This window comes from Neovison vison, chromosome 14, assembly GCF_020171115.1.
Source record: "Neovison vison isolate M4711 chromosome 14, ASM_NN_V1, whole genome shotgun sequence".
NCBI lineage: Eukaryota > Metazoa > Chordata > Mammalia > Carnivora > Mustelidae > Neogale > Neogale vison.
Window position 1 is genome coordinate 773,747 of NC_058104.1, and position 67,445 is coordinate 841,191.

The 67,445-nt window shown below is 65.6% G+C and overlaps 3 protein-coding genes across 6 annotated transcripts in view; 2 read left to right on the plus strand and 1 right to left on the minus strand.

The window, feature by feature from the left end:
* LOC122896090 (mast cell tryptase-like) overlaps positions 1-177 on the plus strand; it is a 5,065-nt gene extending 4,888 nt beyond the window's left edge. The window contains exon 6 of the mRNA XM_044234048.1: positions 1-177. This exon is cut by the window's left edge and continues 95 nt beyond it. Within this exon, the coding sequence (XP_044089983.1) occupies positions 1-100 (100 nt within the window). The 3' untranslated portion in view covers positions 101-177.
* Positions 178-3,173: 2,996 nt separating this feature from the next.
* On the plus strand, positions 3,174-6,457 carry LOC122896091 (tryptase-like). Of its 2 annotated transcripts, none has more exons than XM_044234050.1 (6): positions 3,174-3,190; positions 3,397-3,457; positions 3,613-3,784; positions 3,878-4,143; positions 4,285-4,448; positions 6,180-6,457. In XM_044234050.1, exons 2-6 carry the CDS (start codon positions 3,397-3,399, stop codon positions 6,204-6,206), a joined length of 690 nt encoding a protein of 229 aa, XP_044089985.1. In that variant the 5' UTR covers positions 3,174-3,190; the 3' UTR covers positions 6,207-6,457. The 2 variants fall into 2 exon arrangements, with proteins under 2 accessions (XP_044089985.1, XP_044089984.1); XM_044234049.1 differs by lacking the exon at positions 6,180-6,457 and adding an exon at positions 4,628-4,950.
* A 2,528-nt stretch (positions 6,458-8,985) lies between these two features.
* CACNA1H (calcium voltage-gated channel subunit alpha1 H) lies at positions 8,986-31,369 on the minus strand. Of its 3 annotated transcripts, XM_044234045.1 has the most exons (33): positions 31,263-31,369; positions 31,046-31,179; positions 30,494-30,591; positions 29,325-29,484; positions 28,181-28,499; positions 27,919-28,011; positions 26,087-26,873; positions 24,635-25,077; positions 23,099-23,250; positions 22,298-22,483; positions 21,929-22,046; positions 21,584-21,739; positions 21,256-21,346; positions 20,935-21,143; positions 19,401-19,811; positions 18,864-18,964; positions 18,611-18,734; positions 18,452-18,520; positions 18,161-18,345; positions 17,926-18,052; positions 17,665-17,790; positions 17,464-17,553; positions 17,045-17,237; positions 16,611-16,628; positions 15,208-15,359; positions 14,487-14,596; positions 14,193-14,326; positions 13,888-13,958; positions 13,055-13,133; positions 12,110-12,231; positions 11,602-11,995; positions 11,339-11,502; positions 8,986-10,748 (listed from the first exon to the last, which is right to left on the minus strand). In XM_044234045.1, the coding sequence occupies exons 1-33, from the start codon at positions 31,353-31,355 to the stop codon at positions 9,741-9,743; spliced, it is 6,717 nt and encodes a 2,238-aa protein (XP_044089980.1). In that variant the 5' UTR covers positions 31,356-31,369; the 3' UTR covers positions 8,986-9,740. The 3 variants fall into 3 exon arrangements, with proteins under 3 accessions (XP_044089980.1, XP_044089982.1, XP_044089981.1); XM_044234047.1 differs by lacking the exon at positions 21,584-21,739; XM_044234046.1 differs by lacking the exon at positions 16,611-16,628.
* Positions 31,370-67,445: the final 36,076 nt, after the last annotated feature.

The window sequence follows — 67,445 nt, forward strand, 5'->3', positions numbered from 1 at the left end:
ACTCCCGGGGGTGTATGCCCGGGTCTCTTCCTACTGGGCCTGGATCCAGCGCCACCTGCTCCCGTCCGGGCACTTTCGCAGGAACTTCCGCAGGGGCTGACTCCTCTTCTCTCATCTGCATTCTTCCACCTGTTTCCCACGTGCCCGAGCGCCCCTTCTCCCTTCCGTCCCGCTGGCTTTGCCCCTCGCGCTCAAACACCGCCGCCCGCCGCGCTCGGTACTCCCGCTCCCCACCCGGTCCCCACCCGCCCCCGAGCGGCCAGCTGACCTCCGGAGCCCAAGTGCCGGCTCTAGCGGAGAGAGAGAAGAGAGCGGGAGGCGGGCAGTCTGCCTGGCACCGGCTGAAGGATGAAAGCCAAGGGGGGCGTGGGGGCGGCCCGGGGCGGCCCCCGCCTGTCCGCGCGGAATAAATGCTTGGCTCCCTGCTCCTCCGGTCACTTCCTAACAACTGTGGGAGAGCGTTAGGACCGCGCTTGCCCCAGGCAGAGGCCGCGCGGGTGCGCTACGGGCGGGGGGCGTGGGCGGGGCCAGCGGGGGGTCGTCGGAGCCGGCTGGGGGTCGTCGGCTGGACCGGTGCGGGCGGGGCCGGCGTGCGCGGGGCCGGCCCTCCCGGAGACGCCCGGGGCTCCCGCCAGGCCGCAAGTCGAACCATTCTTTTCCGTCCTGTCGGCGTCTCTCTCTGCTCCAAGAGTATTCAGTTTGCGGCTTAACGCCGGGCTCCCTCGGGGCACGGGACACCCGCCGAGGGAGCTCACAGGCCGGGAGCCCGGGTCTCAGCCCCGCACGGCTGGAAGCCCCTCCCTCCTCGCTGCACCGCCTGCAGCCACGGCGCCGCCCCCGTCTTCGCCATAGCCCCGCCCACAGCGCGCGCGGCCCCGCCCCTCGACGCGGCCCCGCCCCGCTGAGCCCCGCCCCCCGCAACCCCGACCTCCAGCCGGCTCACAGCAGGGGGCGGAGGGGGTGGTCCGGCCGCAGAGGGACCCCGGCCCGGCAGGGGGCACACAGGCCCCTCCTGACTGGTCTGCGGGGCTGCGCGTCCGCCCCCTCCCATTGGCGGCTGAGAGGGAGGGGCTTGCTGGCTGGGGGTCGGCTCTCCCTCTCTCTCAAATAAATAAATAAATATGTATATTTTAAAGACTTCATCTGCTAGAGAGAAAGAGAGAGAGAGAGGGAGAGAGCAGACTCCCCGCTGAGCAGGGAGCCCCATTCCAGGACCCGGAGATCAGGACCTGAGCCAAAGGCAGACCCCTCACTGACTGAGCCACCCAGGCACCCCGACCAAATTCGTGTCCAAATCAATGGGTCAGACAAATGCATGAAATCAAGTAGCCGCCCCACAATCAAGTTTAGACACGGTTCCCTCTCTCCCTCTTTGCCCTCCTGTCTGCCGCACCCCCAGCAGAACAGTCCCATAGTGAGGCAGGACAGAGAAGGCATGTACCCTGAAGCCGTGGGCCTTTGTCCCCCCATGCATGCCCTCACCTGGCAATGAGTGGCCAGCTCAGGGACACAGACCACAGCACGACCAGGTCAGACCCAAGGTGCCCTGTGTGCAAACTGTGGCTTCCTCCTCAGCCAGGCAGGGGTGGGGATTGGTGCCCCCCACCTCCAGGAAGCCATCCCCAGACTCCCCGTCCCCACACCCGCCCCGGGCTCCTGTGGTCTCTGCAGCACATCAGATGGGCACAGCGCCCAGCTGCCTGGCTCAGTGTGGGCCCTTCCTAACGGTCCTCCATGTGGCCAGGGCCTCGTGACTGAACCGCTGAGCAGCCCTGGGAGGGCCCGGACTTGCCTGCACCTGACCTGGGTTTGAGAAGGAAACTCTGAAGACCATCTGTGGAGCCCCTCCATGTCCTCGACGCTGTGCCCTTTCTGTCCCCTTTGACAGGAGAGCAAACTGAGGCACAGGGAGGGGTGTTCTGTCCCTGCGTGCCTCCCTGCTCCGGCCCCCGGATGTCCTCCTGGGTGGGTGGGCTCTTCTGCTGCCCAGTGGATGTGGCTCATGCGGGCCTGTGCAGTGGCCCCTCAGTCGAGGAGGACCCCTCCTCCTTCTTCCCACCCTCACACTAGCTGCTCACTTGGCTCAGGCTGTCCTTTGACCTTGACCTTTCGTGGTCTGAGCTGGGCTTAGCTGTATCTGTGAACAGGAGCTGGGCTGTGTGGGTATGGTTTTCAGGGATACGGGACACCCCAGATGTAGGTTCACCCTCTGCCCTGCTCCCCTCCCCGGCCCCAGGGCTGCTCAGGTCTGCAGCTCTGGGCTTGAAGGAGCCTAATCCCTTCTTTCTGCACCTCCTCCCACCCTGTCCCCACTGAGCCTCGTGGGCTGAGGAGGGCTTGGACCTGCAAAGGTGAAGAAGGCTCCTGACTTGGTCCTAGAGCCTCACGTGACATGGAGATCAGTTCTAGAAGGATTAGAGGCAAACTTGTGTGTACACATGAATGAACAATAATTAAATCTGCAGTCTATAACTCAAACACCTCCAATTTTAAAAAGCAGACAAAACAGTTTTTAGCAACTGTGAAAACCAAAGCATAAAGGTGTTCATTCAGTTGAAAATCTCCAAATGCTGAGAAGAAGCCTAGAGCTCTATCTGACAAAGGAAGGGCTGAGCTGGAGGCGACAAGCCACTGACCGACACAGGGAAGCTCCCAGCTGCCCCAGAAAGGAGATGCACACAACTCTCGAACGGAAAGGGGGCCTCCCCGATGGCAGCGTGGGGGCTACAGGGGGTTCAGGGGCTGTGGGGTGGGGAGGTAGGCTGGAGGACCTGGTGACCAGTAGGTTCAGGGAAGAGGGAGGAGGTGGGGGGGTGGACAGATGGGGTGGGGGGCCAGGGTCTACGTGTGGACTGGGAGGTATCCTAGTCATCCAGAGCCTAGGGAGCCAACCATGCCCCCCTAGGCAGGTGTGTGTGTGTGTGTGTGTGTGTGTGTGTGAGAGAGAGAGAGAGAGAGAGGCTCATCCTCTGCTTGGCTCTATGCCCACCCTTGGGGCCTGGGGACACCCAGATGGGTATCTGGGTGGTGGGGACACGTGCCTGCCATAGGAGGGCCTTCCTTTGAATCGTCCACTCCCTTGACCCTGGATTGGAGGATGCAAGGCCCCTCCTCTGACCACATCCCAGCCAGGAAGGATAAATGGGCAGGGGAGAGGGGGCTGAGTTCACAGCAGCAGTGGTCGGCCAAGGTAAGCCCCCAACCCGAGATCCCAACATCTGGGTGTCGCTGCGGAACAGAGCAGAGGAGCCCCAGATCCAGAGCATCGAGACCCAGCCCCCTGGACTTGAGCAACCCCCTGATTCCGGGGGGCGGGGGGTGTCACGCCATCCGCACGCCATACCCTGCAGACCCCAGCCAGGCTCCACTGCCCCCACCCCACACTGTTCCTTTTAGATGCCGAGTCTGCTGGCACTGGCGCTGCCTCTCCTGGGGAGCCTGGTCCACTTGGCCCCTGGTGAGTCCTGCCCTGGGCCTGCCCTGGCCCTGCCCCCTCACTCTGCACGCCCAGCAATGACTGGGTGGGTGGTGCAGAGAAGCCCAGGGTCGGGTGGGGCAGGGAAGGGCCCCGGGCCAGGCCGTGTCCTGTGCTAAAGGCGCTTCTAACCCCAGCTTCAGGCCGGGCTCTGGAGCGAGTGGGCATCGTAGGGGGGAAGGAGGCCCCCGGGAACAGGTGGCCCTGGCAGGTGAGCCTGAGACTCCACGAAGGTTTCTGGAAGCACATCTGCGGGGGCTCCCTCATCCACCCGCAGTGGGTGCTGACCGCAGCGCACTGCCTGGGACCGTGAGTGACCCCGGGGCCTGGGGGGGCTGGGGCTGCCTGGAGCTCCCCTGGAGCAGCCTGCTCAGGCCCCGGGGGGCCGCCTGCTCTTCCCAGGCACGTCACGTACCCTGAAGAAGTCAGAGTCCAGCTGAGGGAGCAGCACCTCTACTATGAGGACACGCTGCTGCCCGTCAGCCGGGTCATCGCGCACCCCTCCTTCTACATCACCGAGAACGGGGCCGACATCGGCCTGCTGGAGCTCGAGGACCCAGTCAACATCTCCCACCACGGGCAGCTGGCCACCCTGCCCCCGGCCTCAGAGACCTTCCCCACGGGGACGCCATGCTGGGTGACAGGCTGGGGGCACGTGAAAAGTGGAAGTGAGTGTCAGGGGCAGCTGGAGGGCTAGAGTGAGCAGGGGTGGGTCTCGGCCCTGACCCAGCCTCTGGGACCGCTGCTGGGGGGCTCAGGGCCACGGTGGCTTTGCCCTCCTGACGTTGTGCGCTTGCCTCTCCCTCCAGCGCCCCTCCCGCCGCCGTTCCCCCTGAAGCAGGTGAAGGTGCCCATCGTGGAGAACGGCATTTGTGACGCACAGTACCACCTTGGCCTCAACACTGGGGACAACACACAGATCGTCCGTGAGGACATGCTGTGCGCGGGGGGCCGCAAGAGGGACTCGTGCCAGGTGGGCCCTCATGTCCTCCCCAGCCCCCACCCCCCACTCCCCAAGCCCCCACTGACCCGATCCCCCCCAGGGCAACTCCTGCCAGGTCCTTCCCCAGTCCCTCCTCCCTCCTCCTCACGTCCTCCCCCAGCCCCCAACCTCCTGCATCGTGAGGCTCCACTGACCCGTCCCCTCCTCAGGGCGACTCCGGAGGGCCCCTGGTCTGCAAGGTGAGGGGCACCTGGCTGCAGGCGGGCGTGGTCAGCTGGGGCGAGGGCTGCGGTCAACCCAACCGGCCCGGCATATACACCCGGGTCACCTACTACCTGGACTGGATCCACCAGTATGTCCCCAAAGAGCCCTGAGCCCAGGCCCCGGAGCTGCCACCCGGACGGGTGCAGAAGCCAGCCCGCTGCTGTCCCACACCAGTGCCCAGGCGGTGTCCTTCCGCCCACCTTCCCCATGCCCTGTTGGGGAGCCCCTGGTGGGCGCAAGTCCTAATTAAAGTGGATGGAAGCAGAAACGGTTGTCGGTTGTCACCACGGCTTGAGTCGTGCGGGTCACTGAGGGAGAGGGAGGGGGTCCAGGGCACAGCCCGGTGTCACTGCTGTCAGCGTGGGTCCCGAGCACGGGGTGGGGGTGGGGGGTTGCTGCGAGATGCCCCCTACCCAGCCCTTCAGATGAGGGTCCATTCTCAGCTCACGGTTTCGTCTCTTGGGGAATGGCATTGCCCATTCAGAATGGGGAGAGCAAGGCAGACTCTGAAAAGATGTTTGTGGGGACACCTGGGCACTGTGAGGGGGTTGAGAGTGGGCACCGCCCCGTGCCCTGTTCCCAATCCCCCGCACACTGTCACGTCTCACAGCCGCGCCCACTCCTGTCCTGGGCGTTCGTCCAGGCTGCTGCAGGGTGCGGGCTGTCCGCACTGGGGCATCTCGGGACCACATGGCTGTGGCCGTTGCTGTACGCACCCCCTGGTGACGGTGGCGTATGTGGGCGGGGGGCTGCTGAGGTGTGGGGCCTGCACGTCGTCCTCCCCTCTCTAGATGGGGCCACGGGCTCTGGCGTGCTGCCCTCCTTGCCCCCCACAGGGGAGGGGAGTGTGCCCTTTCCTCCCCACCCTGCCGCCCTCCTTGCTGGACTGGGTGGTGGTCTCGTTCCGTTTTTTAGTTGGTGTTTTCTGGAGTTTGGATGAGCACAGTCCTTTCAGCAGGAGGTGGCCTTGTCCTGGGCCGGGGAGGGGAATGGCTCTCCACCCGCACTGCAGCAGCACCACAGCCCGGGACCCTTCCCGAGCCCCTTCCCCTGCACACAGGCGCCCGGCCTGGGGGTGTTCCAGCATGACCCTGGCCGTGGCCAGGTCGCCACTGATGCCCACACGAGGCGTGTGTTCTAGGTTGTGCTGCTTCGCACTCCGGGTTACGGGGCCCCTCACCCTGTGGTCTGGACCCCGGGAGCCAGGATGCGGACTCCTGCTGCCCGCCAGGCCAGCTGGGAAGAGCCGGTCGCTGGTGCAAACTGTTCCTGTCCTCTGCCGATTGAGGAACTCATTCATTTTCGGGTCCTCTAAAATGGGGGGCTAACGTCCGCCTTCGGGGGTACGTGTTCCCTCGGCCCCTGCTTTTCTGTGTAGACACGCTCATGCGCGTGAACATACAGAGCGCTGAATCGACAGCTTGTTTTCGGGAGTTTTCCGGGCTCTTCAGGCCAGAAAGAACTTTCTAGATCCAACATTCACCTCTCTCCTTCCAGTTGTCGGATGCAAAGATGCACATTTAACCTTGGAGAATTGACGTCTGTGACCTCTGGTCATAGGAAGTCAGGGGGCCTGGTCTTCAGGGTCTGGCGCGCATAGAGCCCTCGCTCTGCTGGAGCCACCGTGACAGACGAGGTCCTCAGCCCGTCTTCCCTTGTGAGCCCGGACTTATCACCGCGGTTCCATGTCCACTCCAAGACCGTGAAAGGAAGGAAGAACCCGGAGAGCTCACTCCTTCCCCCGCCATCTCACCCCTCGGGGTCCCTTCCCTTGATTGTCAGCCTCATATACGTACACTAAAACCTTTTTTTAAAAAAAGATTTATTGGAGAGAGAGAGAGAGGGAGAAGGAGCGGGGGTAGGGGCAGAGCGAGAGGCCCGAGTGTGGACCTCCATTTCATGACCCTGAGATCCCAACCTGAACTGAAACCCAGTTGGGGGCCCGACTGCACCCCCCCCAGGTACCCCCACACTTAAACTTTCTTAAGAGTAGGTTGTGGGGGGAGAGACCAAGGGATGAGATCCAGAAGGGATGGACCCGAAAGCCCTTGGATTCCTTGAGATGGGAGTAAGGGTCCCAAACTGGGGTGTGGGGAGGGGGCCTCGGACCCCTGGCTTCCCCATCTGGTCCAGGGAGCTGAGGAGTGCAGCCCATCAAGCAGGGGCAGGCGAGAGACCTTTTACTGGGGAAGTCAGGCCACCCTTGCAGGGCAGGCTGAGCCCGAGGGGGTCGACCCTCCCACCACCACCGGGCAACAGAACGGGAGACCCCGCTGGGCTGGGAGGGCATCCCCAGGGCCAGAGGTGGGGGGCACCTTGGGACAGGACAGCCCCCAGGAGCCGAGTGAGGGGGTGCTGCTTCGCACTCAGGGTTACGGGGTTGTAGGGAGAAGGGTCCCCACTAGGGGAAGCGAACTGAGCCAGGACAGCGAGGGCCCTGAAGTCCTGCCTGTAGGGACGTGGGGATGACTCTAGGGATTCAGGGGTCCTGGGCTGGGCTTCTCCAGACCTGCCCTGCTCCCCAACACTGGGTACCATCAGGCCTCCTGGGCTCCAGGAAGGGTGGCCTGGGCTGAACTACTGCCACCCCAACCAGGCTGGCAGGGGCAGGTGCCCCCTCTCCAGAGACCCACTCCCCATGTGGGGGGCCATCGGGCTCAACATAGACCCCGCACACGGAGGTGATGCCATTGTTGTCCATCATGACAAGCGCCGAACACACTTTCTGAGCCTCAGCTCCCCGCCAGAGGGAAACAAGCATGTGCCCCAAGAACCCACACCCTGAGAAATCGTCAGGCAACCCCCCCGTGCCTTCGTTTCCCTGCCTCTAAGAGGGGATCACTGACTTAGAGGGTCTCATAGGGACCCTCCCACCTGTCCTGTGACCTGCAGCTGGGCAGGGCGCCGGGGGCGGGTGCAGGCAAGTTGGGGCCCTCCCAGGGCCGCTCAGTGGTTCAGTCACGAGGCCCTGGCCACACGGAGGACCGTTAGGAAGGGCCCGCCCTGAGCCAGGCAGCTGGGCGCTGTGCCCATCTGATGTGCAGTGGAGACCGGGAGCCTGGGGCGGGTGTGGGGACAGGGAGTCTGGGGATGGCTTCCTGGAGGTGGGGGGCACCGATCCCCACCCCCGCCTGGCTGAGGAGGAAGCCACAGTTTGCACACAAGGCACCTCGGGTCTTACTTGGTCGTGCTGCGGTCTGTGTCCCTGAGCTGGACACATCTCATTGCCAGACGAAGGGTGAACAAAAACCCACAGCTTCAGGGTGTGCAGGAGCAGGTGGGGTCTGCCCCTTGGTCCCTCCTCCGCACCACAGGTGTATGGAGCTCCCTCTATCCCCCGCCCTAGGCCAAAGCATGCAGGGCTCAGGTAGCCCCCTGACCCAGCAGGACCCAGCCATCATGAACCTGAGGCACTGTGAACCCCTGCCCAGCTGGTACCTGATGGGGGACCCTGTGAGCGGCTGTGGGGGGAGGGCAAGGGTTTCTGCCAATTCTGTGGGTCTCTGGCTGAAGTCACTTTTCCAGCAATCACGGAGCTGAGCCCCTCAGCTGGACACCCTGGCCCCAGGAAAGCTGTGGCTGAGAGAGATTGGGGTGAACCTGGGGGCTGAGACAAGAGAGAGTCCCTGTAGGCTTGGTGTCTGCCCTGCCCACTGGGGTCAGAGCGCAGGACTCTGGCCTCAGCCAGGTGGGGCCTCCCGCCACCCAGACCACCCCCCCAAACCCGGAGGTGGCTGTGGTGGGCCACAGCCGGGTTCCTGCTTTGCTGTGTGGTGGGAAGGGCCTGGAGCCCACCCTGGAGCTAGTCTGCACCTGGCTCAGCCATCAGCCAGCACGGTCACAGCCATCGCCAGCAGGGACCCCAAGTCCTACCCTGTCTGAGCCATCAGTACCCACTCTCATGCCTTCCACGAGCTCTGGGTCCTGAGAGACCAGTAGGGCACCAGGCCCATGAAAGGTCAGGGCCAGAGCCTGGAAGGAGAGGCCAGCACCCTGCAGAGCCTCAGCAACTCTCCCCAAGGGGCGCCCGCTCTGCCACCCCTCCATGCCTGGAGCCTGGCAAAAACCTGCCCCGAATTTTCCCCAACATGTGAATGGTAATACGTGAACTTGGCTCCTACTGGGAGCCTGACTCCTCCCCTCAACCACCAGAGGGGACAGGCCGGGCCTCTCGGGGACCCCATGGCTGGTGGCACAGCCGGCCGCAGCCCCGCATCCCCCAGCCCTGCTCTTGGCAAGGCGACGGCTCGCCACACTCCCATGCAGTGGTGGGGGTCCCACCGGCGGTGATCCAGTGCGTTTCTTAAATAAGTTAATATTTATTCCATTTGGCTTTGCCTCCCACCCCCGCTTCCGTCCCCTTAAGAAGCCAAATGTCCCATATCATATTATTGCAACGTTTAACCTGAATTTATGAAAGAAAGAGCCACGAGACGCAGGGGGTCGGCGGACACCTCAGCCCGGGCCCAGGTAGGGCCGCCGGCCGTGCAGTGACCCCACTGCCCCACGACGTGGGCGTTTCTGTAACACCCGAGGGCAGAACCGTGGGGCGTCAGAGACGGTGACAAGGAGTGGGGACAGACAGGTGAGAACTCAGACTGAGTGACAGTGAGCGTGGCTGTGGCGGCCCCGGGGACCAAGCTGCCACCCAGGACGGCACAGGCGGCCCCAAGCACGTGTTCCCTAGAAAAGTAAGTGGGTGTGAGAATGGGGCGCTGCCTGGCAGCCTCAGACCACCTCCTCCCGGTCGTTTCCCAATCTCTGTGGCGAGGGCACAGCAGCTGTCGGGGCCCCTCACCGGGCGCCAGCACGGCCTCAGACCACGGTGGCGAAACTCGGAAAAACCCACCGGTTCGAGTCGGCAGGCTGAGGGGCATTCCCTGCGCGCTGCTCCACCCAGACCTGGCGTCTGCCTCCCTCCCCGGGCGGACGGCCTCGCGGGCCTCTCTGCTGCAGCGGGGCCCGCGCTGGGGACCACGCACAGCCCCGCCCGGGGCTGCCACCCGCCGGGTGCACACCGGCCCCGCTGCTCAGACCTGTGTGGCACCATGCCCTGAGCTACACGGGCCTGTCTACACTGTCCCCGGGGGTGGGGGTGGCTGGGGGAGACCCTGCTTTCTTTGGGGGACTCTGGAGGACTTTGAGGTGCAACCCCCATTCCTTCTCTGGGGGGTCGCTGGAGGAAACAGGAGGCTCTGTTTTGTGGGGTTCAGGAGGCACCGTAGCCCCTGAGAAGGAAACCCTGGGTTCTGGGGCCACATTGTGGCCACCGTCCAAAAATGGGCCTCCGCCAGGGCCCCCCGCGTCCAGCGGCTCGAAGGCGAAGTTGGGGACGGTCAGGTGTTCCGCGCGGCAGGCGGCCTGGGCCCGCCGCTCCCCCTTGGCACCAGGGTCCACCCCCGCCCCCTCCATGGGCTCCAGGGAGTCCCTGTGCAGCACGACCTCACAGGACGGGGTTCGCCGCCGCAGAGTGGTGCTGCTGCCCTCGGCTGGGGGGGGCCGTGCCGTGCCCTCGTCCTCCACAGGGGGGTCCACGGAGATGCAGGGGGGGCTCATCTTCTTCTTCCTGCGTGCCCCCAAGGCTGGCTCGGCCTCCGGTGCCCGAGACTTCAACTCCCGAGCCTCCGGGGGCCCGTCCCCGCCCCCCTGCTCCCCAGAGGCCCGCCTCTGTTCATCTGCCTGGCTCGGCTGTTCCAGGAAGCCCTGGGCGTCCACGCCGTAGAGCCCACACAGGTCCGGGTCTCTGCCTCCCCCTCCGCGGGCAGTGGGCGAGGCTGAAGGGCTCCGGGCCGAGCTGGTGATGTGGCTGACCTCCTCGTCAGCAGGATCTGGGGTCTCGGCCTCCTCCCCTCCTGGGGCCAGCGGCCTACTGGAGACGCAGCGCTGTCCAAACGTGTGTTTGCGGGTGCGGATGCTGCTGGGCCGCGGGGACCGGGGTGGGGACCGTAGGGAGGGCCCCAGGGGTGCCTGCCTCACGGGGGTCTTCCCGCCAGGCTCCCCCCAGCCCGGGCCACTGTCCCTGGGGCTGTCAACGTGTCCCTCCTGCGAGTCCGTGTGCATGGCCTCCTGCAAGGAAGGAGGGATCGGATGCGGAAGGCCGGGCAGGACCCGGCCGGCAGCCAGGAACGCAGTCACTGTGCTCCCCAGAGAAGCCGCAGACTGGGCTTACGAGCCCTGGACGAGGGATCAGGGATCAGCCCTGATATGTGGCTGAGAGGCACTGCGGTACGGGGGGAAAGGGGAGGGACGACACTCTGGGCCCAACCCCGCCTGTGGCAAACACAGGGCTCGGAACCAGGCTGTGTGCAGATGCTCTCCACGGGCGCTGGTCATGTTGGCGGGACCGTGAGGATGGGGGGCTGTGGGGCTGAGCCCCTGTGGGTGGAGCCTCACCCTGCCCACCACCACCCTGAGAACAGGGGTTGTGGGGAGGGAGAGGGTCTGAGGCTGTGGGGCTGGAGTGGTCTGTGGGTACAGGTGAGGCTGGGGGGTGCTGCCCAAGGAGATGGGGTCCCCAGGGCCCTGCACTCTGTCTCGGGTTCCAGGGATGCACTCCTGCTCTCTCCTCTGGGGTCCCTGTCCCTCACCCTTTGGATGGGGGGAGCCAGAGCAGAACCCCCAGGTCTGGGCCGCGGACCTGGGGCAGCTTCTCCTACCTGTCTGTAGAGCAGCCGGCTGAGGCTGGGGGAGCGGGCTGCACCCCGCGGGGACAGGGCGTGGAGCGTGTCGCTGTCCCGGGCCGGGGAGAGTGTGGCTGTCGAGGAGACCTGGAGAGAGCTGCAAGGCTCCCCGGGCGGGGGGTGCACGGAGGTCGCAGCGCCTGGGGCAGGAAAGCAAGCGCCCTGCAGTGGCCAGCACCCTGCCGAGGCCCATCCCACCTGTCCCACCTGTGTCCCCGGGCCACCTAGAGGGGCCGTACCAGCAGTGTCCGCTTCCCGCGGCGGGCGGAGATGTGGGGCCGAGGCGGGTGCCACGGGCCGGAACATGTAGCTGTCGTTGGGCAGAGACAGCACCCTGGACACGGACACCTTGCGCACCACCAGGAGGCCGGGGGCGTCCGGGTTATGCGGGGCCGCAGGCGGGGGGCCGGCTGGGGGCCCCGGGGCCTCCTCCAGGTCTGGCTCCGCGTCCAGCTCCGCGTCTTCACGGGCCTCCTTGTTGCTCTCCTCCAGGTGCTTCATGAGCACGGCCACCACCACGTTGACCAGCACGAATTGGGCCACCAGCACGAAGGTGACGAAGTAGATGGGGGAGATGGCCGGCAGGTAGCTGAGGCAGTGCTTGTCCTCGCGGGCGCACTCCCGCAGAGTGTCCTGAGGGGCAGGCCGGCGGCTCAGGGACTGGGAGGGGCGCCCCGCCTCCCAGCTCGCAGCCCCCGAGGGGCGCCTTCCCCGGGGAGGGGGGCACCGCCGGGCCCACGCTGGTACCTTCATGATGCCGTTCCAGTTGTCCCCGGTGGACACGCGGAACAGCGTGAGGAAAGCCATGCCGAAGTTGGAGAACGTGGCGTGCCGGCTCAAGCCCTCACACGGGTTGTCCTCACTGCACTCTGTGGGGAGATCCTTGCTCCGTTAGCCCACGGGCACGGCAAGGCCAGGGACCCCACTGACCCACTGTGGGCCCCGCCTTCCCCTGGGGAGAAAGCCCTCTTCTCTGAGGGTACAGGGCCCAGGCGGGTGGGCACGGGGCTCTATGGGGGCTGCGTCCTTTCACAGCGGGGGCGGAGGTGGGGGGTAACAGGACTGTTCCCCTTGCAGCAGTGGAGGCTGCCTCTGGGCCTGGAGCTTCAGACCTGGGGCTTTCCCAACGGACATGGTCCCTGTGGGTCCACAGGCTAAACCCTCTGGGGAAGCTGGGCATGGCTCAGCCACAGCAAAGGGCTCCCAGGCTCCCCAGCCTGCCTGCGGGGTCAGCACGGTCTCCGGCCTCAGCAGCGGGACACGGGAGAGGGAGGCACCGTGAATGACGGGCCAGGCCCCGAGTCTTCAGGGCTGGGATCTGGGGCACCAGCTGCTGAGCCCTGGGCAGACCTGAACTGGGACAGACATGTCAGCCACCTTGTGGACAGGCCCGCTGGGGGTGGGGGGCTGTTCAGCTAGACCAAGTGCCCAGGAGATCTCCCAAGGGCTCTGTGGTCACAGAAAGCCCTGCCAAGTCCCTGCCCGGACCCTTGGGCCTGGGGGAGGAGGGAGGACAGGGGGCAGGGTCTGTACCCCACAGAGCACACGAAGTTCAGGGGAACTCGAGCACACGTTTGTGGCTGCACAGGGCATGCACGTGTCCACATGTGCATGCATGGAGATGCTCCCTTGTGGGTCTGCCCGGCCAGCACCCAGGGTCCCGGGCTCACGGGTGCGTCTGTGCACACTCACCGAGTCTCCCGAACAGCTCCACCCCCAGGGCAGCATAGATAAAAAACAGGAGCATGAAAAGTAGGCCGAGGTTCCCTACCTACACGGGAAAGAAGCAGAATGAGGTCAGGGGTCGCCCCAGCCCCTCCCCACACCGGGCACCTGGCGCCCCACCTCGCTGGCCTCCCCTGCGTCCCAGCCAGGCTCCCCAACACGGCCTCGGGGCTTTTCTCTGGACCCATGTGTCCCGGCACCCAAGCTCTGCAATCCTCCTCTCATCCCACCTGATGCCCAAAGCCTCCTCCGCGGCAACCCCACCTCGGTGCCTGCTCTCCTCACACCTACCCTGCACCCTGGGCCACGGGCCCCACTGCCCACAGCTCCTCTGCTGTTTGGACCCCACCGGTGGACCCCGCACAGGGCCTGCCTCCAGGCTTGGGGCCTCCACGGGGTCAGCCATGCAGATGGAGGGGGCCCCGAACCCTGTCCCTTGCCTGTTTGCGGGTCTTGCCTGTCCCCCCTGGCTCAGCAGGGCACCCCATGACCCTGTCCCCCTCCTCCCCTCCTGTCGCTCCCACAGACATGGGCTGAGGGACTGCTGAGGGCGTGGCTGGAGCCCACTGAATGGGGGAGGCGGTGAGGTGCTGTGAGGGTGAGTGAGCGGCCAGACAAGGAGACAGCCAGCACAGCTCCATGGACAGACAGCAGGACACAGGATGGCTGAAAGGCCGGCAGAGGAACTGGGCACAGTATAAAGAGGACCCGAGTCTCCTTCAGCTTGGCTTGTACTCCTGGGGGCGTCTAACGTGCACCCTCGGGCAGAGACGGTGACCCAGCCTGCGCCGTGGACCTACCTGGGGCAGGGCTTGAACCACCGTGTCCAGGAGCGCCCGCATGCCGGTGGCCATCTTCAGCAGCTTCAGCACTATGACCGGGAGCCGAGCATCAGGAGGGGCCGTGCGGACCCTCCCTTGCTGGGGGTGAGACCAGGATTCCCCCACCCCCGTCCCTTAAACTCCCCGACGCCATACAGTCCCCAGGCAGAGGCTGCAGGGTGAGCAGAGGAAGGACACGGGCTGGGGCCGGGGAGCCCGGCAGCAGGGCCATCCCCCGCACCCGCCGGCCTCGGGGTACTGGGAAGGGCCGGCGGGTCGCCTACCGCGGGCGATGCGGAGCACACGCATGATGCGAATGATGGTGGGGTTGATGGGCAGGGCGGCGCTCATCTCGATCTCCTCCAGCGTGATCCCCATGATGGACAGCAGCACAATGGCCAGGTCCAGCTGGTTCCACCTGGGCCGGGGGCCGGGCAGGCTGAGTGCCGCCTCCCTCCTGCACCCTCCGCCCGGCCCCCGTGCTGCTCAGTGCCTTGGGGGAGAGGAGGGGCACGGCTCTCGCCGGACCTTGGCCGAAGGACCCCCCCCCCACCCAGCCCCGGCCCGGCCCCACACACCTGTCCTTGAAGAACCTCCGGAACCCGAAAGCCACCAGCTTCAGCGCGGCTTCGAAGACGAAGACGACGGTGAACACGTAGTTGCAATACTTGAGGGCCTCGTCCAGCGACTGCGAGCAGAGCATCAGGCTGCGGAGGCCCCTGGCTCGCAGCACCCCTGTCCGGCTCAGCCTGCCACCCTCTCCTCTGCACGCAGGGCTGGGCGAGGCCCCCGAGGCACGGCCCAGAGGTTCCCTTGTGGTGTTCAGAGCCCACCCAGAACCCAGGCCCCACCTGCACTCGGCCCCTACCCACTCGGCAGACCCAGCTGAGACCACTCCCTTCCTCCGCAGAGGTGGGGCGGGGAGAGCAGTCCCTTCTTTAGAGCAAGGCAGGGGCACAGATACAATGTCAGCACAATAAAAAGCCCAGCGCCTTCCACTTGGCCAGCTCACTCCTAGGCAGCTGGGCTCACAGATGTGCCCCCAGCCAGTGTTTCCAGACCGTGGGGAGGGCCCTTCGGGGCTGGTGGCCCTAAGAGCATCACCCACACCTCCACATACCCTGGGAAGCCTGGGCAGGGCTCGGACAAGGCCGCAGACCCGGGATCCCCGGTGCTGATCCAGGCCACCCCCCTGAGCACCGGCCCCACCTAGGGGCCCGCCCGCACCCCGGGGGGCCTGTGTCCCCGCAGCGGCCTTGGAGGAAGGCTGAGCAGGCATCTCCAGGCACCGGGCCCCACCTTGGGTTGGTTGTAGTGCTCCATGGACATGGTGATGACGTTGACCCCGATAATGAACGTGATGAAGAGGTCGAGGTAGTGGCTAGTGCAGAGCGCGTGGATGGAGCGGCGGGTCGGCGAGTAATCCGCGTAGTAGGGGCGGCGCTGGGCCTCTGCAGGGAGAGCGTGTCTGTGAGCTGGGGTGGGGGCTGCCTGTGCCCCGGTGGCACTGGGATGTCCCTGCTTGTCTGCTGGGAGGGGTGCAGCATGGGGACTGCCAGGGGAGGGCCCCAGGCTCAGACATGAGGCATTTACTAGAGCCAGGAGGAAAGGATTTCTCCAGAAAGGGGGGGCCCTCCTAGGTCGAAAATGGCTCCCTGTGAGCCCAGCTCCCACTCCTAGCTGGAAACACAGGCTAGGGGCTGGGGCAGATCACTGTGTGATCTCCTGGGAGCCCTGGCCCTGGGACAGGTGCTAGGTGTAGGCCAGGCAGTGGAGATCCCACGTGGGCCCTGGTCGGTCCCCACCCAGCCAGGGGCTCCCGCCACGTCGGGGTGCAGACACCTTGATGATGGACACTGAGCAGACAGGGGCCTTCCTGGGTGCAGGACCAGCCCCATCCCCAGCCCCAGCGGTTGCTGGGCACGGGGGACGCTGCCCCCTGCTCCACCTCAGCCTGGACACGAGCTGCCTCTGGTCACCAGGCCCACAATGTCTCCCCTCCTTGTACTCTAAGAGCTCAGTGGCCACTCCCTGCTGTCTGGGCTCTGCCGAACCTCTGGTCCATCTGGCGCTGATGCCACGACCTGGGGAGGTCCTGTGCTGGCCAACGGTTCTGCCTGCACTAAACCCTTTGGAGCTTGTCAAAATCCACTTAGCACTGGGTGAGGGCACAGCCGCCACCACTGCACATGGGAGCAATCCTGGGCCACAGAGCCCCGCGCAGGCAGCGCCCAGAGTGACGAGAGCTACAGCTGCCCCGGCCGGATGGCTCAGGGCCTGGGAGGGCAGGGCTGATGGGCACTGACCCCTCCCTGGGACCCGCATGCCCCCTCGGGCTGGCGTGCGACCACTAGAGATGGTTCAGCTCGTCAGGCCGGCAGCCAGGCAGGGGTCCCAGAGCGCAGAGCCGCAGGCAGGCATGCAGCCAGGCAAAGGGCGGGACCCAAGCTCTGAGGCAGCAGCACGACACCGACACCGGGCAGGTGAGCCAGCAAATCCTCTTCCCTCCCACTGAGGCCGGCGCCCAACCCCCGCCACCCCCGTACCTGTCCGGCAAGCAACCCCAGCAGGCCTGGCACCAGAGCCTGCAACATCCACCCCTCCCCACAACTGCCACGGAGAAACCGAGGCCGGGCCCGCCCACAGCCCCATGCGCAGAAGCGGGGGGCTAACACATGCAGGGCAGGGGTGGGGGCAGATACCTGGGCTGGGGAAAGTGCCTGGAAAGACAAGGAGATGGTCTGAGCTGGCCTCGGCGGGGTTGGGCGAGAACTCCACATGGGGCAGGCAGGACGGGGACACTCGGCAGGCCCCCTGCTGCCCCTAAGCTGACTGGGACTTCCCTAAGACCCTGACTACCTCTGGCAGCTTCGCTTGCTCGACCCGTGGCCCGCGAACTCTCACGGGCACGAACCGGCCCCTACAGCCATGGCCGTGAAGACCACGGGTCTCGTTCACGTCCTGTGCTGCTCGGGAGGAGACCCCCTCCTCCTGCCACACGGCTCTCCCCATCCCGGCCCGGGCATCCGGGGGATGCTGGGGTGCTGGGGCCGGGAGCCCGCCTCTCAGCCGGCGCCCAGATCGCAGGGCACGGGGCACGGGGCGCGGGGACCGACCGCCCCCAGCAGAGCCTTACTCCTGCGCTTGCGCTGCAGCCGCCGCTGCCGCTTCTCCTCACGCCGCCGCGCCTCCTCGGCCTCCTGGTGCTGCCGGCACTTGTGGAAATTCTCCACCACGACGCCCACGAACATGTTGAGCACGAAAAAGCTGACGATGAGCAGGAAGGAGATGAAGTACAGCAGCATCCAGGGGTTGTGGTTGGGCACGGGCTGCGGCACACAAGTGACACGTGGGTGCCTGCTCCCCCCACCCCCCGCTCCAGGGCACCCCTTCCCAAGGACGGCGCATGCCCTCCGGGGTCAGAGACGGAGCCCTGAGATGGCTAGAAACTCTGAGGCCGGAAACCAGCCTCCTGGGAAAAGGTTCCTCGAGATGCCTGGAAGCTGGGGGACAGGGGGTCCCCACGGGAGGTGCGCGCTGACCCCTGCCCCGTACCTGCTGGTCTATGCCCACGGCATCCAGCCCGTCATACATGATGTTCACCCAGCCATCCTTGGATGACAGCACAAACAGGGACATCAGCGCCTGTGAGGGCAGAACAAGGCTGGTCACCACAGCTCCACGTCTACCCAGGGGACCACACCACCCAGGCTGACCGTGGTGCCGGTCCCCGCCCCCACCCGCGGCCCTGCGCACCTGACCCAGGTTGTCGAAGTTGTACTTGCGCCGCACCCAGCGGTAGTGAGCCGCCCAGCACTCAGCCTTGGTAGAGATGTTCCTGGTGTCCGCGCCTTCGCAGTAGTAAAACTTGCCTTTGAAGAGCTGACCATGCGGCAGAGGTCACCCCGCGGCCTGGTCCCGCGCCCCCGGCCCCCCAGACCACCCCCACATGACCCCCTCCAGGCTGCCGGCCGCTGCGGACCACAGCCAGACGCCCGGGGCAAGCGGGGCACGCACCTGCACCCCCAGGATGCCAAAGATGATGAAGAAAGCGCAGCAGATGAGGACGATGTTCCCGATGGGCCTGAGTGAAGATATCAGGGTCTCCACCACCAGCTTGAGGCCTGGAGCTCGGCTGATGACCCTGGACGCACATAGCAAAGGCGGGTCCCTGATCCCAGCCTGAAGCCCGCACCGGCCCCGCCTTCCTCCGGCACGCAGCCCCGCCCCCCAACCCCCCCGCCTCCCCCACCTCAGGGGCCGCAGAGTCCGCAGGAGCCGCAGCACGCGCAGGATGCCCAGGATCTTGGCGCCCCCGGCTGAGGCCATGGCTACCACGATGTCCACCAGGGACACCAGGACCAGAAGCCCATCCAGCACGTTCCAGCTGCTCTGCAGGTAGGCGTGTCCGCCGGAGACCAGGCCCAGGGCCACCACCTGGGAGGCGCAGTGGGGAGGAGTGCAGGTGGGTGGGGCGTTCGAGGAGCACAGAAGCTGGGGGCTGCCGGGTGGGCGGGAGGGAACCCCCCCCCAGGCCTGGTACCTTCACCATCATCTCGGCCACGAAGATCGCAGTGAAGATGTAGTTGGAAACGCTGAGGAAGACGCGCTCCTGCAAGCACAGGGCGGTGGGATGGGCCGGTCGCGCCCCCCTGGGCCCCCAGAACTCCCCCGACTCCCTGGGCCCAGGAGGGCGCCTCACGGTGCTGCCCGGGTCGATGTCGGGCCTCTCTAGGGCGATGGTGATGCAGTTGAGGAAGATGAAGACCAGGACCACGTGATCGAACATCTTGTGGGCGATGATCTTCTGGCAGGTGACCCGGAACCTGGATGGAGGGGCGGGGCCATTGAGACGCAGGAGAGGGCCCGGAGCAGGGCCCACGTGGTGGGGACCGCAGGGGGCAGAGTCGGCTCCACGCAGGCCCGCCCCGTAGCCGGCGCACCCCGCCCCTCACCTGTTCTGCGGAGAGAAGAGGTACAGGGCCCAGGGTTCCCGGCTGCGACACCAGGCGGGCTTGTAGGGTTCCAACATCTTGTGCAGGCGCAGGCAGCAACTCTGGGGGTGGAGAGGTACAGGTCCTCAGGGCCCCTCCCTGCCAGCCAGCCCCTGCGCTCCCAACTGGCCCACCTAGGACACTGAGCCCCGCAAGGGGAGTCCATGGGGACCCCCTCCCCAAGCTGACCTCCATCCTGCGGAGCTTCCCGGGGGAAGGGGAGTGCCTCCCTGAGGGAGCCCTGCCCTCCTGCCCATCTGGCGACTCCCCTTGGCCGGAGGCCAGGCCCTGGGGCGAACCTGCTCCAGAGGTCCCCGTGGAAGAGCTGTGGCCACGTAACCCCTGTTGAGCGTGGCTCAGCCAGTCCTGCTCCCCCCACCCCCGACCTGGGGCAGCCGAGACCCCACGCATCGCATGCCCCCAGTCCCTGTCTCTCCGTTCTGCTGTGGGGAACGGGTCCACGATGGGAGGGAAGTGTGAAGACGGGCCTTCACTTACATCCTCCACGTCGTCCTCAAACTCAGTGGGATCCTCCTTGTGGCTGTCGATGCGCAGGAAGAACTCGCCGGGCAGGGCCAGCACCTGCCCATTGCAGTCCTGGGACTTTGGGGGCAGCAGCGCAGCCGGCCGTGGGGGCCGCACGTCCAGGCTGCTGCGGTGGTCCAGGGACTCAGCACGCCGCAGCGGGACTGGGCGTGTCTCTGGGGAGGCCCCTGCCCCGGGCCTGCCATCCTCCGCCTCCTCGTCCGTGCTGCCCTTGCCCTCCCCAGACAGCAGGGACTCACGTTCCCCACACTGGCTCCGCCGCTTGAGGCTGGGTGCACGGCCCAGGCTGTTCCAGCTCGAGCGCCGGCTGCTCCAGGCACTGTTGGGGCCCCAGTGGGCGCAGGGCGAGCTTCGGAGGCTGGACTGCGTTGGGGGAAAAGGAGTGAGCAGGGCTAGTGCCCCGAGTCCCCCCCACATATCCCCGGGGCCCTGGCCACAGCAGCCGTTCCTGACCAGCAGCATTACTGTGAACACAGTGGTGGCACCTGCAATGGATCGCCCCCTTGACTACACAGATGACCATGTCAGGGGAGCACCCAGTGACCTGGCATTTCAGCACGTCCCTGTGGCACCAAGCCCATCCCCCGTGAGTTAGAGACATAGGCAGCCAATGTCTGGGGCCAAGATGGGCTGCAGCCGGCCACCTGCGGCTGCTGTGGGCTGGGGGCAGGCATAGGTGCTTATCAATGAGCCTGCATCCAGCCTCGGGCCGGGCATCCTCACACAAGGTGCCAGTGGCCAGGGCGGGGGCCCACATTAGCGCTGAGTGGGCAGCGTCTGGGATGGGTAAAGACAAACCGAGCGGCTGTGTCAGGGTTAGACATCTGGCTCTGCTGCTTCACCCTCCCTCCTGTCACTCGCATCCCCTTCCAGGGAACAGCTTGGGCTGGGCATCCCCACAGGTGCCTGTCCCCACTTCCCAGCTGGATGCGTCTGCTCGCTGGCTGCCCAGGGCCTCCGCTGCAGGCACAGGAGATCCTGTCTCCACGGGGCACCCCTCCCCCTCCTCCACCCACCCTCCCTGCCTTCAAAAGCAGCTTCTCAGGCATCCCCTGGGTCTGCAGGAAGCCCCGTGGCTTGGGCTCTGCGGGACACCTGCCCCGCTTTTGTCACGGCATCTTCCTTTCTCCTTGGACGTGTGCTCTGTGCCTGCCAGCCTTTAGCCTTCAGTCCAGTCAGGAGACCAACTCCTGGCCTGGCGTTCCCTGGAGACAAACTCCTGGCCTGGCGTTCCCTGGAGAGGTCGGGGCCACGCGATCCTGTGTCTGCTCTACGCGTTCCCACGCCTGCTCTACGCGGGCTCCTTCTGCGAGAGCAGGGGCTCCTGGCTCCGTTTATGGAGACAGAGCGGTTGTCTCCGCTTGGGGACAGAGATTTGTACAGTGTGACTAGGGTGTGTGTGTGGGCCCACACTCCTCCTGGGGAGAGACCATAGAGACGCAGGTGAAGGGGGTGCCCTGAGGCCAGGGCAGGGAAGGGTCCCTACCAGTGACTTCTGGTCGCTCAGCTGGGGGTCCACAGAGCTGCTGCTGCCTCGCCGGGAGTCCAGGAGGCCAGGGGCCGGGTCCAGGTGCGGGGAGCTCTTGGGGGTGGGCATGGGTGTAGCTGCCGTGCGCATGATGAGGGGAGGGGGCAGGCTGCCTCGGCCCTCTGGGTGCCCGTTGGGGGTCACAGCCAGTGAGTACATCTTCATCTCTGGAAGGAGAAGGGGATGCTCGCCCTGCAAGGCTTCCAGGAAGGGAATGCACGGCCCAGAGCCTGCCTTTGGGAGTCCCAGCTATCCCAGTCCCACTGCCCACATGCTCACCAGTGGCCCGGAGATCTGAGAACTTATCAAAATCCTCCTCCAAGTGGGTGGACGTCTTGTCTTCATCTGTGTCGGACCTGTTGGCATCCCCCTGCGCCCCGCAGAGCGGGAGGCAGAGCGGAGTCCCCTCAGGTGGGAGCCATCTGTGCCCAGCACGCACGGGCGGACTCCCCAGGGACAGCCGGGCCAGTCTACAGGCAAGCGTGGCCGGGAGCGCTGGGCCTCTGAGTTACCACCGGGGTTGGGGGGGTGGTTGCAGGATGGAGCAAAGCCCCCTCTCCACAGTGGTCCAGGCAGGACTCCCACTCCTCCACCCTCCACCCCTCACCTCTGCCTGGAAGCCCTCCACCAGGATAGCCACCAGCAGGTTGAAGAGCACGTAGTTGCCGAAAGTCATCAGCGCCACGAAGTAGAGGGCGGCCCAGGAGGAGGTGGAGGCCATGCCATTGTAGAGGACCACGTTCCAGTCCTCCTGGGTAAGGATCTGGGGGGAGGGGCCGTGAGGCAGGGAGTGCAGCCAAGTCCCAGTTGGGGGGTGGCAGAGGCTCAGCACGGTATCTCTGCAGCGCTGGACTCAGACAAGCCCAGGCACACCCTTGGGGGCTGCCTGAAGCAGGATAGTGACTCTCCTGGGGATTACTGTCCCGTCGGAGGACACCTGCACACACTTTACCTGGAACACTGTGACGATGGCCCACAGCAGGGAGTCAAAGTTCTTCCTGTCCGGGACCGTGTCTCCGGTGTCTGTCGTCAGGCTGAACTTGCAGCCAAAGAGGTGCATGCCCAGGATGCTGAGGGCAGGGCAGGGGTGTGTGAACTCAGGAGGGGTGCGGGGAGGTGGACAGCAATCACCTCTACACCTAGGGGCTGCTCCGCCCCCGCCGGCCCGCCCCCCAGCCCTCCTGGCGCCCAGGGCCCGGCCTTCCCAGTGGTCGGCATGAAGATGGAGCCCGGGGTGGGAGGGTCCCGGGGCGCCCGTCCCCCAGGCCAGCTGGCCAGCCGGCGGCTCAGATGCCCCGGCGCAGGGCCGGGCCGCGCCCACCTGAAGATGAAGATGAAGAGCGTCAGCAGCATGCAGAAGGTGGCCACGTTGTCCACGGTTTTCATGAGCACCACCAGCTGCCGCCGCAGCGCCGGCAGGAAGCGCACCAGCTTCAGCACCCGCAGCAGCCGGAAGGTCCGCAGCACCGACAGCCCGCCATCCGCCTGCCCCACGATCTCCCACACGCTGCGGGCCAGCCAGGCCAGGGGTCAGCAGGGGCCCCTCCTTGTCCCGCGGCCTTGACCGTACGGCTGAGAAGAGGTGCGGCCGTATCCGGGGACCCAGGGGGCCAAGGGACCATGGCAGGGTGGCCAAAGCCTGCTGGCTAACTGCCGGCCGCTGGGAGCTGCCAGAACTCGGGCTCTGGCCTTCCCCACCCTCCTCCTTCACAGACAGCTGTGCCTACCTCTCTCCCTGCTGGGGGGACCTCTGGACTCAGCCCTGCTTCCTCCTGGGGGAGGGTCACCCCAGATTTTCCCCCTCCTTTGTGTTGATCTGGCTGCAGCTGACGCCACCCAGGCGAGGTGGCCTTCCTTGCAGGGGCTGAGACCTGAGTGACCTCCAGCCAGGCGGCTGAGCGCCTACTCTGTTCCTGCAGGGAACGGCTCCCCTGTGTCCTAGCTGTGTCCTAGCAACACCTGCCCGAGAAGCAGCGGACTATGTGCAACTGCCAGCAAGGAGGGACGTGGCCCGTGACAGCTGGTGCCCGACTGGGGCTCAGCTCTGTGGGGCGGGGGGGGGGGTCGCCTGACCCCAGAACTTCCTGGGCCCCCGCAGTCCAGCTGGGAGGCAGGGGAGCACCTGATAACCACGATGATGCCGTCGAAGATGTTGTAGGGGTTGTGGATGTAGCCCAGCGGACCGCAGGCCAGCAGCTTCAGCAGCATCTCCAGGGCAAACATGCTGGTGAAGACGATGTTGCTGATCTCCAGGGCGCTGGTCAGCTCATCGGGCTGTGGGCGGTGGGGAGGTCGTCAGGGCCCCTCCACGGCTCCCACCCACCAGGGACGAGGCCTCCCTGCCACCAGGAATCCAGGAGCAGGCAAGGCTACATGCGTGCAGCACTGGGAGGCAACCTGACCTGGCTGCCCCCCCGGGAGAAATTGGACCCATGCTCTGACCCCGACTGTCCCCGGCTCCCCGGGAGCCCTGCTGGCCCAGCCCGGCAGCACGTCCAAGCTCTGGAGCAAGTACGGGCCATGGGAACTGAGCCCTGAGCATTCGCTCCCAGGTTCCAGCGTGGGCAAAGGGGAGCCCAGGGTGCAGAGGGCATGGGAGCCACCTCAGATCTGCTGCCTCGGTGTCTGGTGGCCTCACACACCCCTTCTGGGGCAGAGGCTACAGGGGCCTTTCTTACCGGGGACAAGCTGGCTCACCTGTGTGTCTGCACCAGCACGTGTGTGTGCGTGCCCACACCGCTAGCACCAACATTTCCACCCATGTGCTCGCCCGAGCATTTCCCAACATGGGGCCTGCCGCTTGCATACATGCGTGTACCCGTCATGTGCACATGTACACGAGAATGCAGGTATATACGCGCACAGGTTCCTCCTTACCAGGGACTCCCCTGAAACCTCCCGGTGTCCCTGCCTCGACCTCCCTGTCCCCCTGCCCCAGAAAGAGCCTCTCGACACGGCACCATCACAGACTACTGCTGCTCATATGTTCCCTGAGTTGTTCCAGAGTGAAAAAAATCACTTAAACAACTGTAAAAGCCCCAGGACTAGGACTCAAGGAACACCCATTTGGTCACTAAAAATGACCCAGCCTGGTCACCAGAAACGACCCCCTCCCCCTGCCAAATCTGGCTACTGCCCCTCCCTGCTGTGGCCCCGGTCTGGGGCAAGGGCCAAGGAGGCCCAGTGTGCACGGTTGAGAGCTTCTACGGCTGTTGGGGGCACCAGACATGACCCCAGCGCCTCCTCCTGGGGGCCACCCCATGTTCTGGCCTTTTGTGAGCACGCAGTGGTCCCAGCCAGTGGTCCCAGCTTGTAGAAGGGGTGCCCCCTCTGCGAGAGCTAAGCCAGGGGCATCCCGTCCTCAGAAGCACCAGATGCCCTTGGCCCTGCTGCCTCTAATCCGTGCTGGCCCCCCGGACCCCGGGTCAGGAGGAAGCTCTACGCGGGAAGTGTGGCGCACGTCCACGCTCGCTATCGACAGAGCCCCAGCCCAAGGAGACACGAGCATCTCTCAAGCAATGGACAGAAACCTCCTGCGGCCAAGCACACCTGCTCCGACACCGGCCCTGCCCCCGCCACCCCGCAGCCCTTCTGCAGGGTCCCACAGGAGCACGGGCTCCCCAGGGGGGCACGAGGGCCATCCTAGCCCCTCTCTCACCTGCTCATGGTACTCCACGCCCATGCTCAGCGTGTTGGTGAGGATGGCCACCATGATGCCACGGTTGAAGTACTTGCTGTCCACGATGCGGCACAGCTTGCCACTGAAAGCAGCCCACGCATGGCCGAGCCCGCCCTGCTCGCCCGGGGCTGCCCGCCGCTGCGCCCGCGGCCGCGTGCCGCCCTGGCCCGGGGCGTCAGCCGCCGGGGGGGCCCGCAGGGGGTCGCGGCGGTCCCCGTGCCGCACGTCCTGCGTGAACTCGTACACCGCGTTGCCTTCCGAGCCTCCGCTCTCAGAGTCGCTGAACTCGAGGTCCGGGTCGTCCAGGGCGCTGGCGCAGTACGGACAGTCCTTCAGCTCGCAGGTCAGCGTGCCTGCCTGGGGGCTGGGCAGGGGGCAGGGAACGCTCAGGCCCGAGAGGTGGCTGGGGGCCCGGCCCAGTCCTGCGGGGAGAAGGGCACGGGCAGGGTCAGGCCACAGCCTGGCGGGGCTCCTGTGGGGTACACCGGGCGCGCAGCTTGACCGGTGGCAGAGATGCTCTATCTGCCGGCAGCTGCGTTGTCCGTGGAAAAGGCACGCAAGTGCCATTCTCGTGCCCACGTCGGACAGGTGTAATGAACGTCAATGCCCTATCTGTCCCAGCGTGTCTGAACCCTCGCTGCTCTGATCCGAGGAATGCACACACCACCCAGGGCCCACCGTATAGCTTCCTTGTGCAAAGTCTCTGGAGCCAGAGGCGTGGCTCCCACCAACAGCTTCCCACGGCCTCGACGCGCCACAGCTCCGGAGCCCTACAGGGCGGGCTGGGCTGCAGCACACACACCGTGGTGGGCTGGCCACCCCCCCCCAACTGCTCCTGATGCACTATGGCCCGCACCCCTGCACACCCCACCCGGGAAGGCCTCTTGGTCGCATGGGACCCAGTGTCTCTCCGACTGCCTGTCTGAAGAGGGTGCAGCTGAGCCCCACGTAGGGGAGACCAGGAGTGTACTGGGGCACACCTGGCCCCGTCCCAGACACTCGCAGGCTCTGGGACCTCAACGTTACCTTCTGTATCCCGCGCCCCAGCATCTGAGCCTAGAAAAGGGAGCAGCCGCTCCTCTAGAGTGACCAGCCACAGACACGGGCGCGTAACCACTCCCGGGGCCTGGTGGGGCAACGGGGCACAGGCCTGGGGGTCTGATGGCGTTTATCAGTCTTGGAATTCTCCTATCCTTGTGAGGCTCGTGTCTCACTTGTACTGGGGCTGTCTGAGGCTTGCTGTGAGTGGAAGGATACCTGACGCCCTTTTCCAGACCAGTGGCATCAAAGCCCGAGACGCCCAGGCCCGCCCCCACCCCCTTCCCACGAAACCCGAAAGGAGAAAGGAAGACATCCCAAGAGCCCTGCCTCCTCACGGCTCACCCAGCCTGGGTCCCAACCTCCACCGCAGGTGGGGGGCTGGGTCCTTACCGTGTTCCCCGACCAAATGCTGGATCTTCTCGTAGGGGTCAGCACCCCTCAGGCTCAGAGGGCTGTGCTCTCCGGCTCCTGGAGGCCCGCCAGCCCGCTTCCCCGTGGGCCCGGGGCCGGTGCCGCCTTTGCCGCCCCCCGCGGATGAGGGCAGGATGGTGGGGTAGTTCATGGCTCTCAGCCCCGAGGCCAGCTTGAGGTTGGCGGCGGCCGCGGCCGCGGCGGACGCCACCCGGGCCCTCTCCTGCGGCCCCTCCACGTGGCAGTCTGCGTGGTACACGCTGTGCACGGACTCGGCATCGGGGGGCCCACGGCCCGGCGAGGGTGGTGAGGGCAAGGCCCCAGCCCGCACCAGCCGGGTGTCCCCGGGGCCAGGCTCGGGCCGGCGGGGGCTGCCGTGGCTGAAGTGGTAGTGGTGGTGGTGGTGGTGGTGGTGGTGGTACACCAGGTGGTGGACGGAGGCCGTGGGCCTGCCCGTCCGCCTTGGCCGCCGCCCAGGGCCCTGGCCGTGCAGGCCGCTGCTGGGGTCCACCTTTTGGCGCCAGCGGCTCTGCCAGCGTGCATACAGACGCAGGCCGCGCCGCTTGACCTTGCGGCAGATGTGGCCCACATACTTGAGCAGCTCCTCGTAGCAGCTGCCCGGCTCGGAAAAACTGGCCAGCGTGCTGTCGTTGGACAGGTAGCGCGCCCGCTGCTCCCGCATGAGCTGGTTCTCCCGCTGCTTGGTCTCCGAGAACTGCGTGGCGATCACCACCAGGCACAGATTGATCATGAAGAAGGAGCCCACCTGCGGCAGGCGGGCAGTGGTGAGCCCCCAGAGGCCGGCCGTGACCCATCGCCCCGCCAGCCTCTGACCCCGCCAGCCTCTGCAGAAGAGGGCGGGGCAGGTGACGGCCAGCAGGGCAGTGACGGAGTCCCTGAGGGAATACCGAGCCCTACTGTGCGCTGCTTGTTCTCGGGGCTGGGGACACAGCTGGGAGCGTGGCTGGGTGGGCACCCCACGATGCTGGGGTCCCCGCTGATGCAAAGCCAGAACCCAGCACCTGCCACGGGCGGCTCAGGCTAAGTGCCCCTTGCCCATCAGCACGGCCGACATGTGAACAGGAGAGTGACACATGGGGGTGGGGGGTGGGGAGAGATTCTCCTTCCCATAATCTGTATAACTCGCCACCCCCACCCCTGACCCTGTAGCTTCACTTCCTCCAGGAGCGTCACCAAGCAACACTTCTCTGCTCATGATCATGATCAGAAACAAGGGGGCAGGACACCTCCCATCTGTGTTCACAGCGGGGTCCTCGCAGACCCTACCCGGGTCACCTCCAAGCCTGGAGGCCCACGTACACTGTGGAGGGCTGTCCCTGGCGGGGGCACCTACGCTAGAGAGACCCATGCCTTCAGGGCAGCCTGCTCTATGAAGCACTGGGTTTGCAGGCCCATGCGCACTGGAGCAGTCTGGGAACCCCAGACACGGTCCTGCATCTCCTGCAGCCTCCAGACAGGACTGGGCTGTGGGAGGGCCAGGGGGGCTGCCGGAGGGCTCCTGGAGGTGGGCCTTCCCCAGCAATGCCGTCCTGCTGGGGGCTGGGAAGAAGCCCCCCGCCGCCCCATGGGCAGCCCTGGCCCTCTACCACCCCGCCCTGCAGCTCAGCCAGTTTAGCGACCCTGAGCATCAGCGGAGGCTGGGAGGGTGCGGCGTTGGGCACGAGAGTGCCCGCCGAAAAGAGACTTTGGCGGTCCATGGCCAGCCGTCACGCTGCCAGGGCACCCCCACCCGCAAGTACTGGTGAGCACCCCGCCCAGCCCCCAGGACCTGCCCCATCGCCCACACTCACGATGATGAGCAGAATGAAATAGATGAAGTTGTAGAAGGAATGCGCATCCATGACGTAGTACATTATGTCCACCCAGCCCTCCAGCGTGATCACCTGCGGGGGCAGGCGGCTGCATACACGCACGGCCCCGGGAGGGGGTTGGGGCCTCCTCGCCAGTCCTCCCCCCCACCCCTGCACACGCAGTGCCCGCCCCCCCGCCCCGCCCCGTCCCGGCTGATGGGGAACCTGAGGCGGGGCCCTCCACCACAGAGCCGGGACCCACCTGGAAGATGGCGATCCACGCGTAGCCAATGTTGTCGAAGTTGATGGCGCCGTTGTGGGGGTTGGAGCCCCCGGAGCGGCACACATTGTAATACTGGTTCCAGTTGATGCACGCGTTGTGGGCAGCACCGGCCGGGCCCTCGCGCTGCGGCTGCCCGTAGGCCTCCCAGCCCAGCGTGCACTCCACGCGCAGCTCCCGGCGGCTGGGGATGTGCGAGCACTTCTGCATGCCATTGTCTCGGCGAGAGGAGCAGATGAAGGGATTCTCCTCGCCCTCCTCCGTCTGGTAGTACGGCCGCAGGAAGGTGAGGTTGTTGTTTCTGTGGGCAGATGGCGGTCCCGGAGCCGCAGAAGGACGCAGAGACGAGATAGACGGACAGAAGAGCAGAGAAACACGGAGAAACACAGGGTGAGACAGGCAGCGACAAAAGCAGCACGACAGACGGACAGCAATGGCGAAACGAGCAGATTAACAGGGAAGTACCCAAAAGCACATGTAAAAACAAAGAAAAGAAACAGATCCAGAAAAAAGATCCCCAGCTAACAGTACTCTAAAAAAAGTGCGTCCCTAGAACTGGAACTGGAGGGAAGGAGCCTGAGGGGCTGGAGAGGTGGAGCATCTGGAGGCTGCACTTCTAGGGGCTGGGCCGGAGCATCTGGGGTGGGGCTTAGGAGAGGAGCCTACTGGGGGCAGGGCACCTGGGGGCAGAGCATGTAGGGGCCGGGCTGTAGGGGCAGAGCATCTGGGGTGGGGCCCTAGCAGTGGAGCATCTGGACGCAGAGCATCTAGGGGTCGGGCTGAAGCATCTGGGGTGGGGCTGTAGGGGAGGAGCCTACTTGGGGCGGAGCACCTAGGGGGATGGAGCATCTAGGGGCCGGGCTGGAGGCGTGCAGCATCTGGGGTGGGGCCAGGGGGGAGGAGCCTGCTGGGGGCAGACCCTGCTAGGGGCAGAACATCTAGGGGTGGGGCTGGAGGCCTGCATCATCTGGGGTGGGGCCAGAGGAGAGGAGCCTTCTGGGGACCGAGCATCAACGGGTGGGACTGGAGGGGTGGAACATCTGGAGGCGGAGCATCTAGGGGCCGGGCTGGGGTGGGGCCGGAGGGGAGGAGCCTGCTGGGGGCAAGAGCCCACAGGGCTCCACACCTGGCAAAGGTGCTGTCCAGGAAGCAGCGGTTGCGCAGCAGGCCAGCCCACAGCTGGACGCCCACGATGCCGAAAATGAAGAAGACAAAGAAGCAGAGCAGGAGAACGTTCCCGAGCATGGGCAGTGTGTCCAGCAGCAGCGTGACCAGGATCCGCATGCCTGCCGGGGCAGGGAAAGAAGTCAGCACTGCGGAGCTCTCCCGGCGCTCCCGCTAGCCCGCACCCCTACGGAGCGCCTTCAGTCCTCCTGCTTTTCACACATGGGATCGGCAACTCCGGGGAGAGCTTGCAGTGGTCCCCACACACTTGTCAGGCCCCAAGCCCCGTGACACCTGTGGATTAGACCTACGTGAAGGAAAGCAAGGCTGTGGGCCTAGAAGGTCTGGGGGCTGGCGGAGTCCAACAGCCCCAGCCTCGGGGCCACCAGGAGCCCAGGCTCTGGGCTACCTCCAGCACTCAGGAACCCGGGGTTGTACAACAAGTACGGGGTGCAAGGAGCATTTCTTCCCAGGCCCTGTGTGAATAGTGCTGGAGGCAAGTCCTGCCCTGGAGGGAGGGACCCCATGGCAGGGGCGGTGTGCTGAGAGGCAGTGTTGAAGCCTGGGCGCCTGGTGCTGGATAAATGCAAATGAAATCGGGAGCGGGTCAGCTGAGCCCCGTGTGGTCACAGGCCCCTACCCACGTGGGCCTGTCCCCTCCCAGACCTCAGCAAGGAGGACTGACTCCTCCCCCGGAACAAGCAAGGGCAGGGCTGAGGCAGCAAACCGCACTCTGGGCAGGCAGGAGGGGGGTGCAGATGCCAAGGCCTTGGGGAGCAGCAACCTGGGGGGGGTGCGACATGGCAGAACAGGCCCATGCAGCCCCCGACATGACCCTCAAAGGCAGTGCAGATGGGGAGCCTGAGGTTAGCCCAGCAGCATGGTGGGGAGTCCGGGCCCTGTGCAGACTGTCACTCCCCAACCCTGTCCAGGTTTGTTGTGTGCTCTCCAGAAAAAAGCGGCCAGTCCCCAGGAGCCCCCTGCGGTGAGTGGCAGGAGGCTTGCTGCCTCCCCGCCTGCCCCCGCCCAGGGCTGGGGCCACCGCATCTAGGAGCAGCCCCAGCAGACCCCGGTGAGCTCTCTGCAGGGCCAGCGGGACGCGCAGGCCTGTCCTGGGGGAGGGTCACTCACTGGGCACACGGTTGATGGCGCGAAGGGGCCGCAGCACACGCACGGTCCGGATGGCCGAGAGGCTCACGTTGTGCCCGTCCAGCGAGTACTCCATCATGCTGGCGGGGGGGGGGGGGACAGAGGAACAGGGAGGCTCGGGGGCTGGGGCCTGGGCAGGGCCCTGGGGTCAAGGCTGAGCACCACCTTTCTCCAGAGCACCTTGCCAGCTGAGGCCAGAGGGCCTGGTCCCTGTGCCTCCCTGGGGTACCCCTGGGGCCCCTTGCCACTCATGGACCATCTGCATCTGTCCTCCCGCCCCCCTCCCCCCCCCACTGGCCATGGGGCAGCGTCCTGCTCCTGTCAGAGGCCGCACTGACCCCACCCCCAGCTGCCTCCCACTACTGCCTCCACCGGATCCCTGCAGAGTTCACCTCCCCCTCCTGGTGAAACCCCGGTTGCTAGCAGGGCCATGGGGGAACAGGTGCCCAGCCGGGCTAGGCCAGGCACGCCTGCCACCACGGGTCCAAGGGTCTCTTGGGCCAGCCCCGGCTCTTGGGGGGTAGGGGAGCATACCCCGCCATGACAATGAAGAAATCCAGCCTGTTCCACGTGTCCCCCAAGTAGCACTTCTGCCCGAAGAGCCCCAGGGCCACCATCTTGATAATCATCTCCACCGCGAAGAAGGCGAAAATGAAGTCGTCGAAGGCCTGGCGGGAGACGGAGCCTGAGCGCCGTTCCTGCTGGTGCTCCCCCGGGGCCGGCCCCGGCCTCCCCGGCGTCCCAGGCCCACCTCCAGGATGCTGCAGCGCTCTGACTGGCACTCGACGTCCTCGCAGGGCCGGAACATGCCCAGGGTCACGCAGTTGAGCATGATGACCAGCATGCTGACGTGCTCGAACCACGTGGGCCGGCCGCTGAGTTAAGGATCAACGGTGGGGACGGGAGCGGCCTGGGGAACGTGGACCCAGGACCCACCCCAGCACCCAATCCGCTGGGCCTGCAGAGGCAGGGCCACGACCCTGGCCCCTGTGTGCTGCGCCGGCAACTCCCTGCCGTGGGCCCCTGTCCTCCAGCCCCTGCTCCTCTGCCAGGCTCCCCCTGACACTGGCGCCCCAAGCTGAGGCCGGTCACTTAGGGAGTCCTCTCACAGGCTCCATCCAGCCTGGGCCCCCACGTGCTGCGGACGTGCACACACCGTGAAGGCAGTGAGAACGCGTCTTGGTGCTAACCCCCACGTGACTCCAGCAGGCTGACAGGGCCCTGACCAAAGCTGCTGGGACGGGGAACGAGAGCTTTCAATCCGCTCAGTCGCTGGGCGTGGGGGACCCACAGTCCTCCTGAACACCTGCACCAACGGGGACCCAGGAAGATACCTCCTCGCCCCCTCCCCAGCCCCCGCCCCCAGTCCCAGAGCCAAAGCTCCCCATGGTGACTGGCCCTGTCCAGGAGTCTCCGGCTGACAAGAGGACGTCCCCGTGGGGTGGGAGCCTCTGAAGCCAGCTCAGCAGGCAGTGCCGCTTCCCCACACACTCCGCACCCCTGCATCCCTGGTGTGGGGACCAGAGCCCCCCTGTGACCTCCCGGACATCCCAGGAGCAGCCACCAGGGGGCGCTAGGGCCCTGCACGGGCTGTACCGTGCCCTGGCCCAGGGTGGGGGTCTCTGGGAAGGGGTGCACCCAGCACCCCCACCCCAGTTGGTGCACTAGGGACTTGGGGCGCCCTGTGCTGGGCCGGCTGGGCCAGGCTACGTGGGGAACTGGGCGCCATGCAAACCCTGTGAATGTGGACAAGGACACCCAGCGGCTGGCAGGACTTGCGGTATTCTGTGCACCCCACACGCTGTCCCCACATCAGGATCTGGAAGCAGCCCATCCTCTTCCCTCTCTCCCCCAGCACCCCGACCCCGGGCAGAGGTGGGGCCAGCACTGTCACTCCGTTCCCACAACCACGCAGCCCCAGCCCTCAGCCGTGCCCACCCAGGGGGCCTGGCGTGTCTGCCGGCGGGTGGGGATGCAAGGCCAGAGACCTGTGGCTGATGACTGCACCTGCAGTGCACCAGCAAGCCTCCACCAGGGCGTCTTGGGGCCCCCCTGCACAGACCAGGTCCCAGGCTGTCAAGGGGTGCTCAGGCTGCACCAACCCCCTAACCCTTTGTCCCTTAAAGGCTGCAGTCATACCTCTGAGGAGGGACATTTCTGTGTGTCACCGCGGGGGGGGGGTCCCCAGTTTAGAATGGCTCAACAGGCCCTCCTGCAAGGAGACAAACCCCCCACATCCCCACAAGGCCCAGCCGGGGAGCAGGAGGCTCTGGGTGGGTGATGGTCAGAGGGTGTGAGGGAGTGCGTCCCACCCCTGACCCAGGTGGACGCAGGTGCATGCCCCCCCTCCTTGCCCCTGGCCCGGAAGAAGCCCACCAGCTACCCTGAAGGCCCTTACCATCACTGCTACCCACCCTCACTACTGCAAGACCCGGAGCCACTGTTCGGGGTCGTGACAGAGGCAGGTGGGGATGAAAGGGGCAGGTACAGGCATCTCTTGGTCTAGGGGATGCCTGCAGATGACCTGCCCCAGACCCCACAGCTGCTGTCAGACAAAGCTGAGGACCTCTGCCCTCGAAAGCAGAGCAGACCCAGGCCCTGGGCTCCTCTAGGCCAGAACCCACAATATTATTCAGCTCAAGGGCTGGGAGGGGCCCTTACTCCCCAAGACAAGCCACAAACCAGGGCCCTGTAACAGGAAAAGACCGCCCCTCTTGGGGTCTTACCTCATCTTCCCAAGCTGCCAACAAGTGAAGCCTGGGACCCACTCCGCGGGTCCTGTGGGTGTGGGCCCGCCTGCCCCACCCATGAGACACGCCTGGCAGGCTCAGTACCCCTCCCTCGGGCAGAAGCCTGGGTGCCCAGTGGGGAGGGCACGAGTGCAGGTTTATCCCAGAAGTAGGGCCACTACCAGGGTGACTGATGACCAAACCGGTCAGCACGAGCACAGCACCTCGGAAGTCCTCCATCCTCCCCCAAGAGCTCTCACCCTTTGGGGTTTCTCTCCTAACGGTAATGCCTCCCCCCAACCAGCCCAGACACACACCTGGGAGGAAATGAGCCTAGGGTCCTGCACCTGGGCCCCAAGACCTTGCCTTGGTCTGTGTAGGGGTGGGTAAGGGTGCTCACGTGTACACATGGTTCTCCCGAGACCCCCCAGAGCCACCATGCCGATGGCTGGGGGCTCCCCAGAGAAAAGAGTAGCGGGCCCAGGGGTCACTGCACACCAAGGCCACCCCCTCCCCCATCACACCTTAGCGGGCAGCCGAGGACAGGCAGGGCCAACCTGCTCCTCACCCAGAGCCTGGCGACTCCCAGAGACTTAATCACACAGATGGATTTTCTGGGTTTTAATTAAAAATCCTTTAGGTTTTTAACCAAATTCTACAAATTAGAGTCAGCTTCCACCAGGGTTCCAAGAAAGCCTTGGTGATGTACAGCCAGGAGGCGGCGGCCACACTGGCACAGGGAGGGGTCGAGTCCGATGCTGAGTGATGCTGTCTCTGCCACAGGACCCCAGAGCGCTGGCAGGCTCAGTCTGGCCGTGAGCCCCCTGACCCACATCCTGCGACTACCCTGGGCCTAGCTGGTCCAACTCCAGGGAACTCCCGGGGCCTGGGCTGGGCCTGCACCACCACCCAGGCTGGTGGGGGGGTGGCCCATCAATGAGAGACAAGGCCCAGACAGGCCTGATGAGAGGTCCCAGAGCCCTCTCGGCATTGGGAACAAAGGTCCTGTCTGTCGGGGACCTCTCAAGGACCCTGCCCATGCTGCGGGCACCACCCTTCCAGCATACTCCCCGTGGCCTGGCCTGATGCCGGCCTTTCCCACTGCCTCCCTCTCCTCCGGGTCTTCCTGGGCCTGGTGGGGCTAGCGGGTGCCCAGCCAACGCTGCGCCACCTTCGCATTCTCCCAATGGTGCCCGCGGCCAGGCCTCTCTGAGCTGGGGTAGAGGAGGAGCCCAGTCCTGTCCTGACACTCTTGATGCCGGAAGGACGGCCTCTCATGCCACCAGGCTCCAATACACCCCACAAAGACACTCCAAAACCAGGCTCCGCGGGGGAGGAGGTGGAGTGGAGGACCGAGCCAGGTGACCGCTGTCCGTGGTGCTGAAGACATCCTGCCCCAGGCTCGCTGGGGGATCGGGAGGAGGCTGTGGACAGGCCACCTGCTGAGCAGCCCCGAGGTGGGGGGGTGGGGGGTGCTGCGCCCCCTGACCCAGGCTTCCCCAGGAACCACCCACTGATCCACGTGCCTCCTCAGACTGCCAGCTGGCTAAGCAAAGCACACCAACCGAGGCTTTGAAGTTGGTACAGGCCTGAGAGCATCCTCTCCCTCCTGTCCCTGGCTGTGGGCACTGGGTGGGGACGGCCAGGAAGTGGGGGTGACCGTGGCAGGCACAGTCATCTCTGCACAAAGGCGTCATCGGCTGGAAGCGTGAGGCTGCTGGGACTGGGCCTGGAAGCTAGAAGGGGCTCACGGACACTCAGCCCACGTTTCAGCGGCTGTCAGCCCCTCACCAGCAGCTGTGCTAACAGGGAACCTGACGCTCTGGGAGGTCCCCCCGGAGGCCTGTAGGGCACAGGACTGTGTGGCTGAAGGGTGGTCCTGGACCTCTGAGCCGAATCCTCATTGATGGCCACCCAGCCCTGCTGGCTCAGGGCCCCCAGAATTGTGGAGTGGGCCATCTTCTCTCCCCCCGCCCAGCTTGCAGCCTGGCCCGACAGTACCACTATCTACCCCTCACCCTGAGCCTCAGTTTCCCCAGCTGCAGCACGGGAGTGATGGTGGGTATCATCAGACGTGGAGGGGAGCGCCCAGCAGGCTCCAGGTCCCCCTCCCTCATCCTGACGATGTCACTTCAGCTCCCTGGCTGGCTGCAGACATGAAGAAAGGGGACATTGTGTTTTCGACAGGGGTGCAGATGGGGAAGCTGGATACCCCTCCTTGAGGGGTGGAGAACGGTGGGGGACACGGCTGTAAGGCTGCGGGGGGGTGGCCACAATGCAGGCTTCATGGGGACCAGGCCCTGACCATGCAGGCTGGGCTCCCCGAGGGGCAGCCGTGAGCTCACAGGGACATAGGGAAGATGAGAAAGCCCCAAGCAGGCCAGCCCCACCTGCCGCCCCCCAGAGCAATCTGCTCCACCAGCTAAGCTCCATTAGACCACATCCACAATAGCTTGGTGAGTGTCCCTGCGCCTGGGAAGGCGGTGGGGCACGTGTGGCGGGAAGGAGGGGACGCAAGGCAGGGTGGCCCACAGCCTCCAGACTCTCAGGCTGGCACCTGTCTCTTCCTCATGGCCTCGGCCCAGGTCAGGCCAGCAGCCTCCCCCATCTCCCTGTCGTCTACCCTGTACCCATGGCAGCCCCCCGCCGCCAGGATCTACTGAGCACAGCCAAGAGGCAGCCCGGGGCCACCCTGATCCACTGCCCATCAGGAACACCGAGTCCAAACCCCCCCACTCCAAGCCCTCGGGCACCAGCCTCTGACCTTGATGGGGCTGGCAGTCTTCCTGTGTGGTGTGGATGAGGGGCCCCGACAGGCAGGGGAGGTGTGGGGATGAGCTTGGCCACTCCACACGCCTGTACCTGCCCTCAGACGCACAGTGGCCCCACACTCGGTGCCAAGTGCTCCCCCCACCCCATGGACCGCTGGTGGGCAAACCCTTCCCTGCGGCTGTGCACACGAGGCCTGCTGCTCTCACCCCTGGCCCCCCAGCCTTCGATCTCTTGAGCATTCAACCTTGTTTTTGCAATTTGTTCAAGGAGAAAAGCCTGTGTTTGTTCACGGGGGAGAAAGCCCCTTCTGGAGGACAGAACAATCCTGGGTTACCAACAAGAAAACGTCTGCGGTCCCCATTCAGCCAAGTGGGCGGCTACAAACAGAACAGCTCTGGGGCGGGAAGGAACACGCCCCATGGGACCCAGCCAGCTGCAGATCAGATCCTGGGGCCCAGCGGGCAGCACCAGAGATCCCCAGACCCGGACAACCTCACAGAGCACAGCGTGGCCTTCCCCAGCCTGGGCCCCTCCCAGCCCCGCTGGGACAAGGGCAGTGCAGGGGAGCTGGGGAAAGAACCCAAGGGCGCTTGTGGCCAGGCTGGTGAACCTAGAAGTGCAGTCGACAACCAGGGAAGCTGAATGTCACGTCTCTGTGGTCGAGGGGGAGACTGCGGTGAGGAGCACAGAAACCCACCCTGGTTGGACGGAGGGGTGCACAGCAGCAGCAGGAGGCGTGCACAGAGAGAATCAACGTGCAGTGGCCCGGCTCCCTAGGACACAGGTGCACATACGTGCATGAAGAGGCATGTGGAATGTCTGGGAGAAGCTCCCGTGGTGGGGGGGAGCGGCACGGCTCCGTGCAGGGAGCAGGCGAGACGGGACCTGGGATCTACCCCGCCTCTGTCCTCTGGGCCTCTGCAGGCCACGTGGGACTGCCACAGTGAGGCGTCTCACTGCCCAGGCCCACACTGCGTGGCTGCCAGTGTGGGGGAGGCTTCGGAAGGGCCCCCACCCACCGGGGCAGACACTCGGCCCCTTGCTCACGGTGGTGGGAGTCCACGGGCCTTCTGCTCTGCGCCTGGCTGGCAAGCCCCCCTCCCAACGTTGCCACAGCAACACGCTGGCGACCAGGACGCAGCATGTTCTTACCAGAGACGCACACCATTAACAACACGGCTCCTCCCGGACCAGCCTCGGCGCGGGACCCACTCCTCTGCACCGCCAGGGACCCACTAGGCCTCTGTGAGCACCTCCAGGGAGCCCTCAAGGGAGGCATGCAAGACGGACAGCGGCTGAGCTGGGCAGCCGGGCCCTCTGGGGACGGCGGACTTGGCGGGCAGTTCTCCCCACCCGGGAGGCCGTGCCCAGCCCACTGTCTGAGACCCTCCAATGGAGCACCCCCACGTTCCCGTGTGGCTCGGCAGCGCCCCCCCCAGCACACCCAGAGGTGGAAACGGGTCCTCGGACACACATGCACACACACACACACGTGTGTGTGTACCCAGCAGCAGGGCTTGAGACCACCCCAACATCCACTAACGCACAGCAGCACGTAGTCCATCCAAGTGACACTGTTCGGCCGTGAGGAACGGCGTGTCGACGCTGGTGTGAGCAGCTGACCCAGAGAACTGGGCGCGCAGGGAGAAGCCAGGCGCACGAGAACAGGGCTGTAGGACCCTGAGTCTATGAAGCAGGACAGACAGACGCGGGCAGACCAGAGACCCATGGCTGCCAGGGGCAGGGGAGTGAGAGTTAATGGGACAGGCTCCCTTCGGGGTGATGGAATGTTCTGGAACTAGGGAGGACAGGAGCTTGAAAGACACTGTGAACGCACTCCCCTCCCCAGGACTGCTCACGGAGGATAGGGAGTTTTATAGCTGGAGCAGGTCACCTCGGTGACCAGAACAGTCTGTGTTCATCCTGCTGGAGTCCCAGTCCCATCACTGCGGTCACTCACTCACAGGGCAGAGACACAGGCCCTGCACTGGCGTGGGTGGGGGTCCCCTCCCGGCTCCCCGGACTCTCAGCCCCCCTGCAGGGCACAGCCATCCCCAGACTCGGGGCCACCGAGTCCTCCTCGGAGCCAGCGCTCCTGAGTCCTCCTGGTGGCTCCCCACCGTGGGTCCAGCTGCCCACAGGGAGGGCATCCGAGGACGCCTCCCACAGCTCCCGGTAGCTGGGGTGCGGGGGTCGGGGGGTCTGGCCCCGGGGGAACCTTCGGAGGCACAGTGGCAGCTGCAGGCCAGGGACTAAGCCAGTGTCGCTCAGCCCCCACCCTGGGCCGTGAGCCCGGTTAACCCCTGTGACCTGCAAACTGGGCCTGGCCCCACAGGGCACCCCCGGTCCTGGTGGGGCCCAAGGCTTCGGCCATACAACCCCAAGCCTCAGGAGGGTCCACGCCTGTGCAACTGCCAATGACGCCCCCAGCCTGAGGGCACCCGGGCCCCAGTTGGAGCAGCAGGCAGGGGGCCGCTCCCTGGTATCAGCACCCCAGTGGGACCCCGTTCCCGTGGCAGCCTGGACTCCCAGGGCTGACTCCATCCCTGGAGCACAGAAGCCCCCTTGGGCAGAAGGTGTGGAGCGGAGACCTTTGTGGATCCTGCCCATTTCCCAGCCGCCTGAGGATCCCCTGAGGTCTTCAGACTTCTGCCCCAGCCTGGGGGTTCGGGCACAGCCCCCCAGAGAAAATGGGCAAATGCCCTTGCTACTGGACAGAGTTACAAACACTCCTGTTTACTTCACTAAGGATGTTATGGAGTGAGGCTCTCCCTGTCGCACCAGGCCCGCCCAGGCTGGGATGCTCACCTGTGGATGTGGGGCCTGGGGGCAGGGGGACAGTCAATTATACACCTGCTCACACACCTGGTCCCTGCAGAGTGGCTCAGCATTGCTAGAGCCTGGATGCTTCTGCTGTAGAGGTTCCCCTGTACGTGGGACCCACCCTTGGGCCCAGCCAGCTGGTGTCCACACTGCAGGCAGCCACGGTGAGCGAGGATGCCGGCACGGCCTCAACAAGTGGTGGAGGAATCCCACGGCAGCTGCCCAGCTCCGCCAGGGGCCTGCCAAGTGGGCACACGGACGTGTCCACGGCTACACCCCTCTGTGGCAGCCTGGTGGCACGCTAACCTTTACCTGCCCCAGCATGCCCAGGCCACCGCCCACAGGGACACGTTGACAGCCGTGCCAACTGCCTGGATGTCGGGGGGATGGAATGCTGGGCTCTGGGGGGAAGCAGGCACCCTCCCCTACAGCTGTGGACAGGGCTAGCCATGACAGACCTGCCACCGTGGGAGCAGCGATGGTCCTCCACCAGCTGCGGGAACCGACGGTGCCTACGGGGCTCCTGGAACAGGGCCTCTGTGCCACCAACCCCAATGCCCACACGGGCACTTAGTCCAGTCGCCCGGGGGGGCCCTCTGCAAGGAGCAGGAAGCAGCCACTCCTGACCACGATGGAAGGAAGTCTCTCTCCTTCCCAAGCTTGCTGCCACGATGACCAGCTGCTGGAAAGGGGAGAAGGGGACTCTGGGAGGGGGATCCCCCAGCTCACACCCTCCACCAGCCCCACAGCTCAGCCCAGACCCTGGTGTCCAGACCCCTACCCCAGGGGCCACCACCCAGGACTTTATCTGAGGGAAAAGTGTGCAGTCCGGAAGGTCCTGTCAGTGTCTGGGAAAAAAAGAAGGACAGGAGTGGGGTCCGGGGGACCAGGGGTCCCCACCAGGTGCAGCTGCAGGTACACTCTTTGGAAGTCACAAATGAAGGGCTTTCTCAGCCTCTCCCCACCACACAATGCTGGCTCTGCGCAAGGAAGGGCCTTGGTCCCCTGTGGCTGGCCCCCATTCATCCCCGCCGTGGGACACAGGACCGCTGCCCCTGGGGAAGCCGCCTGTCAAGAACTCCCTGGACGTGGTTCCCCCAGCATCCTAGTGACGGGACCTGCCACGGCCCCTGGGGGGTGCAGCGGGACCCCATCCCCTCTCCACTCTGACACAGGGGCCAGCCTCTGTGCCCAGTCTGTCCCCCACGGCCTTTCCTAAATGATTCCCTCTGCTCGGAGGCCCAGCCTCCCCCCTGCTTGCCCTCTGGCCAGACTTTGCCGCAGGGAACCCTCCTCCCCAACTCTGTCCCTGTTCCTGTCCCCCCACCACAGCCTAGGCCTGTGTGACTCATGCTCACTGGGCTCTGGCCGGGGTGGAGAGGCGGCAAGGCTGGCCAAACATGGAGCTGTTTGTTCTCGGCCAGCAGCTCAGGGTCACACAGTGGGGGGGGGGGGAGCGGCGGGGGGGGGGGGCGGCAGACGGGGAGTTCAGAGGGGCTGGGCCATTCCTGGGAGAGCACCTCCACGGGGAAGCTGAGCGGCTACAAGCCCACTCCCCATGTGGGGACGCTCTCACTGCCAGAACATTCTTCCTCTCTTCTGAGAGCTGCTCCCGGGACTGGTGACCTGGAGACTTCAACCACCTCTGACACCAACCTACAATGAACCCACTCCCTGGACCCTTGGGCCCCTCCACATCCCCCAGCAGAGCCCAGGGCCTGGGTATGTTGTTGTCAGTGGCTCGAAGCACAGAGGCCCCTCCCACCCACGTGATTTCTGAGCCAATACAGCCACGGCCCTGTCCTGGCCCGAGTGGCACCTACGTCCATCTGCCCCAAGAGGGGGTCACGGAGGGCAGGCAGGCCGGGCAGGGCCCTGGCAACCCAGACCCTGGCAGCAGCGTGAGCCTGGGGCGTGTCTGGGCATGTGCGTGCGTACCTCTTGTCCCTGTGCACCGTGCACAGCCCGTACACATGCTCCTGAGCGGGGCTGTGTGTGCACAATGACACACGCACACAGCTTCCGGTGCTCGCCTTGAAAGGAGAGGGGCTCGTGGCGGACTCTTCTCCTGAAGGAAGAGCCCCCCACCCCCCGAACAACATGAAACGCTCCCTGACACAGACATCAAGGAGCCCGAGCACATGCCCACAGCTCCCTCTAATTGCACGCAATTTTAAAGACCATGCTAATTAGGAAAAGTGCTAATGTCTCCACTTAGCTCTTAATAAAGAGCTTGATTTGGGAATATTTTTCAAGGCATAACTGAGTGGAAAAGCACCCCATCCCCACCTCCTACCACTGTACCTGCAGGGCTGCCTGCCTGTGCTGGCCATGGACCCTCACAGGGACCCTGTCGGCCACTTGGTGGCAGCGTGCCCAAGCGCCTAGAGGGCCCACAACCCCCCTCGCCCAGAGATTTTCCTGTCTGAAAATGGAGCGGTTTCATCCCACATTCTGACGGATCCCCAGGTCACAGCCCTGGCCTGCTTCCTGCTGGGGCAGCTGAGGGCCTGCAGGGCTCCCAGGACCTGACCACCCCTTCAGGTTGGCTTTGTCCTGAATGCAGAAGGTCGGAAGGGCCGGCCTTGCCAGGTGAAGTCTTCCCCCAGACCCTGGAAGAGAAAGGCAAGGGCCGGGGCACAGAGCCAGGAGGGCCCCCGGGGAAGAGGACAGACCGCCCGTGGGGACAGGCCTTCAGGGCCTGCTCTGGGCAGGAATTCTCTGGGCCAGGAATAGCAGCAGTCGGCCCACCACACAGCTGCCCGAGGCCGGAATTAGCGACCCCGACCCTGGGGGACTGGATGGCCCCTCCTTGGGAACCCAGCCGGGAGGACGACTTCGGCCCCACCCCCTACGGCAGGTCTGAGGGAAGCTGGAGGAGCTCCTGCTGCCAGAGAACCAGGCCCCGAGGGCTGGAGCCAGGAAGGCCCAGTCCCTCACAGTCTTGCCCATGCCGGCACACACGGCGACCGTGGCAGGAACACGCCACTCTGTATACATGGGAGCCTGGCTCACCCCACAGGTAGGCAAGGGGGCCCTGAAGCAGGGCTGTTCCCACACCGGTCTCCAACACCAGCCACCCCCCTCCCCCCACCCCGGGAAATCCCAGCCTCCCAAGTGTTGCCTGGCACCTGGGTACTGAGGGGACGGGCCTTCTGGCCACGCCTGGCCACCTGCTCTCGCATGGCCCACGGGGGCACCGCAGCCCAAGCCTCCCGCTGGGAGGGGGGACCCCCAAACCTCCCAGCTGAGATCGGGGATGCTGGAGTCCATGCCCCACCCACCCACACGACACATGCCCACAGGGTTTCTTCCCAAACTTTCGGGTGGGTAAGAATTCCCAGGGTGCTGGGCAGAAATGCAGCCCCTGCCCCAGGCACAGGAGGGCCACCTGGGGGCCCCGAGAGCAGGGCGCTCGGACCACTCTGGCTGGTCAAAGTAGCCTGCCAGTCTCGGAGGCCACGCGCCCTCCACAGCCAGCTGCCTGCTCCGCGATTCACCCACCACCACCACTGGGCACTGCCGCCCCACCAGGCCCCTGAGGCAGCAGCCGCCCCACCGGATGGGGCCTGCCCTCCTGTGGGCTGAGAGCTGCTGGGCAGGGGCCCCGGGACTGCCCTGAGGAGGACGCTTCAGCAGAGCCCAAGGCTGGGTGGGTGGAGGCCTCACCACCAGCAGAGGGGGCAGCATCTAGAAACTTCCAGTTAAGTCCCGGGCACTGGGGGCCCCCCAGAGCAGCTCCAGCCCTCACTGGCTCCCAAGGGATGAATGTCCAACAGACACCAGGCACGGGGGCTGCAGTCCTGTGGGCCCCACCAGCACCATGTCCCCCGCGCTGTGGGAATCCGCCCCAAGCAAGACGGAGGCTCAGGCTGACTGCAGGAGCCACAATTAAAGCGGGACGCCCTGCCCCCACCCCTGACCTGAGACGTAGCCAGGCTGCCTTCCACTCTGAGAAGCCGACGGCCAGAGACACTCGGGGTCGGGGCGCTGGTGGTAGATGGGAACATGGGGCTTTCAGATGCCTGCGCTGGGACTGGGGCCAGAGGAGGCAGCAGCAGAGGCCAGAGAACCCCTCACTGAGAGCCGCAGGTGTCCCACACAGACCCCCAGACGCCCCAACTCTGCTCTTCCTCCCTGCAAGGGCGCCGGCCATCCACACCCACACGCAGTCCAGACGCGCCCGTGAGGCAGGTGTAGGATCCTCTGGAAAGGCTCTGGAGCCCACAGGTTCCGACGGCCCCCATTTTACACACGGACACCAGAAGGCCCAGGAGAAGCAAGCTCCTGCTTGTGCGGCAAGTTCAAGGCCCATGGGGCACCTCTCCCGGCCCTTGGAGAGCACACTGCCCCCAAGCAGACCCCCACCGGTGCTGCTGAGACCAGCCCCTCGGGAAGGCCTGGGCAGGCCCCACACACCCCACAGGGAGCTGCCTACCCTGGCCGGCCCAGCTCCGTCGGGACCCCAGAGGCCATCTGGCCCTGCCCCCAGGTTATTAATAGCAGTGACATTTGAAAAGGACGGCCCAGAACCTCAGATGGTGGGTTTCAACTTGAAACCCTGCAGGACTGAGCTCAGCACCCGGTGCTGCTGTCCCCAGTGCCTCAAGGGCCCCTGGGGCCCCCGCCGAGCCCGGCCTGACCCCTGGCCCTGACATTTACACAGGGCCGCCCCTGCCGGCATCCTTGGAGCGCCCGCCCACAGCTCAGGGCCAACACCGTCCCTCTGACCGCCGCGGAAGGCACAGAACACGGCACGGATCTCACTGTGGCTCGGGGTCCCGCGCGTGGACCTCCAGTACGAGAGGCCCCTCCCGGCCCGAGCAGAGGCGGGGGCAGGACTCGCTCATGTGAGGAATCCTGGGGTCCAGGCACAGAGTCCGCAGTGCCAGGCCTGAGGGGATTCCGCCCCCCTGCACCCGGACCACAGGCCCCTTCCCTGCTCAGCCACCAGCGATGAGGCACTCCCTCCCAGCCCTAGCTGCCACGGGCTGAACTGTGATCCCCCAGATTCCCCCGCAGGAGCCCTAAGCCCCAGGACCGCAGAACGTGTCTGCGTTTGGAACCAGGTCTTGAAGTGATTTAGGTAAACTGAGGTCAGTAGGGTGGGCTCCATCCCCTCTGACTGGCGACTTCACGAGAGCCAAGGGGATGCCCAGGAGGACCCGGCCCAGCCACGCCCAGACCTCAGCCTCCCCGGTCTCCAGCCCTGGCAGGAACACACGCACTCTGTGTGTTCACTACTGTGTGTTCACACAGAAGCTGTGAGCAAAGACAGGGGCCAGCACACCCCTGGGGGCAGGTGTGGCCCTGACGCCCCGTCCCCACTGAGCTCCAGAAATTGGTGGTGGCCTGCTGCCCAGATGGACGGCGGGCACGCTTCAATCCCTGAGCTTTCTGTGAACACCTCCCAGACACAGGCTCGGCACGGTCTGGCCCAAGGGGTGCCACTCCAGCAGCAGCTGGGTCCTGCCAGTTGGGCGTGGTAGGAAGAGCTCCTCCCTCCCCCACACCGGGGCCATGGACCCCGTGGCCTGGCTCTGAGCTCTGCCCAGGGGCAGGCTCCCCGTGCTGCCTGACAGCAGGGTGGCTGGCCGCCAACCCTGTGGGGACAGGCACCCCCCCCAGAACCCAGTGGGCTGGACCGGGCACCACCCCATAAACGGCCACCAGGATGTCCCTGAGGCAACGGCAGCCCAAGGCCACGGGCAGACAGAGGACCCTGAGGCAGAGCCCAGGCTGTCAAAGTGGAGAGGGCAGGAGGAGCTGGTGGGAGATGGGGGCCCAGCGGCTGCTGACACAGGTGTGGGTACCTGCTCAGACGGGCCACCTACAGTGCGACGTCTGCCTGGTAACACTCTATGCTTGCTTCAGAAGCCACAGAGAGCGAGCGCCTCGACCTCCCTCACTGAGCACCTACTGTGCATCGGGCCTGCTCTGGGTCCCTGGACAGGAGTAAGCACGCGAGAGCCCGCCTTCAGGGAGCCAGCCAGAGGACGGTAAGAAGCGGGTGACGTGTCCAGCAAGGATGTCAGTGCGGCGAGAACTGCTCCAGGCCTAAGTGAGGGGACGGAGGAGCCTTTGGCCTGGGCGAAGACCCGGCAGCGGGAGCAGGGACGGGACGACCTGCGGGGGACAGAGCCAGGGCCAGTGATGGGGTTGTGCCCTGAGTTCACGTGACAAGCCCACTCCTCACCCCTGCGCAGCACTGGACAGGACAGGGTCCTTGGGACCGCCTGCCCCACACCTGGGGACTCCTGGGGATGAGGAGTCTCCTGGGCCTCTCAGGGCCCACCCTACTCAACCCTCAAGGCAGAACAGAGCCTCAGGAAAACCCTGTGCACCATAGGCTTTGCTTAGTAGGTGCACCTGTGCGCACAGTAGGCCCTCAGATCACGAGTGGCTTGGGCTCAGGCCTGTGTGCACACCGAGATACCGGTGGATCATGTACACAGTAGGGCCACAGCCCAGCTGGGACTGCAGATACAGGCTTCTGCACACAGTAGGGCTTCACCTTCCAGGAGTCATGCCCCCAGGAAAGCCTCCTTGGAAAGGTGCACCTGGGCCCCAGCCTCCCTGCACCCAGCTGACAGCCCAGCCCACCAGCCCACTAGCCCCAACCGCAGGGGGGCCCTGGGGAGTCTCGCAGCTATGTGGCCTGCCGGTCGGCCTAGCCTGGCTCCCCTCCAGCCGCCCGAGTCCGAGCTGATCCCCTAATAACTCGATCCATTATGTTGGAGTAGAGTTCCTGGAAACCGGCAGGAAAGGGGAGGCTTCTGTGAATCATCCGAGCCATTTTTTTTAAACCAACAATGGGGCGCCTCTCCCCTCCCTAGGGCAACGGGCTGCCCACGCTTGCTGCTGTCCCCCCACTGCTGGTCAGGCGGCACTGTGCACCCCGAGGGGTGGGGGTCACGAGTACCAATGGACCCCAGGGGCCTGGGCAGAGCAGCAACCCCCTCCAGAGCTCACGGCCCCATCCTTCCCACCTCCGGCTTGGCCAAGGCATGGCTTCTCCCCCGTCCCACCGCCCCAAGGTCAGCCTGGCTGGGGGTCAGACTGCCCACCAACAGAGAGATCTGCGAGCGTCTGTGAGCAAAATTCCATCCAGCCGCCCACGAGCGCTATTCCCCTGTCCTGGGGTCTGGTCCCCACCAAAGGAATGGCTCCAAGAAGGAATGGGGTCAAAAGGAAGGAGGGGATTCTGGAGCCCAGAGTGACCCACACAGACCCACGGGCCTGACTGCCCAGTGTCAGGGCGAACCGCGGCTCCCAGTGCCCGGTCCAGGGCGGGCAGTCAGGCCCCTGGGAATTCCGTGTGTGTGTTCTCAGGGACCGCGGATCCCCTTCCCCCAGACGACGGGGAGCCACATCCAGCGCACAAGATGCCACGTGAAAGGCGAGGCAGGCGGGGCACAGCTTCCTGACCTGACCGCACAAGCAGCAGGAAGGGGCCTGGTCCGCCCACGGGAGCGGGCCGGTGGGACTCACCGAACCATGAATGGCCCCCTCCTCACTCAGCCTCCGTGTTGCCACAGAAAAAAGGCGGACACGGAGTGGGTTCATTACCACCCAAGGACGGCCAGGCCTGCTGTCCTCCAGTCCTAGTGAGGCGAATGGCAAGACGCGCTCCTGGGGCTGTCCGTCCTCTGTCCCCCACGGCCCAGGCACTCCGCACATGGGGCTCGCAGGCCACCAGCAAGCACGCTCCAGCACCCCAGCCCAAGTCACCCTGAGCCAGAGGCTCCCACACCCTGAAGGACATCCCCCCGTTTCCCAGGGACCCCCCCTGACGGTGCGCAGTCCCTGCACCCAGAGTCCCAACTGGTCTCTCGAACCACCAGACCACGATTCGCCGCCAACACCCACTGGGACACATGCACCTCTGGGCCCTTCTGGCCACACCGAGGGGTCCCCACGCCCCCGACGCGGCACGAGACTCACCCGCCCGCATCTGCCCAGGCCCCGTGGGGCTGGGGCTGCGGATGGCCAGCGGGGTGGGGAGCACCGACTGCAGCAGAGGGCCCCACGTCTCCTGGCTGTCAGAAGCTGGCACTTTCGTGACAAATCCCGCAATTAGGGAAATCCCTGGGCTCAGAGGAGCACGGGCATGTGGTCGCCTGCTGTGCCCACATCCTGGGGTTCCCTCTGCCCATCATGGGGCGTGCTGCCCTGGGGGACGGGGGCCTGGCCCTCTTGGTGCGGGGGTCTGGGGAGGAGCTGGCGGAACCCGGGGACGCCGAGCTCCGGGGGGAATGTGAGGCCTGTTCCCGTCAGACACAGAAGGCACGTTCCGGAGGAGCCTTCGACCCCCGCAGCTCTCCTGCACGTATCCAGAAGCTTCTGTGAAGGGGTGAAGGGGAGGCTCCGGAGGGTGTGGGTCTGCAGCATGGCTCCACAGGATTGCGGAGGCTCGGGCAGGCCGGACCTCGGGATGGTGGCCATGGGGTCGGGGGAACATCAGGCAGCCTGAGGCTGACCCCACACAGCCTGGCCATCTTTCCCAGGAACAGGGTGTCACCAAGCCCCCACCCCGGTTCTGGCCTGGCCTTCGTATCCCCCTGCTGGCCCGCTGGAACGCCCCCCCATAGCTGCAGGCCCCCAACTTCCAGAGGCGCCACCCCCACGGAGTGGGGCTGCCCAGAAGGGTAACGTGCGGATCCCACAGCGCACTGCTTGAGAATGGGGGGGGCGTGCGCCAGTGCGGGGGGGGGGGGCACACAGTGACACAGGCTTGGGGTGGGACCAGAACAGGGCAGCCAAGGCTGGGTCAGGGTGATGAGGGTGGGGAGCGCCAGGGCAGGGGTGAGGGGGCAGAGTAGGCTTGGGGATGTCCCCTAGCCAGCCCAGGCTGGGGGCCCTGGGGCGTGGTCTCCAAGACGCAGCTTCCCAGCCCAGAGGGACAACATGCTGTGTAGCTGTGAGGGATCCCCGAGCCCCAAGCCCTCCGGTTGGGAGTTAGGACGGGGACGCCCCAAAGGCAAGGAGCGGAGGGGCAGCCCACAGAGGGAGATCGAGGTGTTCACCCCACCCCCACTGAGCACCCCTGCAGAGCAGGTGCTGGGAGGGGGCGCCAGAAAGGCTACAAGGAAGCCAGCCAGCCACAGGCAGAGACACACAGAGTCGGAGAGATGGAGAGACGACATCGATCCCAGGGCAGCCTCGGGTGACTCGGGGGAGCTCGGCTCAGGGGAGTGGCTGAGACGCTTTCAACCACCTGGTCCCTTCCCCTCCCTCCCCGAATCCCTCTTTTACGGTAAAACTCCCAGCTGACCTGGGAACAGCCCAGCCCAGCCGGCTGCCAGATTTCTCAGAACTCCCTGGTCCCACGAGCCCGCCCCCCACCCCCACCCAACTCCTGGACTGCTGGCCACAGCCACGGGATCCGAAAAGGCTGGAGGATGTGCAAAAGGGTCTCCCCTCTTGGGGAGCAGGTGGCATGGGGCTGACCAGATGGAAACACATGGGGGCAGGGGGCCGGATCTCGAGGTGAGATTCCCCCCTCCCATGCCCACCAGGCAGCTGGAGGGTGCTGGAGGCGGGAGGCGTCCTCGGTGGTGGTGGGGGGGGGGGGGCACCGTCTCTTCCCGGGCCCGGCCTCCAGAACTCTGCAGATAAACAGTCTAAATTAGGAATTAAAACATCCCTTGTTCCCACCAGCCGGCAGGCCGTATTTCAAACGTGCAGGAAACACGCCTGCTGCCTCAAGCCCCAGACTTCCCAGCCAGACTCTGCAAGATCTCCCAGCAGAGGGGAAGGGTTGTGGATGGGGTCCCGGGCCTCTGCTAACACCACGCTCCAGCTGCCCTGCCTAGGCCTGCCGTCAGCCCCTGAGAAGACAGGAGCGGGTACGGAGCCCTACCATGGGGCTTCTCCCGCTGCCCCAGGCCATGCGGCAGGCGTGGGGAGCCCCGTGACCATCTGTGAAGGGGATGTCGGGAGGAAGCACCCTCCCGATGGCCCCCTCCCTGCCCAGAGGAAGGCCTGGTGGGCACAGGGCAATGATTCCCACCCTCAGGCACTGGCTGGGACTCAGTGTGGGGCAGACTGTGGGGACCCTTCCTCCCTGAGCTCCAACCCACGACTCCCCTGACCGAGGTTTCCTGCCCACCCTGCTCCCAGTGGGGCCTGGCAGGGCTCAAGCCTGGAACAGGATGCAGCTCTGGGACAGAGGGTGGTCTGGGGTGGACTTCCAGGCATCAGTCAACAGAACGGAGGGGCCCGCTCTGGAATTCCAGACGCTAGGCCCAGCGTGTGGGGCTGTCTGCTATGCCAGGAGTCAGCAGGTGGCCCCGGGGTCAGGCTAGGACCACTGGGGCTAGTCCAGGGGGAGCCACCTTCCCTGGGGAGGTGTCCTCGGAGAGGACTTGGAACCAAGGCAGAGGTGGGAGAAGGCGGCATGTCAGGAACGGGGGGCACAGAAGCAGGGAGGGAGGCTGCACCAGAGGCTGGGTCTCTCTCAGAGCCCCCTGCCCAACACAGCTACTGCCTAACTGCCGCCGGGGCAGGGGTGTGTCCTCTCCTAACTCTCCCCCAGCACCCCAGGCAGGGCACTGGCCAGGCATGGGGCCCCTGCCCCTGTGCCTCTCAGGCTGTCCCCCCACACACACCTCTGTCAATCCCAGCCACAATGAGCTTGGTGACAGTGAGAGGAACGCTGTCTGACCCACAGAATCCCGGTGGCAGGAGGGGACACCAGGCTCTGGCTCCAAACACCACCCAGCTGCCTCGGGCCGGGAGGGTCACCGAGCCCCAGGAGACACACATTCACACGGCCCCTCTCCCCATGTCCGCTTAGACACCCTGGCCCCCGAGGAGTCACGGCTGCCCTTCCTCCAGGAAGGAGACCAGGCAGCGCTGAGAAGCCGGACGGGGCCAGGGTGGCTGCCAACCAGCCGTGCAGATATCGGGCTAGCAACAGTAGTGACTGGCGCAGAGCACATGGCCAGGAGAGGCCCCTGGGTGACACGTGCAGGGTGGCCAGGGGACCCCCAGGGGTGCCCACCCTCTGATGTAACAGCTGCCCTCAGCCCGTGATGTCAGCCTAGGGAGGGGACACCCCAAGGCTAAGACACATCGCAGGTGGGGACAGGGCCCATGAGACTTCAGGCCTCCGCGTCCCATCAGCACGGCCCCTCTGCCCACCAGCTGCTCATCCGAGGACCAAACCCCACTCCCCCAGCCGCAACTCTGCAGCCCATCACTGCCCCTAGGACAAGACCCCAATCTCCTCTTCTCTCAGAACAGATGTCCCACGACTCCCGGTCGGGCCAGCCTGAAAAAGGTCGAGGCCGGGCCTGGCAGGACCTGGAGTCTCAGACGCGGCCAAGGGCCCAGGAGCTCCAACAGCAACGTGGGGAGCGGAGACCTCGGCCCGGGATCACTGCCCAGCAACCCACCTCCCTCCCTTCTCTGGCCCCCACTCCCCAGCACTGCAACCCCAATGTCAGATCACTCTGCCATCTGGAATTACCTAGAACCTTCCGCACATCCTCCCTGCTGTCCTGAGCACCCCTGAGCCATCAGCCCCGGGCCCCAGGGCAGAAGCAGCGCCGGAGGCAGGCAGGGAGCTCTCCAGGACTGAGACTCCTGCCTGGGCTTACCTCCACATGCTGCCTGGGGCACGGGGGCACCAAGGGATACAGGCCGCCTCCTCCCTCTACCAAGGTCAGCAGGGCCCTGCGAGGGTGCTGTCGACGGAAGGAAGCCCTGGGCCAGGCCACAGGAAGGCGGTGGGTTTACTAGCAGGGGTGTGAGACCAACTGTTGCCCCAAGGAGCCCCACATCGGGCCTGCTGCCCAGACGCTCACTGGCCAGGGACTGTTCCTGGGGGGCCCCAGGGTGGGCTGCAGACGCTGGACGGAGGAGGTGTGGCTGGAAGAGCCCACGAGGGCCAGGAACCCTGCTTGGTGCTCCGGGAGGCTCAGGGAGACCAGGGAGCCCCAGAGCTGACCCAGGACCATGGGGGCGCTGGGGAGCAGCGCTCCCCAGAAACCTCCCAGGCCAGAACCCTCAGAGAGAGACTATGCTTGGAAAGGAATGTTCCGAATGGACAACAAGAAGTTTGCGTAAAATGGGCCTAAACGTCCCTGACATCCTTGTGACCAGGAGAAGACACAGACACGCACTTGGAGTGATCACTTGAGGACACAGGGAACAGCTGGCCCCGTCCAGGCCTGGGTCTCGGACGCCCTGCGTCCAGCACTGGGAGACGACACACCCTGCGCTATGCTGTGGGCTGGGGTCCTCTATCACACGGCCCAAGCCCACGCACACAGAGACAAGGCAGCACCACAGCAAGGGAGTCAGGAGGGGGTACCCCCAGTGGCTCCCTGAGCTGCCCTCAGAGCTCACCCGCAGCGGGGGAGGGGCTCGCAGGGGAGTCAAGTCAGGGCCCACGAAACACACCGGGCACCGCCCTGATGGAGGCCCCCCTTCCTACCAGAGCTGTGTGGAGACAGCCTCCTCTAAGAAGCCCTCCCTGTACCATCACATCTCCTATGGGGACAACTGCACGGAGCCACATGCCTCCCCACCTTGCACCCACTCAGGCAGCCAGAGGGTGTCCCAGAGCAACTGCTGAAGGAGCCCACACCCTCAAGTCAGGAGCCTCCCCTCCCGGCTGGCCCTGTCTGAGAGCCGGGCCTGGGCAGGCGGCCAGACTACCGACAGCAGGGTCCACCTGCCCCAGATGCCTAAGCTCCGGCCTTGGCCAGATGCCTAAGCTCCGGCCTTGGCACAGACACTCGCGGGCGGGAAGCAAGTGAGGGACCAGGCCACGCACCACGGTCGCCCCCCACGCGGAGGACCCAGAGTCAGAGCCGGCTGAGCTGACACAGTGGTCCCGCCCACGCCTCCTGGCTGTCAGCGTGGGCTGGGGGTTGCCGGAAAGCACCTGGCCTTGAAGGGGTCTCACCACCTCTCAGGGTACAGGTGTCCACGCTCCTTCTAGAATGTTCTCCCAAACCAAGCCTAGGCCACACGGAGGCCTGGGTGCTGGCCCGGGGCCCCAACCAGCTCCGATGGCCCTGAGGACACACTGCTCCCCTACTCGGCATTTACCGACCCCCACTCTAGGCCAGCCCTCCCCGCACAGCACGTGCGGTGAGCCCGGCAGCAAACGGACCCTCCACAGTCTCTCTTTCTAGCAAACACCCGGGCCAGGGGGCCTCTGTTTCCCGTAGCTGCGGCTCTGCACGTGTGGCCTGTGGAGGGAGGGGAGATGGCCGGCTGCTCGCGGAGATGGGTGTCTGGGGAGGCTGGGGGCCGAGGGGGCTCCATTCTGGGAGCAGCCCTACACTCGCTAAATTGCTTTATGTAAGTGGGGCCAGGCCAGGAAACCAGGAGCCCGGCTGGGGATTAGTGACAGGCGTTGCCACGGCAACCTGATTAGTGGGAAACATGTCGTCTTTGGGAGTGCTGCTCCGCAAAGGTAAAAGGAACCCCAGAGATTCATTAGCAACAGGTTCCCATGGCAACTGCTCCAAGCTCATTAATAATTTTTTTCTTATTCCAAGTGTGGGTGTTGAAATTCTCCAGAGAGCTGATGAAGGAACGGATGCCGGACAGACAGACACGCACACGCGTGTGCACGCACATGCCTGTTCCTCCCACCTGCTGCCAGCCCCACCCCACCCCGAGATCCGCACAGCACATGCCTCGCCCCGCCTGGCTGGCCCTGGGTTTCCGACGGGCCCCGACCTGCCTGGATGGCCCCCCACAGGGCAGCCCGATCAGAAGGGCCGCTCTGACCTGGGGGGCGGCCAAGACCACCTCCGCGGGGACACCCCAAAGTGTGTGCTGGAAGGGAGGCGGGGAGGGGCCCGTTCACGCTGCATCAGGCTGGGCGTCGTGCCCGCTGCTCGCCGGCTGCCTCCTCCGGGATGACCGCCAGCGCCCCCACAGAGCTCTGCAGAGACCCCACGTGTGGTGGGGCTGGGGCTCGACAAGCAGACTCCGCCTTGGAAACGCGCCAGCAGGTCCTAGCACAGCTCCCTCCGCACAGCAAGTCTGCTCTCGGGCGCGCACCCACGAGAACCGACATCAGGGCCACACGGTGACCACACCGCCGGTCTGCTCTGGTGCCGCACGGGCCGGAAGAGCGCAGGAGCTGACATGCCCACCGACAAACACGCACGGTCCGTCCACACAGCGGGGTGGGGCTCAGCCACCAAGGGAACGGAGCCCTGACAGACGCTACGGCGTGGCCCCAGCTGGAGGACGCGACGTTCAGAGGCCACGGGCAAAGAGCCACATGGCGTGGGATCCCATTTCTAGAAAACACCCAGAAGAGGCAGATCCAGGGACGCAACGAGATCAGGGGCGCCAGGGGCCAGGGCAGGGGCTGGAGTCTCTCTTGGGAGACGAGAACGTTCCAGAGTTAACGGTGAGGGCTGTACAGCTCTGCGGGCTGTAAAAACCAGGCAATTGTGTGCTTTCTGCGTAGTCGTGCGAGGACACATCCGTGACAGCACAAGCCAGCGTGTGCTCGGAGTTCCAGAGGCTGTGCAGGGACCCGCACTGGGCCACACCTTCCCGTCGGGACACAGGACTCCGGTGCTGCACGCCCCCGGGCCGACACCAAGACAGGGGCTCCCCACAATGAACAGGGCAACTGCTCGCCTCCACCTCCCCCCGCCCCCAGGTTGGCAGGAACCGGCGACCAACCCGCGGGGTGTGCACACCTGCTGCCGGCGGGAACATGACCCAGAGCCCGGCCACGGCCATCTGGGACGGCAGGGCCCCCCACTCCATCCTGGCCACGCGGGGCGGTCAGGCACCCTGAGGAAACGTGACGACGCAAGCTCTCCCTAACGCGGAGCAGTGGTTACTGGGTCTGAGGCGGCGGACGGGATGCTTCTCTGGGTGCTGCCTGTCCGGGAGCTGGCTCTGGAGCGGAGGGATGCAGAGACCCGTGGTCAGTGGGCGCACGGGCTGTCCCCCACGGACCCGCCTGCTGCCAGTTACTCCCCCACACGGCCCCTGACCCGACCTGGACTCGCAAACCCGACGGTCTGCTGGGTCACACTGGATCCGGCCCCAGACAGAGAGAAGGGAAGGTTGTGGGGTGGGAGGCCAGCAAATCTCTGGACATCGCACACCAGGACAGGGCGTGTGCAGGGATGGAGGCCCCCCACACCCGGGTGTGCTCAGGTGTCAGCCCAGGCCCTCCGAACCCCCAAAGCCAACACCCTCATCTCTGCCCTGGTGCCCCCTCCCCCCCGGCCCCCCAGCCTCTGCCCGCAGGCTCCCACAACCTGAGTCCCCTCCTTAACCAAGTGACCCCCGTTTTACGGTAAAAATTTTTTTAAAAAGGTAAGCTCTGGAACATTCAGAAATGTCAGGCACGCCCAGTTCTAAAATGTGACACCGCGGTCTGTGGTTGTGGGTCTGTGAGCCTCTGGCCCCAGGCCCTCCAGCGGGCCAGGTCCCCAGTGTGGATTCAGACTTCTACAGTGTTCCTGGGACGGAAGCATGGGCCCCAGCCCCAAGGTAATCCCGGCTAGTGGGGCCAGGCAGAGAGTTCCCAAGCAGCAGCCCCATCCCCCTGCAATCGGCCAGTGTCCTCCTCACCAGGACTCTCCCTGCCGCGCCCTCTGCCAGCCCCTTCCCATGTCCCGCCTCACCCCCCAGCACCCAGCAGCCCCCCTCGGCCTTCAGGCAGGCCATGCGCCCTGTGTGAGCGGTCCTCCAGGTCCTGGAACGCCCTGCACACCAGACCTCCCCGAGAGGTGCCTACAGGGCACTCCAGCTAGCTCAGGACTTCAGGGGCTGGGCCTGCCACGCATGAGGGCACGTCACACGCGTGCCGGACAGGGCAGGCCAGCTCGGGGCCAGGCCGCACGACTGCCCTGCCAGCAACCCGTGCTCCAGACTGCGTCCTAGTCCACATCCATGAGGCGCTAATGCAAGCTGACTCATCAGACTGCGGCCGGCTGGGGACCGGTGCAAAGACAAAGGGACGCAGCGGGTGCGTGAGGCTACGTGGCCCCCACCCGGCCCAGGGAATGTCCTCTGGGCCTCCAGGCATGGGCTCCGTCTCTGTGGGGAGCTGAGGCCGCAGACAGGCCGCACAGATGCCCAGTGCCCCTGCCTGGGCCCACACCCCAATGCCCTCCATGCCAGGTCCCTGGGCCACTGCCCATCACACAGCACCCCGGGGTCCACGCACCACCTGCCAATCACTCTGCCCACAGTGGCCCCCAGAGCCTGGGAGCAACTATCCCCCGGACCTTCACACCCTGGCCCCGCAGGGCCCCGCTCTCCTCTACCCTCCCCACCCCCCGAGACTCAGCCAAGCCCTGCCGCGGCACCCCAAACAAGGCCCCAGAAAGCTGGGGGTCACCGGGAAGGCGGCACGCCCTTGTCACCCAAGAATGAAGGGGCACTGGGCTCCAGGGTTGGAGGAGGGTCCTCTGGGAGGCCCCCTGAGACGGGAGACAACCTCTTCTCTGGTCACCCCCCAGCCCCTCTGTGGCTTCTCAGAGGGGAACAGGGCAGGTCCCCCGAGTCTCTGTTGCTGCAGGAGGGGGGTCCCTGGCTGGGAATCCAGCCCCATCAGTCCCTGCAGAAAGCGGTCTGCCTGACCACAGGTCTCAGGATGGAGTCATGCTGGGCTCAACCTGGGGCTCTGTCTCTGGTCCTGACACTCTATCTGCGTGTCCCTGCGGCTGCAGGGACCTGCAGGGGCCGGGGGAGGACACTGGTGGAACGAAGGCCTCGGACTCCCAGAGGCGTCTGTGGGACTCTATCCTGGGGGGACAGGCCAGTCCAGAAAAAGGGACTTGCAGAGCGGACATTGGGACAGATCCTTCCCTGGGGAAGGCCCCCCCGGAAGCCCGAAGGACGTGGGCACAGAGACAGGCGCGGCCCCTGCCCCTCCTCACCTGACACCCTGCCAGGGCCCAGAGCGGGAGGGGTCTCCCAGGCTCAAAGCCCAGGCCTGCCTTGCTGCCTGTGACTTCAGCGGCACACGCTCCGTCCACCCCAAATTGCTCCGAGTGGCTGATTTCACGGTCGGTTTTCCCTCTCCCCGGGTGGCTTCTCGTCAGAGAGCCTGACACGGCCCAGCTGGCGTGACTCATATCCTAACAAGGACTCCCTCCCGGTCAGACATCCAGCACCCCCTCGAGCTCCCTCTGGGGGGACAGCGGAAGGCACGCCCAGGGTGTGCGAGCTGGGGCAGCAGGAGTTCAGTCTGGAGGTGTCGGCATGCCAGCTCCTTCTGGGGGTCCCTCCGTTCCCGGGGCTGCAGGAAAACCTGACCATCACGGACCCACGACCCCAACTTCCCATGATCTCATGCACAGTCTGCCTCTGTCTTTGCTTCTCTCCTGAGCACACAGGCCGCCATGCCAAGGGCCCCCCACTGTAGACTGACCTCGTTTCACCTTGGTTATGGCCACAAAGACTCAGTCGCCATGGAAATCCACGTTCTGAGGTTCCTAGTAGACGTGATCTCGGGGGATACTAGTCACGCCAGTACAGTGGCTCCCATGTGCCAGCTGGAGTGAGCGACGTGCACAGCCCCAGAGCCCCTGCCAGCTGTGGTGCCCCCGCCTGCCCCTGACCCAGGCTGCCCCACGATGCCCTGCTGCAGAGCACGGGCACGGCCTCTGAAAGCACCCAGCACTGCTGCTACTCTCCGCCCCTGCCAACAGCTCCCCAGCCAGTGGGGACCCCTCCCCGGGCCAGCACCAAGGGCAGGGCCAAGAAGACTTGCCCTAACCAAGTCCCAAGAGGTCACCCAAAGGCCACACAGCTGGGAGACCTAGCTGGCCCTAGACCCTCTGGATCGCCTGAGGAGCAGGAGAGATTCAAAGGTCGCCCCTGGGGCACGAAGTGGGCAGCGTGGGCTGCGGCCTCAGGTCTGGTACCAGGAACACCCACCTGAGAATCTGGGGGGCTTGTTCCCATAGGTACCACCCAAAGGCCATGGAGAAGACCCGAACTCTGCCGGTCCCCGACAGCCTGGTCCCTGCAGCCCGGCTCCTTGGCCATCCTCCCAGGGGATACGCGGCCCTCCATCCACGGGCCAGTGGGTGATCCCCAGCTCCCTGGCCCCCCAGCGGCCGAGACTCCACGCTACCGCTCCAAAGGATGGATATCAAGTGGCAATGGGGACCCACACCCAGAATGCAGGCTCCTCCCTCAGATCAGGAAACACAACCCCAGAATAAGTCCTTGTCCACCACGGCCCTCAGCTTCGGGGTGGGGACCCAAGGGGCCCCAGCCTCTGACACAGGGATTAGGTCTGGAGGAGGAGACCCCCCAAGCTCAGACTACCTCTGCTTTGCTCCCTCACACTTCAGGGACACACACCCTGTCCACCCCAACAGCTCTGCTCTTTCTAAAGAACACCCACCTCTGCCTCTCCCTCCCGCGTTCCCGTGTCCGCGACTGCACACCCCACATGCAGTCCGGGGACGGGGAAACCAAGGGGAGCCCCATGTGCTCTCAGAGCCGGGGACAGCATGGAGGGCAAGCCCAGGGGTCTCCGGGGCCCTCTCCCCTGGCCTGCCGCGCACTGGCCTGGGCCCTTCACCCGCTGATCAGGGTCCCCAGTGACTCCATGCTATCAGTGACCAAGAGGACAATCGGGACCCTGTGAGGAAAAACCGAAGCTGGCGTGGGGCCACTGCCACGCTGCAGGAAGGGGTACCAGGAACACCTAAGGAATCCTGGAAGGCTCTGGGGCCCTCCTGGGGTGAGGGGGCTCGGCCTTGGGGCCACATGCCCTGCAGAGCCGGTGTCGTCCCCACCTCTCCGCCCAAGGTCCTCAGGCCAGCAAGGAGCTGAGACCTAGGGTCCCGCTGGCGGCCGCACCCTCCACACCAACGTCCCCAGCATCCAGAGCTCCGACCTCCCCGAGCGTGGGAGTGGGGGAGGCACCGGCAGAGCCCAGAACAGAGAGGACGGCGTGACCAAGCAGGCTGGCCGCGGCTGGCCATGCACGTCTCAGCCCCTGTGCCAGGGTCCGGCTTCGCTCGGCTCCAGCAAGACAGGGAACGGCACCCCCCAGGAGGACTCACCCGCCCGGGGCTCTGACCGGGCCAGGGGAGCTGCTGGCCCCTGAGCACCCCTGAGCACGACCGCCCAGCCCACCCACACCCGCCCCTGGTGGGTTCCGCGCTCTCAGTAACATCAGTTCCCTATTCTGTGTGAACGCTGTGATCGGCAGACGCGGAGGCCGGGCCTAGGGCCGCCCAGCGTGAGCACGTTGGCGGCCAGATCACAGGCCCACCTGTACCTGTCTGGCCCTGGGGCCGTCGCGGGCCCGGGACCGAGACTTCTGTGCCCCGGGACAGTGCTTCTGCTGTGCGACACACTTGCTCCTCATGTGCGTTACAAAGAACGCAAGGGGCTCCTGGTGCCCCTGAACCCTCCCCCACCCAGGAGCAACTCGGGGACTCCCCTCACAAGGCTGCCGGCTGCTGGGGTGCACGGGGGGGGGGGGTGGGCCTCGCGCCCACCCTGCGCGCTGATTTCACGCCCTCATCCACAGTCCCACTAATCACAACTCCAGGAGCGGACAACCCCTCCCGGCAGCCGGGGGGCCGGGGACACACAGCCTCGCCTCCCCTGCACAGCGTGCGTCTGTTCCGGGGGGGCCCGTGAGCAGAACTGCTACTCACTCAGCGGAGACGCGCAGCAGAGGGCCCCCATCTGTCATCTGCGGCGGGCACGGTGCTCTGGGGACGGTGCCCGAAGCCGCTGCCAGCTCCCGAGGGCGGGGCTGTCTTCCTCTGCACCCCATCCCGTCTGGGAATCCAGGCCTTAAATAACGATGTAAGGCCGTCCCCGGACTCCACTCCCCCATCTCCTCACTGCAAATTCAACGGGGGTCCCTGTGACTCAGGGGTATTCCTGTTCCTACCTGTGTCACCACCGACAAAAGAGTGTAACCGAGTCATTGTGACCCTAACCCAACACCCACTTGCCATGGAAAGAGAAAGCCTGCTCCCTGACCAGGCCTCTGGTGGGGAGGGAGGCAACAGGAGAAGGGGAGACGGCAGGGGAGAGGGAACAGGGACTGGACACGAGAACACCTGGATGCAAAGATAACATCTCCCCCCTGACTTTGATGGCTTGGGGCCGAGGTCTGGCCCCTGAGAATCCAGCAAGCTGACTGAGCGGGACAAGCACGGCTGCCCTGATTCCTCTCAGGGATGCCTGACAGGCCAGCCCATCCCCCGCATCCCTCCACATCCTGACCCTGGACCAGGGGTCCTGCCAGCCGCTCCGGGAGGTGCTGTCTGGCCCGCTGCACCACAGGAAGGCGCAGGGAGCTCCCTGGACCCCTCTGAGTGCTCTGCCATGCCAGGGAGGATGGGACACCCACAGGGTCTGAGAGCGTCCTCTGACAGTCCGGCACCAGTTGTGTCCTGCCCACACGTCACGGGGGTGGTGGGGGAGTGCCGGCACCTTCCCGTCTCCTGGCCTCTGTCCCTGCAGTGCCCTCCACCTGCTCCTCTCTCCCTACCTCTCCTCTATTTTTCCCTGACCCTGGTCCCCATATCACCGCTCCCTTAAGGGGTGAGTCCAACCCCCCTACCCCGGGGGCAGAGCTCTTCCCTGAGACACAGCCCAGGCCCACCATACTCACTCCTGGCCTCCCTGCCTCCCATCGCCTTTACCTCACAGCAAAACCCAAACAGCTCCAGGCTCACGGATACATCCCACCTGCCTCAGGACCTTTGCTTGTGCCATCCCCCTGCAGGGCACATTCTTGCTCCATATCCTCCCACAACCAGTCTCCGCGTCCACTCAGCTGCTGTAAACTCCCCAGCCCCCAAGAGCCTCCATCTGGTCCCCCCAGCCCAGTGCCTCCACCGAGATCAGGCCAGTGGAGTCCTGATGCAGAGTGACCGATGGCAGGACACACTGAGCACACGGCGGGAGATCCCCGAGTCCTGCGGAGAACCACAGCAGGCCTAGCACAAGGACCAGCACAGAGCTTAGGCCGAGAGAGGTCTGTAGAGTGAAGGGACCTTGCAGTCCCCACTGGGCTGTGCCCCCAGGGCCCCCAGGCCCTCTGTAGAGTCCAGCTGGACTGCAGATGTGGGGATGGGGCCACACCTGGCCTCACCACGGCACATGCACACCCCATTTAATCAGCGCTTCCCGACCTCTGCCGACTAAGCAGGCCGCCAATAAGCTCGATGAACACTAACCGTCTGCCCAGCTCAGGGCCCCAGGGGTGCTCAGATGGGGGCACAGGGCAAGAGAAAAGTCTAGGCCACAAACCTTCCTGGGCCAATCCAAGGAAGCTGCAGAGACGCAGGAAGCCAGGTCCGTCCCCACAGATGCACACTAACCCCCTTCTGCTGCCTGCTCCCCTCAAAGGCTGAGGCTGCCACAGATCCAGACTTTTCATCAGAGGCCGATTCCCAAAGACCAAACCCTTCCGCCTCCTCGTGGGAAGCAGAAACCTTATAAAACCCACAAAAATCTTCCCGCTCCTTCTCTACTACAGCTCCTATCCACCCACACAGCCCAGCCCGACCTCACTTCTGCCAGGAAGCCCTCCTTAGCAGCCCACAGAACCCAAGAGAGGGCACCTTGCTGCCCAGGTCTCACTCAGGGGCCAACAAGAGGTCAGGCCCGTGTCCAGGGACACCCCCTCCCACCAAGCCCTCCAGAAGCAGCCACGCTAAGAACAGGGCTCCCCCAACCCTGCCTCTGGCAGGGATTCAGACCCACCTCGCCCCGCTGCCCGCCCCAGCGCTCAGGACCAGCAGTCTCCCTGTGAAGCCCCCCACCACACCCGGCTCCGCTCACGCCGGCCCAGAGAGCAGGGACAGGCCCGTCCCAGCCAGCACACACTCAGGGCTTGGCATGTGCGTGAGGAAACAGCGGCGCAGTCCAGACACACGGGACAATCACCGTCCCTCGTTCCTTCTTCAATCGGAAAAAGGGAGCCACCGGGAGAATGGCCTGCAGCGTGGGGAGCCCAGGGCCCGTGCAGACACGCCATGCCGTGGCCAGCCCACAGAGGTGAGGCCCCCCACTCTGCACACACCCCTTCTGCCTTCACACCCCCCCCATTCTACCAGGCACGGGATGGCCTTCCCCTCGGCCCACCCCAGGCCCGTCCAGCACCCATTTCAGAACCTGTCAAGGACTCCCCACGAGAGGCCAGCCTGGGGACTCTCAGTCCAGGCAGAGACACACGTGGGTGCCAGGAGAACAAAGACCCAGGTCCAGGAACAAGATGCTGGCATGAGGAGGGGCTTAGAAGGGGAGCACCCCCAGGGCTCTGTCCCCAGAGCACACAAAGGAAGCCCCGAGCGTCAGGCAAAGTGTGCCGGGGAGCACGGCCACAAGGTCAGGAAGGTGAGCATCACGTGTAACTGTCCTGCTTGGTTCCGGTCTGCAGGAGCAGAGTGGGCTGCAGGATGGAAAGAAGGACCGGGCCTGTTCTAGGTCAATGCCCTTAGCGCCCGCACCAGGACACCCACACCTACCGTGAGCCCTGCGTGCCCGTGGCGGCCGGACGGCTAGCAGCAACTCTCATGAGATGCCTCTGAAAACCCAGACTGGCCCAGCCTCGCACCCCTGCCCAACACAGGGACCTGAGAGTCTGACCGGGCTCCCCCAGCTCTGCCCTCCAGCAGCTGCGTGACCTTGGTGTGTCCTCTGGCTTCTCCGAGCCCTAGGCTGAAGCACACCCTGTACCAGGCCCCTGGGAGATGACTCCTAGAGGTGCCTGCCACCTGAACCCCCAGGGGCTTCCTCGGCACCCTCCTGGTCCCTTACACCCTCGCTGGGCTGCAGCCAGCCTCCCCTGGGGCCCCCTCCAGAGCAGAGCGCGTCCCCAGAGGCCCCACGGGCTGGGTGCTAGGACGCAGCAGCTGCGCGGCCGGCAGACAGGCACGGAGTCAGGAACCCAGGGGGAGCCCGGGCAGAACATAACCCAGCCACGCAGGCTACAACACACAGATCCCACCCACCTTCCTCTATAAATAAACCTGTGTAGGAGAAACGGCGCTTGCCCCGAAAGTTCCAGCGCCACTGTATTTTCAAAAAGCCAAGTCAATTGATAAGGACGCGGGTTGCCCTTGTCGGCTCCTCTGCTGCGTGTTGGGAGTCCCCCTTAGAGCCCGAGCAGACCACGCAGTATCGTGGGTGCTGGGGTCACCCCCACGGAGATTCCCGAGAGCTTGGGGGCTTGGGGAAGGCCCCTTCCCGCGTTCCAGTCGCCGAATGAATCCCGGTGTGGGGCTGTGACGTGGGCTGGGACTGCGCCAGCCTCCGGCGAGTGTGGGTTCCCAGAGCAAACCCAATTATCCCACTTGGCTCTCTGACTTTGTCCCCTGCAGCAGGGCAGACAGGGAGCTGGCGGTGTCAGGCACACTCCTGTGTGTGCCCGAGGCCAGCCCATCGGCCCGCAGGAATCCGAGTGCTCCGCGGAGCCACGCAGAGGCCCCAGGAGCTTGCCAGGGGAACCAGTCCCCACCTGTCCAGGCACGCGGCTTATTTTAGGTTTGCCCCAGAGCCGACACGCCCCCACTGCTTCAGCCTGGCGTCTGCTGGAGGTCAGCAGCCGCCCCCACAAAGCCAAAGACTGTGCGGTGCCCACCCTGCCTGACAGGCGCAGGATCTCCACAGAACACAAATCAGCGCGTCCCGGGATCTGAACCCACTTCCTGCCAATGCCATCCCCCTCCAGCCCGGTGCCCCTCCTGCTCCCAGAGCGACAGAGAATCCTTCTCCTTGGGTTATAAGGACGCACAGAGATGGGGACGCCACCACCAGACCCAGCCGGCCCCCTCCCCCAAGCCACTCTGGCTTCACCCTACCTGCATGAGCCACCCCTGCCCCTGCTCCCCTACACGGAGTCACACACACGCGCGCCTGTCAGACATGCCCAGGGATACAGAACACCCCAGCACCCCTGGGTCAGACCGTTACACTCCCTCAGCCTCCAGGGCCCGGAGCAGCCAGACACAGGGCTGTCAGCGGAGACAAAGCACAGGCCCCACTCGGCTCTTTCCCTATCTGGTCTCTGCACACGCTTGGAAATGCCGCACACGCACGCAAAGCTGGCCGCCAGGCCTGTCCCAGCCTAGGGTGCTCAGACAGACACGGCCCCGTCACCCGCCATGACACCCAGCCATGCCACCTTCATGCCAACCACGAGGTGCCCGGGCCGTCTCCAGGCCGGAGTTCCAGAGAGGATGGACCATGCCCCGACATGGGGGAGGTGTCGCCTGCCAGCTGCCGAGGGTGCAGGCGGCCAGGCCCTGAGCTGGCTACTGGGCTGCGACCATGACCCCCTTCTTCACAACCAGGAGCAGAACTGGACTAGGCCAATGTTTGGATTTGGAGAAAAAAAGTAATGTAGATCTTACTTTTCTCGGTACAGTTTCCTCTTTTACGTTTAATATTTATACAGCTAAACACACAAGGTAGGAAAAATATACACACACGCTGCTTTAGCCTCTGCCTCGATTTTGACAAATAAAGTTTACTTGCAGGTCCCCACCTCAATCAACCCCCCACCCCCTGTCCCTGTCTGTCCAGGATGTCCAATCTCTTCAGGGCAAGGGGCCTGAAGACACAGCACCCCCCCCTCCCCGGGCACCGCCTCCTGAAAACCGGCTCCCACCACCAGTGAGAAGAACCAGAAAGCCAGGACCCAGGGCCAACCAGAGCCCACCAGGACAGCCCCCAAACACCATCTGCTGGGGGGGGGCACCAAACGTGCCGCCTACATCCCAGAAGTGCCCCCTGGCTGCCCCAACACCACTCTGGAACCTTCTCTGAAAGTCTGTGCCGCTCTGGCTGGAAGCAGAGAGGGGGCCCCCTCCTCCAATGCCAGGAAAAGCCCTAGGGGAAGGGACCGGAGCGCACAGAGCCAGCTGCGTCCCTGCCCCCCACCCCCAGCTGCGCATGACTTAAATCAGCCCCAGCACGGAGTTCAGCCTGGAGAGGAGAGTTCACAACCAACGTCACGGCATCTCTCCGTGGAAAAGGGCCGGCAAACTCGCACCGCCTCCGGGCCCCACGGGTCTCCCGCAACGCTCTGAAGCGCAAAGCACAGGCTGAAAACTTCGCTCCCCTTACTCTACTTCCCGCCGGCCTCCCCCTCCCCAGCGAGGGTCCCGCCTCTGGCGGACAGTCCGTAAGCCGAGGGGCCAGCACTCCCATCCCGACCGCCACCCAAGTGGGCACGACTTCCCGCGCGGCCGACCCCTGCTCCCCTCCAAGCTCGTGATGGCCTCGCGGCTTCTCTCCCACCCTCTCCCATCCCGCGCTAGGTCGGCACCGGGGACACCCCGGCCGGGTATGGAACGAAGCGCCCCCCTGCCGTCCCTGCCCTGCCCTGCCGCTCCCCGCGCGCCCATCCCGCTCCGGGTCCAACGAGGCCGGCCTCGCCGGGGGCCACGCGGAGGAGGTCCCGCGCGCTGGACCCCCGTCCCGCACCGCCGCAGCCCGGCGGCCCTGGAAGGATATGGGTTACAGACCAGCCGGAGACACCAGCTGCGCGGCCGCGTGGTCTGCCCGAGGCAGAAGAAGACCGTGGCCGCCAGCGCCGGGTACGGGACGGGCTGCTCCTCGTCGGCGCCCAGCTCCGCGCCCCGCTCGGCCTCCGGGCTCTCGGGGGGCGACGCGCCGGGCCCGGACACCGGCTCCGCCTTCCGCCCCGGCACCCCTGGGCTCGCCGGGGACGCCCCAGCCGCCGCCGCCGCGGGGCCCGGGGCCGGAGCGCCCAGGGGCACTCGAACCTCGTCGGCCGCCTGCACGCCCTCGGTCATGGTGGCAGCGAGCAGCACCTGCGGGGTGACAGGCGGTGACCGGGACCCGGGAACGACACCCCTCGCCCGCCTCGGGCACAGCGGAGCTGCGGGAACAGCCGCGGTCGCCGGGATGTCTTTGTCTTCCCTTATTAGAGACAAATGCGCCCCCCGCCCCCGCCCGCCCCCTCCCTCCGGCGAGGGTTGGGCCGCCCCTCCCCCACCGCCGGGGCGGAGGCCCCAGGGGCCCCCTCGCCGGCTCCGCTAAGTTGAAGAGGGTCCCGCCGCGCAGTGGGGCGCGCGTCCCCGCCGTGTCTCACCTAGCTCCGGCGGCCAGCGGCGTCCCCGCGGGCATCGCCCGGGCGGCGCGGTCACCGCGGACCCGGCACGGCGCTCGGCCGCGGCTGGAGCGCGCCGCCCCCGGCCCCGAGCCCCCGGCCCCGGCCCGCCGGCTTCGGCTCCCGCTCCGACTGTCCAGGCGGCGACGGCGGCGGCCCCAGCGCGGAGGGGACCGCTGGGCGGACGAGCCGGGGGCGCGGGGCGCGGGGCCGGGGGGCGCGGGGCGGGGGCGCGGCGCGGCGAGCAAGCCCGGAGCGTGTCCGCGCGCAGCGCAGGAAACTTCGGAGTGAGCCGCGGAGGGCGGGGGCGGGGCCGGCGCGGGGGCGGGGCCGCAGGGGCGCCGAGAGGGAGGGGCCGCCCCCGCCCCGAGGCACGCGCGCGGCGACCCTCCCCCATCGTGGGGGGCGCCCGCCGGTTCCCAGGGTCCCGGCGTGGGGGCGGGGGCGGAGCTGGACCCCACCGCGTCCCCACCCCCTCTCCGGGCGCGCGGGGCGCCATGGGGCGCGCGCGGAGCGGCTCGGCGGGGGGGCGGGGAGCGGCGCCAACGTGCTCCCCGCCCCCAGCTGCGGGGGCGGCCCGAGTCGCGGAGGCGGGCTCTCCCCTCCCCCTCGCCGCCACCGCCGCCGCGGCGCACCGCCCCTACACCCCGGCGACGCGGGCCGGGGTCGCCGAGGGGGCGGGGCCGGGCGGGCGTGGGCGGCCGCGACCGCGACTGCGAGGCTGCGTGCCCCTCCCCCTCCGCGTGTGTGTTTTGGGTGTGACCGTGCCCGTGTGATGCGCTGCCGTGTCCGTGGGTGGGATTCTGGGCGCGCCTGCATCCGCATCTCCCCCAGCACCCGCGCGCGCGCAGACAAACGGGAGGCAGTTTCGGCGAACTTGTCCGCTGCCCACCCCTCCCGGGTGGAGACCCCTGAGGGCCTGGGAAAGGGGAAGGGGCCAGGTCCTCCTTCAAGGCTCCCCGCTCTCACACTGAGCACATACAGGACAGGTCACTGGAGCGCCTGTGTTCCAGGGGTCCCTCCACAGCGGAGTCCTCGCGGGGCCGGCAGCACCTAAGAGCCTGGACCAGACCAGGCGGGCCCCTCCAGGCCGACAGAGAGCCCTGTCCGCCAGGTGTCAGCAGGGAGGGCGCCGGCGGCTCCTGACTCCTCCCCACCCCAGCGTGGTGGAGGCTCCTACTTTCCCCACCCGTCCCTGTCCCCACCCCACTTCCTCTGGGAGCACCTTCCCCAGGCAGCCCTGGAGGGGCGGCTCCCTCCCTCTTTCCAAGCCCATCCTCAGCGCCCAGAAAGCCCCTTCCTCTGGACAAAGAACAGGCAGGTGGTCCCCACGAGTCCAGTCTAGGAGCCTTGGTTGGGCCTCGCCAGCTGCTGGCATGGCCTGGAGTGGGGGCCACCTGGCAAGCCTGCAGTTAGGTCCCTGCCAGCCTGAGCTTCCCCACCTGCAGGGCAGCAGGCCAGGTGTAGCCCTGATGGGGAGGGGGCTGTGTGGGGCAGGGGCTGAGCGGGGGCAGAGGGGGAGGAAGGCCCCAGGAGGCAGCTGTGCCCTGGGAAGGCACTGGACAAAGGGACAGGAAGACATGGCCGGGCAGCTCTGGTGCGGGTCTCAGGAGGTGCCTTGGACAGGCTGCTCTCCTCTCCGCAGGGCCTTCTCTTGTATACGTGAACTTTTCAAGAAAAGGAAAACATTTACTCTATTTTAATGCTACTACTTAGCACTGGAGGGCCCCAGCCGGTAATTAAGGTCCTCAAACAGCAATTAGGGCCCTAGCTCGGAAGAAGGCTCTGGGAGAGCCCAGGGCCTAGAGCTCAGCCCTACAGGGAGGCTTGCAAGCAGGGGACAGACACCAGAGCTGAAGCAGGTCCCTGGTCTCCTACACACTCATTAAGTCTAGGGCGAAGCTCCAGGTTGGTTTTAGTTGGAGGCTGTTACTGATTTGCTGGACAAAAATGGGGGGGGGGGTCTACAGTGTGCCAGGTCTGGGGTGGAACTGGGGGTGTAGTGACAAGGACCAGTACAGGCCTTGTCCTTGTTCCCTGGAGCTTCATTCCAGGAAGGAGGCAGCCAGTAACGCATCCTTGGATGCAGGACAAAAACATTTACAAACTGTGTTCAGTGCCATGGACAACCGAGAAAGGAAGCAGCAGACATATTGAGAATAAGAAAGCAGCCAGAAGAGGAGCAAAGGGTTATTCCCAGCAGTGAGAGCAGTCTGTGCAAAGGCCCCGTGGCAGACAGGAGAAAGCTGACCCAGAGAGAGCGTGGAGTGCGTATGTGGTAGGCGGACTGTGAGGTGTGGTGCCGGGGATGGGGGGGCAGGACAGGGCTTCTGCAGGATCTTGTGGTACAGGGAGGAAACTGTCTGTCATTCTAAATGAGAGACTGTCACCCTCTTCTGTCACGCTCCATCCTCCAGATGTCTGCAGAAGGGACAGGGCCATGGATTTTTAAAGTAGACATTATTTTTTAAAGACATCTATAACCTGACAAAGCCTATGGCCTTCAGAAACCCCATGGCTCATTTACCACCGG

Bases quoted from the DNA above. Each gene is read 5' to 3' on its own strand.
- LOC122896091 (XM_044234049.1), top strand. From the start codon at position 3,397: ATGCCGAGTCTGCTGGCACTGGCGCTGCCTCTCCTGGGGAGCCTGGTC. The intron at 4,144-4,284 runs GTGAGTGTCAGG...CTCTCCCTCCAG, and splicing joins GGGGCACGTGAAAAGTGGAA to CGCCCCTCCCGCCGCCGTTC. The intron at 4,449-4,627 runs GTGGGCCCTCAT...TCCCCTCCTCAG, and splicing joins GCAAGAGGGACTCGTGCCAG to GGCGACTCCGGAGGGCCCCT.
- CACNA1H (XM_044234045.1), bottom strand. From the start codon at position 31,355: ATGCTGGTCATCATGCTCAACTGCGTGACCCTGGGCATGTTCCGGCCC. The intron at 23,251-24,634 runs GTGAGAGAGGGG...CACCGCCCACAG, and splicing joins GCGTGGAGTACCATGAGCAG to CCCGATGAGCTGACCAGCGC. The intron at 10,749-11,338 runs GTAGGAGAAGCT...CCTTCCTTGCAG, and splicing joins GCCGGCTGCTCTACAGACAG to GAGGCCATGCACACGGACTC.